At 38.3% G+C, this 72,089-nt stretch overlaps 1 protein-coding gene across 1 annotated transcript; it reads right to left on the bottom strand.

Annotated features, from left to right (window-relative positions):
- Window positions 1-21,753: 21,753 nt before the first annotated feature.
- PURG (purine rich element binding protein G) lies at window positions 21,754-56,032 on the bottom strand. The gene is made up of 2 exons (XM_065899975.1): window positions 55,160-56,032; window positions 21,754-21,858 (listed from the first exon to the last, which is right to left on the bottom strand). Exons 1-2 carry the CDS (start codon window positions 56,030-56,032, stop codon window positions 21,754-21,756), a joined length of 978 nt encoding a protein of 325 aa, XP_065756047.1.
- Between the last annotated feature and the right edge of the window lie 16,057 nt (window positions 56,033-72,089).

The raw sequence follows: 72,089 nt of genomic DNA, 5'->3' as shown, positions 1-72,089 counted from the left end.
TTCAGGGGACACGGGTTGGTGCCCCGGTCTGGGAGGATCCCACATGCTGCGGAGTGGCTGGGCCCGTGAGCCATGGCCGCTGAGCCTGCGCGTCCGGAGCCTGTGCTCCGCAACGGGAGAGGCCACAACAGTGAGAGGCCCGCGTACCGCAAAAAAATAAAAAATTTTTTTTAAATTAAAAAAAAATTGCTTTATCTTCACAGAAAAATTGAATTGTATTGGAAATCATTCTTTCAAGGTAAAAATGGACAGAAATTCAAGCTTGAAGAAATATTTTGGGTATTTTTTTCTTCAGTGAATGAATTTTGTTAGCTCTAACACCTTTCTACTATTTTGTGATGAGTGAGAAAGCCTCAAATATAAATGCTAAGCATTGGCACTGACCGTTTTCTACAGCTACCTATTCAGCAGACTTTGTCCAGAACAAGCAGGAATTGCCCCGAAAGACAAGAGCCATCCCTCGCTGTTTAAGTGACTACTCCTGTTGGCAGTAATTTTCATAAAGAGAACACAATGGCTGCAAGAAAAGGAAAGTTCTTTTCCATTGTCTATTCCTCTATAACGCCAAAAATAATCTGCTGAAAGGCGGTAGGGAAAAAAATTGTTACAGACAACTTGTGGTTTGTCTGTACTAGGTCAAATGATTTTTTTTTAATGAACTGATTGCAAAGAATTGTTGTTTTTGCATTGGGTCGAAACAACTTAAGCTTTTAAGATTTACCAGCTAGCAGACTCTGCTAGCCCAGTAATGATGGTGGTGGTGGTGGTGATAGAAGATATTATTTATTGAATGTTTACAACATGCCCGGCATTATTCTGCCCACGATCTAATCCCCAATAACCTAATGTCTTTGTTGTACGAGGAGGAAATGTCTAAGATCACACAGCTAATATGAAACCTAGCTGGAATACGAGCTCTCGTTAATGAGTTTGAAAATACACGTGTAAAATATACCATAGAAGGGCTCATCTTTGTGAAAATTTACTTTGCAAATGCCTACAAAAATAATGTACCTTGATATTAAAACCTAATAATAATAGACCCCAAATGCCTTGGATTTAAATAACCCTTTTTTCTTGAATAGTCATCTTTAGAAAACAGATTTATCAACACTATTTTATACCACTTGGTCATCTCATTTTGAAGAGATTGCAGAAGATGGTTTTTATGTCTGAAAGTTCCTAAAAATTGAAAGTGGTATTCATCCATTTATGTAATCTTTCACAGCGTGTGTAACATACTTTTGGATGATAATGGTGGTGAAGGTCCGGGGATGGGGTATGAGAAGAAAATAAATAAGTTTGGAATGAGAGTAAGAAATAATATGTCTTGTATAAATCTAGGCAAGCCAACCCATTGCTGAGGGGTTCAACATATGTATACTTGGAGTAATATAGTAGCATAGATTCCTGGTTTATCTGACAAAGATACATTAAAACAAAAGAGATCATGTACAAGAAGCATTTAGAATGCCAAGTATAAAATGACCATGGTGCTGTATTTCGCATGTATGACATATAAAACTGCATTCTATTTTTAAATATATATCCTCTTTTTTTTATATGTCGGGCTTCACCTTTCTGACAATTGGTACTCTTCTTCTTTCATATCTTACATATTACCCAAACCCTGTAGCCTCTATCTTCAGAACATGCTTATTGCCCTTCCATTTCTCACTATCTCCACTGCTCCCCTGGTTCAAGCCACTGACACCTCTTGCCTGGGTTACTGCAAAACCTCCTAACGGGTTTCTCTGCTTCCCCCTTGTCCTCTTGTGGTCTTTTGGATCCTATTAAAATGCATGTCATATTGTGACACTGACATGCTTAAAACTCTCCGGTAGCTTCTCACTTCACTCAGAGTACAAGTCCTTATGATGGTCTACACATCACTACAGGGTCCATCCCCTTTCCCCATCAACTCTCCCGTCTCATCTCTTATTCTCTCTTGTTAACTCTGTTCCAGCCACGCTTACTTCCCTGCTGTTCCCTGAACAAGCCAGGAACAATCCTGCCTCATGGCCTTTGCACTTGCTGTTTCCTCTGCCAGGAATGCTGTTCCCTCAGTATCCATACTGCTCATTTCCTCACTGCCTTCAGGTATTTGTGTAAATTCAGCACATCAGAGAGCTCTTCCCTAAGGGCCACGACCTTTATCTTGGCTGCACCGCACAGCTTTTTTGGATTTTAGTTCCCCGACCAGGGATTGTAACCTTGGCAGTGAGAGCACGGAGTCCTAACCACTGGACCACCAGGGAACTCTCCCTCCCCTGCACTCCTTATTCTTCACATTCTGCTTGATTTTTTTCCTCCATTAATTCCTAGCACTTTTCATCATCTGACAAATTCTTGTTTGCTGATTGTGTCTCTTTTCTCGAATGTAAGCTTCTGAGGTAAGAACTTTTGTTCAGCTCACTGCTGTATCCCCCAGAACATAATAAACACTCAGTAAATAATTGTTTAAAAAAATGAATGAGTGAGTTCATCCTCATGGTATTTCAGGATTGAAAATAAGATGGAAAGGATCTTCCCCTTTAAAAAATTGTCTTGAAAGCAGATTTCTGTAATACAAGTTATGTTTGCACATTACATAAACTTTTACACGATTTAGGAAAAGTGGTTCTAAGTTTCCAACAGTTTCCATTTTGAGCTGGTGATAACCAGTGATAAAATAATACGAGAGAGATGCATTAAAAGTTTGAGGCACATCTGTGTAAGCTCTATGAAAGCAGAGATTTTTCCTGTTGTATTCATCACAGCTTTCGTAGAACTTTGAACAGTGCCTAACATAGTAGGTGCTCAATAAGTGTTTATTGAACAACTGGACACATTTTGTATGTTCCCTTTATGCAAGCAAATAGCAACCTAACTCTTTGCTTTTGCTAATGACCCTAGGCTGCTTTCCAAACAGTGAGTTTTAGTAGGTACATCTACTGAAGTATTTGTTGAGCACCCTCTATGTGCAAAGTATGGTTTGATGCAGTTATCGGGCTTTTTGCAGAGCCCCATGAGGGGCAATGGGCCCAAACTAGGCTACTGGCCATGAGGGTATGTGGAAGGGGCAGAATTTAACTTCATTATGGCAGGAGCATGGCCCGGATTCGACAACTGATTGAATGTGAGGGGCAAGAGGAAGGAGGATTGACTTTTCTTGACCTTGTTGCTGTTCATTCCACCCTTCAAATAGCTATATGGAGAATGGCCCTGAACTCCTTCAACTTGAGGCCCTGTGGAAGACCTGCATGCTATGCACAGCATGAAAAAGCTTACAAGCAAGACTCAGATAAGGACTTGAGACTCCAGGGGCAGAAAAGTTTATGACGTGATTTTTATGTTAGGAGGTCTGTACTTTGCCTGAAGATAATTCAGCATAGACTGAGTGTTATTATGTGTTTGTTACTTACATTAAGCTACAACCTAGTTGCAGCTAACATTCTGATCAGAGATTACCAGGGATGGCTGTCCTACACGGCTGGTGTTTCTGTGATTATGTGTATCTTGATCCACTCATGGTTACTCTACTACTTAGCAGAGTGAATGTCAAAAAGGTCATTTTACTGAGGTGTTAACTAGCATGAAGAAAAGTAGAAATGGGTAATTTCAAGATATATTGATTGGTGAAATATTTTAGAGACATTCCCCACACTTGCATATATAGGATACAAGAATCAACAGAATCCTATAGCATGTATCCTTAGGAATGTAACTGTAGGCTAAGAGGATTCTTGTCTATTGTTCTGCCGTGTCTGTCTAGAGTGGTAAGAGAATCTGGAAAAAAAGAAAAAGGAAGGAAGGAAGGGAGAGAGGGAAGAAGGAAGGAAGGAAAGAGGGAAGGAAGGAAGGGAGGGAGGGAGGGAAGAAGGAAGGAAGGAAGGAAGGAAAGAGGGAAGGAAGGAAGGAAGGAAGGAAGGAAGGAAGGAATTTCTTTTGAGCTCAGAATGGGTTGTGTGAACAGCTCCATGCTTGCCTGTTTAGTGAATGGTTCAGTAGTAAATACGTGTGTGTTGGCAGAATGTGGTCTGAGGGCTCCTTTCTTCATATCCAGGCACCAACGTTGTGGTAGATCGCTAATCTTTATTCAAGGCAAAATTTTGGGCAGCTACTGTCATCTTTCCAAAAGAACCCCAGTGTTCCAAAGTGGCTTGGATCAGTTTGCAACACCTCACCACCGTATGGTGTAAAATAAAGCAATCCTAACATAAAATAAGTGTAAGTCAGTCCAATTACTTTAAAATTTATACCAGCATAACTATGAGATGATTTTTGAAAACATTAAGCATATGATTATTTGTATTTCTTCTTGTCTGGCATCCCTGCTGTGCTGAAGCCTTAGTCAAGACTGTTTGCCAAGTGTACAGCCCAGCAAAAGCTGCAGTGATGAGGCTGCCACTCTGAGCTTCAGGAGAAGAAAAAGTCACTTGGGCGGTTTGTGCCCGGTCACTTGCGTTATCTTTCTCTGTGCAAGGTGCACCTGTTGACACCGGAGCAAATCAAGGCCAGGGAGAGAAGGCAACTGAAAGTCAAAGGAAGGTTAGAGCAAAGAGCCATGAAGGGACCTATGAGACCCTGAGAAGAATTAGGGTGAATTGCTGAATGATATCATTGCTGTCTGGTGCCTCAAGGGCAGCTGACAATTAGCATGATATTTTTCCTGTTTCTTTTACACAACAGAAAACCCATGATCTTGCTTTATTTACGAGGCAACTGAATATTCTTACTCTGAAATGAGATTTCAGACCTCTGGTATTTGATTAAAGGAAAGCAAACTCTTCATCTGTTTTCAAGCACCTATTTTCTCTGGCCCTTCAGCTTTTGTGTGTGTGTGTGAATGGATTAAAACTATTAACTTTCTATAATATCTATGAATTTTGAGAAATGGAGAAATATCAAATCACCAAATTTAGGGTATGAAACATGTCTTGCTTACTTTAGTCTATTTTTTAAAAAATTTATTTATTTTGGCTGCGTTGGGTTTTCATTGCTGGGCACGGGCTTTGTCTGGTTACAGCGAGCTGGGGCCACTCCTCACCGCAGCTCGCGGGCCTCCCACCGCGGTGGCCTCCCGCCGTGGAGCACGGGCCCTAGGCACATGGGCCCCAGCAGTTGCGGCACGCAGGCTCCAGAGCGCAGGTACAGCAGCCGTGGCGCACGGGCTTAGCTGCTCTGCGGCAGATGGGATCCTCCCAGACCAGGGCTCGAACCCGTGTCCCCCGCATTGGCAGGCGGACTCCCAACCACTGCGCCACCAGGGAAGTCCTAGTCTTCTTTTTTTAATTTTTTTTTTATTTTGCGGTACGCGGGCCTCTCACTGTTGTGGCCTCTCCCGTTGCGGAGCACAGGCTCAGGCTCTGGACGCGCAGGCTCAGCGGCCATGGCTCACGGGCCAAGCCGCTCCGCAGCACGTGGGATCTTCCCGGACCGGGGCACGAACTCGTGTCCCCTGCATCGGCAGGCGGACTCCCAACGGCTGCGCCACTAGGGAAGCCCTAGTCTTTCTTTTTAATTAGCATTTTCCAAACTTAAATTATACAGCTGTCTATAAAAATGTGCAAATAAAAAAATCCACACCTTGACACAATCAAAACAAGATATTCGGTACCTAACTAAATTACATGTTTATCTTCAATATACCTTATTCATTACCTCACAAAGAATGTTTTTAATTTTGGTATTAAAAAAGCCTTCTTTGTAAATGAAGTACTGATTCATGCTACAACATAGATGAGCCTTGTTTCCATTTATATGAAATGTTCAGAACTGGCAAATCTATAGAGACAGAAAGGAAATTAGTAGTTGCTGGGAAGTGGGGCAGAAGGGAGGGGAGTGGGTTGTTGGGGATAGGGATTAACAGCTAATGGTATGGGGTTTCTTTTATAAGGGATGAAAATGACCTGAAATTAGATTATAGTGATTTTGTGAGCCATCTTTTATTTTCCTTTAAACCGCAACAAATTTGCACGTAGGAGCATATATCACGTTAAGTACTGACATAGCAAAATCACATAGTTACATTTAGAGTTACTCAGTGGTGAGACACAGTTTATACCTCATCTTTCACAAAGTTGGAATATGGCCAGTGATTTCAAATCCATACACAGGGTGCAACAGTTTTCCTGTGTAATTAACAAGTGAGAGTTTAAATGAAGGATGCTATGTATCTAGTTTTAGCTCATCTACAAACCATCTTTTAGAACCAGGAACTACAACATAAAGAAAGAAATTATATTTAAATAACAATGCTCCATCTGTAGGAAATCAAAGCCAATTACACTTACCCTTCATTTGCTCAGTCCTCAATGTTGAGGATAAAGGCAAGTCAAGAGGGATAAATCCCTGTTAGAATTTTTTTCTCCTGCTACCAATTGTGCAATGAATGAATAAATACACACACAAAAAAGAGATACAGTAAAGGAAATCACTTATGTGAAAGAAAATAACATTGTGTCTAGCATATGGTGCATATGTGATAAATGATATGGGAGTTTCTTAATAAGTAGGAGGGGGTGTTTTCTGCTAAATAGAAAACAAGCTTCAGCTTGAAGCTCTTCACTAATACGTAATTGCTATCTTACTATATGAGGGATCCAGAATTTAATTAGTGATTTTTCAGTATTTAGACCCTTGCTTATTGGGCAAGAGTGAGAGTACAGAATGTAGAAAGGAGATGATTTTGTTAGTATCTACACTTTGCAAGCATGGAGGAAAGAACATTTAATCTGTTTGGTAGGTGTGGATGTGTTTAACCGTTCACTCTCTGGTCTCCTTGGAGAACTGTCAGGAAGTTTTAAAATTCTCACACTCTCCTTTGAGACCTACAAATCAGGAAGTTATAGAAGTCCTGTTCTGAGACACGAGGACATTTTCCAACGTGGCAGACCAGCCTTCAACCTGATTTGAGAGAGGTGTTGAGGGCACAGTCATCAGGCCAAATTGCTTTGAACTGTAACAGTAATGGGTGACAGAGAGATTAGAGAATTCAGAGAAAACAACAGGAAGCACAGCAAGCTGTCTCTGCAACATCATAAAATATCCCTGTGTTGTCCGTCTTTGTCTGTCCCGTTCCTGGCACAGAGCTCCTAAAACCCTCAAAATTTCCTAAGTGATAAAAGTGTCTTTTGTTATTCATTACAAGCCTGTTTTAACCACACCTGGGTTTATGTTAATGACCTGACTTCTGGAAAGCCCAAGTGGAAGGGGGTTGGTTGCCAGGGGAACCAACCCGGCTGAAAGGGGCTGCAGATTGAGCTCAATCACCAATGGCCAATGATTTAATCCGTCATGCCTGTGCAATGAAGTGTCCCTAAAAATCCAAAACGACAGCGTTCAGCGAGCTTCCAGGTCGGTGGACACATGGAGGTCTGGGAGAGTGGTGGGTCCAGAGAGGGCATGGACTCTCTACACACCTTGTCGCCATACCTTGCCCTTGAGTTTGGTCCAATTTCACTAGGAGTCAGATTGGAGAATTATTTAATACGTAAAGATGTATAAGGACTTCCCTGGAGGTCCAGTGGTTGAGGCTCAGCGCTTCCACTGCAGGGGGCGTGGGTTCGATTCCTGGTCAGGGATCTAAGATCCCACATGCCACATGGGGCAGCCAAAAAAAAAAAAGAAAAAGAAAAAAGATGTATAATATGGATCACTAACCCCTACAACCTTTAGGTCTTTAGGGGTAGAATCAGTCTCTGTCATTCCTCCCTGGGATACGGTATTGTTTCTGATTTATTATAGTATCTTTGCTGGGGAAGGGGAGTAGTTTCAGAGACTTCCACTTGCCTTTTTCCATTAAAAAATGTTTTACCCCACAAACCAAGGAGCCAGTGTAGGATATTCTGCTAGCTACTTATCTAGTCCAATAATACATATGCATATAGATAGATAGATATAGACATTGGCAGGATACAAATTATAAAATTTCAATCATATACAATATATACAAATAACAGTTGTATTATAAACTAGGAATGGACAATAAACAAATGACAGAAACATGATTTATAATATCAAAATTATGAAATACTCAATAAATTTGAAATAAAGATGTGCAAGACCTGTACATTTGAAACTGTAGTTCACGGAAGAAATTAAAGAAGAACTAGATAAATGGAGAGATACAAAGTATTCATGGGTTGGGACACTCAATACTGCTAAAATGTAATTTCTCCTCAAATTGATGTATAGATTGAATTCAATCCCATCAAAATCCCAGCAGGCTTTATTGAAGAAATTGAGAAACTGATTCTCAAATTCATTTAGAAATGCAAAGAACCTAGAATAGCCAAAACCACTTTATAAAGAATAAGAGAGTTGGTATACTAACACTTCCTGATCTCAAGACTTATTAATCAAGACATTATGGTAGTGGCACCTAGATAGACAAATATATCAATGGAACAGAATAGAGTCCAACAATAGAGCCACATGCATATGGGCAACTGATTTTTCAACAAAGATGCAAGGGTAAGTCAGTGGAAAAGAATAGCTTTTGCAACAAATGATGCTGGAACAATTGAATATTCTATTGCAACAAAAGGAAATTTGATTCATATCTTATACCATGTATAAAAATTAACTCAAAATGGATCATAGACCTAAATGTAATATATAATACTATAAAACTTGCGAAATAAAATATTGGAGAAAATCTCTGAGATCTTGGGTTCTATAATATGGCACCAAAAGTATGATTCACAAGAAAAAATTGATATATTGGACTTCATCAAAATTAAAAGCTTCTGTTCTTTCAAAGACATTGCTAAGAAAATGAAAAGGCTAGCCCCAGAATGGGAAAATGTCTGCACTCATACAGCTGATACGGGACTTGTATAAAGAACTCTTAAAATTCAAATAAGGCAATCAAAAAATTTGCAAATCAAAAATGGGAAAAGATTTGACACTTTACTGAAGATTCTATAGATAGTAAATAAGTATATGAAAAGATACACAGAGTCACTAGTCATTGGGGAAATGCAGATTAAAACCATGTGAGATACCCCTGCATACCTATTCAAATGACAAAAATTAGAAAAACTGATCATAGTAAGTATTGGTGCAGACGTGGAGGCATTGCTGGTGGGAATGTAAAATGGAAAAACCACTTTGGAGAACAGTTTGACAGTTGCTTCAAAAGTTAAACATACACTTACCATATGATCCAGTCATTCCATTCCTAGATATTTAGTAAAGAGGAATGGAAGCAAGTGTACATAAGATACTTGAACACAACTTTTCACAGCAGCTTTATTTTTTAACAGCTAAAGGCTGCAAACAACTCAAATGTCCATCAATAGATTAATAAATTTAAAAGTTTAGCATATCCATACATTAAAATACTATTTAGTAATAAAAGGAATGAACTATTGATAGACACAACAATTTGGTGAATCTCAAAATAATTATGCTGAGTAAAAGAAGCCAGCCAAAAAAAGTATATATTTTATGAGTCAATTTATATAAAATTTTAGAAAATGCAAACACCTATATTGATGGAAAATAGGTTGTAGTTGCTGGGGGACAGAGGAATGGATGAGGATGGGTGGGAGAGAGGAAAGGAAATTTTTGGAGATATGCTTATTATTTTGATGGTAGCGATGGTTCCATGGTTGTATACAAAATCAAAACTTATTGAATTGTACACTTGCAATATATACAGTGTGTTGTTGGTCATTTATGCTTCAATAGAATAATTAAAACACTCATCTCTTTCAAACAAGTAACTTTACTTCTTTTACATATTTATTCGTAAAATATGTTTAATGCTTCATTAGTTGAAATTGTAAGAAACTGAGAACAATGCAATGTCCATTATTAAGGGATTAGTTAAATAAATTTTGATGCCTTCATACAATGGAATATTAAACAGTTTTTTAAAATAATTTTGTTAATCTTTAGACACAGAAAGATGCCTAGGATATTTTAAATATAAAAAGTAATTTGAAAAAAAAAAGTAATTTGCTTGCTGGTGTTGATGTAAAATGGTGCCACTGTGGACAACAGTTCCTCAAAAAATTAAATACAAAATTACCATATGACCCAGAACTTCCACTCCTAGACGTATATGCAAGAGAACTGACAACATATGTCTATGTAAAAATCTGTACACATATGTTCATAGCAGCATTATTCATAATAGCCAAAAAGTGGAAACAACCCAAATGTCCATCAACTGATAAATGGATAAACAAAATATGGTATATCCATACGATGGAATATTATTCAGACATAAAAACGAATAAAGTACTGGTGCACGCTATAACATGGACTAACCTTGATAATATTTTGCTAAGTGAAAGAAGCCAGACACAAAAGTCCACATATTGTATGATTCCATTTTTCTGAAATGTCTACAATAGGCAAATCCATAGAGATGATAAGTAGATTAGTAGCTAACAGCCCTGGTCCGGGAAGATCCCACGTGCTGCAGATCAACTAAGCCCGTGCGTGACAACTACTGAGCCTGCACTCTAGAGCCCGCGAGCCACAACTGCTGAGCCCGCAAGCCACAACCACTGAGCCTGTGCACCTAGAGCCCGTGCTCTGCAACAAGAGAAGCCACTGCAATGAGAAGCCTGTGCACCGCAACGAAGAGTAGCCCCCGCTCGCTGCAACTAGAGAAAGCCCGCGCAGAGCAATGTAGACCCAACGCAGCCAAAAATAAACAAATAAATAAATTTTTAAAAATATCTTTTTTAAAGTCTTAAAGTAGTTGCTTTTTTGCAGTAGAAATTTGACTATTGAGCTTAAGAGTACTCGTGAATATTTTAACGTTATTTTTATTACTTATGGTCAGTTCAGACTCCAATTAGGCTAATCCTTCTCCCCCAAATTTGAGTATAAGGATCAAAATCACCCTGCTCTCAAAATGAGCCAAATAAGCATCAACATTTCATCAATGGCTGTGATGAGTTCTTTGTGATCCAAATCCTCTCTGCAGTGGGGTGGCAGCCAGGAGGGTATGCCTCCCAGATCTCCTAAAGCAGGGAGGATAACGAACCAAAGGCACCAGCTGCTGTGCTCTGACTTCCATCACTGTGTTCAGGCCAGGACCCCGTTCCCTTGGACTGTTCCCGGTGACTGCTTATGGCAGGGACACGAAGGCAGGCCCATTTCTGAAATACACAGGATTCCTCTGAAGGGCACCTTGGGCTTGAGGTCTCCCTGTTGGTCTTGCCAAACTTCCTTGGAACAGTGTTGAGTTCTAAGATGTTCCCCCTCTCATTCACAGGGGCTGTATCAGCACTGGTCTGAGGGTTCTGCCCGCCTCCTTCAGATCCCCATTTTCCTTCTCCAGCATTTGCCCCAGTAAATCTCTTATGTCTCTAATCCTGTCTTAGCTTTTGCTTCTCAGATGACCTGGACTAACACAAGCAAGTACCAAGAATGATCCAATACAAGACTGACATCTGAGACTGGCCCACTAACCATGCAGCGGGCAAAGAGGATGATGACCTGGTTGATAGGTGGGGCACGGAGAGCCCCTGGTGTAAGACGGTGACTCAAAGGCTAAAGATTTCATTGATGGTGACCTGGGGAAAGGTCCTGGAGGAGGAAAATGCTGTTGCAGATGTGGCGATTCAAGTATTGGAAAACTCTGGAGAGAACAGTATCCTCAAAGACAGCAGAGTTGGCTGATTAATGCTAAGCTGTATTGATGCCAGCAGAGGGATAATGAGGGACTCAGAGCCATTAACAAGCAAGTAATGGCTAAGTGTGAGAGCAAGAGGGTCTCTTTGGTAGCTTCCAAAGAGGCCCTTACCTCCTGTAGAGTGGGAGAGCAGACACAGTTGAACAGGTCAAAGATCAAATAGAATTGTAGAGATTCCTAGATATTCAAATACTCAGCTGAGAGAGATCTGTTATACCAAGGTCAGGGTGCTGGTCAGGGAAAACCTGGGACCCTGAAAACTGGGATGAGGACATGTAGATGGATGTCCCTGATTATATTTTCTCTGCAGGACTACCCCTACCCCCATCCTTTAGGCTTGCACAGGTGTCCCATCCTTCCCCGGTAAGAGCTAGCACTTCTATCATGCCAGAAGATGCTCCAGAATCCTCACCCTTAGGGAGGAACATGAGATTCCCTCAGTAGCCGCCCTCACCTCTTCCTTGTCTGATAACTAAGGTTCAGTCTCAGCATAACCTGGGTGGGTACATATTGGAAATGATTAAGAAGGAAGGACACTATACACCAGGAGAGCCACAAGAATTAGCTAGTGTGTACCAGCGGAAGAGGTGTACACCTGAGACTATATTTTGAGAGTGATTGGAAAGGGGCCTGAAATGTAACTTTCTTAGGACCTGAGATTCAACACCTTGGTAAGGACCCCAGGGAATGGGGCAAATTCACTGCTAGGGTGGTTCTTAGAAGTTTGGGTAAAGCAATGACAACACTCAGTGAAGTGGGAATTTCTGAGTTGCCCTCAGTAGGAGAGGATCCTGCAAGAGGTCTAGGCTGCAGTGCCAGCAATACTGCTCATTGGTCCGGGGGATCAGAGGCAGGGATAAAGAGGCTGAGGGAGGTGGGAACTCCAGAATGCACCCTGTGAACATTCAGACTCCTGCCACTTCAGTGGAGTTTTTAGGGGGTCCAATGGTCAGGAGTATGCGAGGACATCTTCTCAAAGTAAAAGACATATTGTTGCATTTTGCATTCCTACTACATAAGGAAGGCCAGCACGCTCACGTGGCTTTTTTGGGCTCAGGAGACAACACATTCCACAGATGAAAATATTGCTCTGGCCCACATCTACTACATAGATAAATGCCAGCTTTGAGTAGAGATCAGAGCAGGAAACACTCTACAGTAGGTACAGCAGCGCTGCTGCTTGGTCCATATGATTGGGCAAACCCTATGGCTTTAGAAGGTGTCAGCGTTGGGAAAAGATGCAGTGGGAAAAGACGAGTCAACTGCCATTGGCTGCCTCAGAACTAACATGAGGGAACGGGGTGGCCATGGTAGCAGAGACAGAGGCATCCCATCGGAGGACCCACTTCACCCTGAAGGAGGTGGATGGGATAGGCCTATGACATGAGTATCACACCATCTAGAAGAAGCCAGCTTCACAGAATGCAGAAAGTCTTCTGAGGGCACAGGTAGAAGTGCTAACTTGAGGCAATACTCTGGAAGCATAGCGCGCAATCCTTCAAGATGCAGTACGTGTGTGAAATCAGAGGCCCCCAATCTGGGAATCAAGAGGTGGAAGCAGGTGGCTCCACTTACTGAGATCTCTGAGAGGCATCAGTGAGTGATGACACGAAGGGAGTCTTAATTCCATTCCCAGGAATTGAACCTGGGTAGCCTGGATGAAAATCAGGTATCCTGATTTCTACTGGGGGCAGTGCATTTCTCACAGAGGCAAAAACTGTAAAAACAGGTACACCGTTTATTGTTAGAGACATAGCACAGCAACAAGTGAGAGAGCACGCAGAGAAACAGTTTGTTTAGTTAAGTCTAGGGTAATTACTATTTTAAAATGTCCATCTTTTTCTTATGTACAGGACAACTGTACTTCCAATGTCCTGATTTTTTTTACAATATCTGCTGATGTCTGAAGGCAAAAAAGGGGGTGAGTGGACTTTGACTTGTTCTCAGAGTTGGGCTTTTGTTTCTCTAAAGGTTCAAATTGCAAATCAAGGATTTTTGATTTTCTTTTTTCTCTTGCATTCCTGCAAGCTATCTTCAAAGAATTGGGTAGCTGCTTCTGTGATAATGATAGCAGTTTGACTAGCCCACCCAACCACAGTATTTTGAATTTGCCTTTTTATATCAGGGAGAAAATTTCCTACTAAAACAGAAATTAAAAGATTTCTATGCTCTGGAACTTCACGGTTTAGTGCAGTATGGCTTTGAAAAGTCTGTACAAAGCATTCAACAAAGGCCTTTGGATATTCTTTCTGAGTGCACAATTCAAACTTCGACCAACTCACCTTAGGGGAGAAAGCTTCATTATGGCTTCCATTAGCCCCTGAACCTCGGCCTCCAGCTGATCCATTTCCTGATGATTTGTAGGAAGCGAGACCTTGGGAGAAATTCTGGTCATCTGTTTCCTCTGTGAAAGGGCTTTTGAATGGCCACTAATCTTTCTACTTCCTCTCTCTAAGTTTGGTAGGATCTTCTGGAAGTGGAGGTAATAGGGCTTTATAATTTAAAAGGTCTGTCACTGTCCAGGGTACATAAATTCTTGGTCAAAGATACATCAGTGAAGGATATTGCATAGGAAGGCCTGATGCTTGCAGAGCCTGATTTAGAGCCTAGGAAAATAGGAGGAGTTGTAAAAGACAGTCAAGTGAGCCTTACTGACCTTCCCAGGTGTTTTTGCTAAATTCACTTTCTGGCTTTGAGCATTTACATGAGTAACCTGTACACCCTGGGCGTAGAGACCAGGCTGTCTGTAACTGGGTGTTTAAGGGATTTTCTGTGAAAGGTGGGGGAGTTTGGGGAATTTGCTAAGGAGACGGTACTGGATTTTAAGGGGGGGAATTTACTTTGGATGACAACTTTTATTTTTGTTCTAAGTCCATTTTCTGTTCTTTCAGCTTGTTAAGGGATTCCCTCAAGCTAGCCTTTATAGTCTTTTTTTGAAATCTTTTTCATTTGGTCTTTCCACAGATATCAATAAGATAATTGTTTGGGATGAGAGCTCGCTAAAAAATTTTTTTTTCTTTCAGATGTGGCCAATTCACAGGATCCATCACCTGGCCATTGATAAATAGGATCTTACAGTAATCTCAACAGTGACTCAAACCAATAAGCCTTTTTATGGCTTAACCATGAACACAAGAGGTATCTCAAAGGACAGTGCAAAAGATGCAGCCCTCGCAAGATCCAGAAAGTTCATTCCCAGAGTTAGTCTAAGAAAGCAAAGACCTTCGTTGTCACAGGCAGTAAGACACCTGTAGTGCAAACGGTGTCTTGGGTCTCCCATGAGAATGTGAGATGCCTCCAGTCACAAAGCTGCTAATCTGTGACACTGGGCTGGTGCTACTGGAATGGGATATTTCCAGCAATGAGACAATGAAGGTTGAAATGACAAAGGTCCTTTATGGACTGGGACACCTTATGACAAATTCCCCTGAGACCTGGCACAGTCAGACAAAGAGAATGCTGAGACTTTGTGTCTCAGAATCCCTGTCGATTTGACTGGCCATCAAATGCAAGCCAGTACTTGCATCTTCCAGCTGGCAGAGACCAGACAGAATATTCTCACTGGTCGAAAAGCCAAGCTCTCGGGAGAAAGAACAAGATGAAAGGAAACTCTCCTCTGGTTTTTATGTACATAGGAGAACCAGAGCAAAGTTTGCCCAAATAGATGCTGGTCTGGTGAGAACTGTGAACTCATCGCCTTGAACAACAGACTTATAGGACCTACACCTATGTTCTGCCCTATGGTTTTCTTCCTTATGACAAATGACACAAAAGACAGAGACAAAAGAAAACAAGAGAGGAAAGGGATCAATTGAAAACAAGCATACTTGTACCAAATCTCTACCAGAGTTGCTATACCCAAGTAACCAGTTCACACAAATATTTTCTCCTGCTAATCTAAATTTAAGAAAAAGAAAAGGACTCTCACACGCTCACTTCCAACAGACCCTGCAGGCAGAGATCAGGGAGACTGACATGGTAAGAATTCTTACCTTCTGCCGGTGCTTGTCAGAGGACGTGGGATCTCTCAGCTGCTGCAGCCCCAGAGCAAACAACGACCAGCCTGTGGAGAGTCCCACGCAGGGCGCCAAAGCTGTAGGGGAGGAAAGCTTTTCCCTTCTTCCCTTCCAGGTTCTTTGGCTGGTCTGATAATTAAAGTGACACAAGATAGATTAACAGGAGAAAAACAAATTTAATTTCATACGTTTGGGAGTCCATAAAAATATGAGATGCCGAGAAGTGACCCAAACAGGCAGCTTTTACATCTTTTTAGACAAGGGAACAATCAATTTGCGATGAATTGACAGAACAAAGGGATCTGGACTTGGGGTAGCACATTACTGAAGAAGTATCAAGATTTGTTTACATAGCCCTCTGAGCCTTGAATTCCCTACTCTGTTGATAAGGATGCCTTCTACGCTCCTGCTACAGGGAGGGTATCTTCACGTGGGAGATTTATTTCCTGCTTTCAGGAACAAAGGAGGATCAGAATGTCCTTCTTGTGCTGGCTGTTTCTTAAGTAACTTTAATTCAAAATGATCAATATGCCAAAGTGGTACATTTTGGGGTGACATATTCAGCTCTCCTTCATCATCACTACCAATGACCCACTGGGGGAGTTTGTCTCCCTGTTCCCACAACTCTGGTCTCCAAATGGGGCACGTTCTTGCCAAGGAACACAGCCAGGATCCATTGAATTACAATGTAACTAACAAGTTACAGCTGCTGTCCTGGCACTGTGGATTTCTTATGCCAAGGAACCAGCAGGTTAGAAGAGGAGTCACCACGTGGGCAGGGATAATTGATGCTGATCAGAAGAAGGAGATAGTGCTGCTTTAAACAAGGGGCCATGGCGGGAGGAATGTGTATGGAACCCACATGATCCACTCAGGCCCCCCCGTTTCTGCTCACGAACCTGGGCAGCAACCACAGCCTGAGAAAAGTATGCTGCTGCGTTTGATCTCAGGCTCACAGCTGGAACTCAACCCCTTCGTCTTCCATCATCCATTTTAAATTCCCGTTCACCCCAGCCCTCACCTTGGCAGGAATCAGTGGCTTACCTGGTAGTAAGACTCAAACCTTTGTTCCCAAGTGGTCTGATCTCTTGATAGCCATACCTTTCTGGGGTGACTGCTCTGATGACCTGGTGTGATTATTTCCGTTTCCTTGGCAGGTTTGTATCCTGGAGCCCATCATAACATGATGCTATCCATTAATATTACTCATTTCCTTCCTATCTTATTTTATACTTGTCAAGGAACATACTAGGTTTTATAAGTAGATTTTCCTACTAGAAAGAGAATTGCCAACTGGTCGACACAGGTATTCTCATCTATCTAGCATTTTTTTCCTTCCTTTAAAAAAATCATTTTTAAAAATAATATATGATTATCATGAAATAATTTAAAAAGTATAGAAGCAAAAATTGAAGTCCAGTTTGTTTGTTTTTTTAAATCTATTTATTTATTTATTTTTGGTTGCGTTGGGTCTTCATTGCTGTGCGTGGGCTTTCTCTAGTTGCGACGAGCGGGGGCTACTCTTTGCTCTGGTGCGCGGGCTTCTCATTGTGGTGGTTTCTCTTGTTGCGGAGCACAGGCTCTAGGCACGTGGGCTCCAGTAGCTGTGGCACGCGGGCTCAGTAGATGTGGTCACAGGCTCTAGAGCGCAGGCTCAGTAGTTGTGGCACATGGGCTTGGTTGCTTTGTGGCATGTGGAATCTTCCCAGACCAGGGCTCGAACCCGTGTCCCCTGCATTGGCAGGCGGGTTCTTAATCACTGTGCCACCAGGGGAGCCCCTGAAGTCCACTTCTTATGCAGTTTCCTTTTAATCCTACTCCATAGGAGAAAAACTATTTTTTGTTGTAAATTAATTGTTATCTCCATTGGATATCTGACGCTTAAGGTGTTATTTTAATGACCTTGTTTAAAAGGAATCTCTTGTGTATTTACCCAGAATGAACTAACAAAACTGAGTTTTTAAACACACAAAACTGAGGGTCAACTCTTTCATTCAGAGTCCTTTTTAATCTTCACAAGCCAATCTTTTAGTTAAGTCTTTTAGGATGGCAAACATTATGCTTTGCAAAAAAGGTAAGCTTCAGTTAGCACTCACAGAATGAGAGATCATTTGGGGAGAATACGTATAGTGCTGTGCTTACTGCATTTCAAAGTTTATTCAGTCTTAGGAACTATGACTCATTTGTTTTTGTGTTAAATTACTTTTTGCTTATTTTCTAGAAGTCTTTTCACTTCCCCAAGGATAAAGTGGGGGGTAAGAAAAGTGATTTTCTTTTTCAGTGTGAACTCAGCATGCACCTACTTCAATGGTTTTAAAAAGAATGTGTGAAGACAAGTCTGAAATAATTTAGGTTATAGATTGGCTTTTAAAAAAAAAGAAGATCGGGCTTCCCTGGTGGCGCAGCGGTTGAGAGTCCGCCTGCTGATGCAGGGGATACAGGTTCGTGCCCCGGTCTGGGAGGTTCCCACATGCCGCGAAGCGGCTAGGCCCGTGAGCCATGGCCGCTGGGCCTGTGCGTCCGGAGCCTGTTGCTCTGCAACGGGAGAGGCCACAAAAGTGAGAGGCCCGCGTACGGCCAAAAAAAAAAAAAAAAAAAGGTCAAGGGAATTCTCTGGTGGTCCAATGGTTAGGACTCGCACTCTCACTGCCGAGGGCCGGAGTTCAATCCCTGGTTGGGGAGCTAAAAATCCCACAAACCTCGTGGTGTGGCCAAAAAGAAATAAAAAGAAAAGAAAAAAGAAGGTTAATATTACTCTCATTGGCCATTTTCAAACTCAAAGCAATTCCTGATGAGAAAAACTAGTTCCCTAAGATGAGTAAGGTTAGGCTGTTGGCGTACATGAAATTTAGCTCAAAAGATGCTCTTCAACGGAAAACATCTGGATCTTTATTAAAGTGTTTTCATTCAAGAATTTACAAATGACACTTGAGCTTAAGATCTCCAAGGGAAATTATTGTTTAAGGAACAGAAAAAGCAACTTACCAAAATAAGGTTGATAAAACTGTAAAGGCAAATATAATTTTGTACCTTTAAAAAAACCTCAATGATGGTTTCACTCAATGAGGGAGGCCTACATTATTCTCACAAACAACCAAACTTACAAAGTGTAGTCATTGTATTACTTTTCAGTTATAAAGGGCAAATGAGTTTTTGAAAATAATTTCGTACTAAAAAGGCTGATAAAAAATTTGTGAGAACAATTTTTTAGGTGGGACAAACTGTGATGAACTGTGTGATTTATCACTGTGGTTGACCATGGGGATAAAAATTAGAGATCTTTCCATGTAGATTAAAAAGTAGACATTTTTCCAAAAGAAATTTATTTATTCTCTTATCCTTTCATAAAATTAGAATTAATTTTCTTTTGATTACCCGGCAAAATATTACCACAGAAATAAAGATACCCTAAGACTTTCTTTGACCTTTCTCTCTCTTTTTTGTTGAAGAAAACCTGGAATTATTTTGTAGCACATTTACCAATTGCCAGTTTTCATGAGATGGAATCCTGTAAAGGGAGTTACAAAAATATACAGTAGAAATGTCTTTGGGGGAACTTCCCTGGTGGTCCAGTGGTAAAGAGTCCACCTTCCAATGCAGGGGACACAGGTTGATCCCTGGTCGGGGAACTAAGATCCCACATGCGTGCGGCAACTAAGCCCACACACCACAAGTACTGAGCTCGCACGCCTCAACAAGAGAGCCCGCAGTGCTGCAAACTACAGAGCCCATGCGCCCTGGAGCCTGCGCGTCACAACTAGAGAGAGAAAACCCGCACGACACAACTAGAGAGAAGCCCGCGTGTCACAACACAAAATCCCGCATGCCTCAATGGAGATCCTGCGTGTGCAACTAAGACCCGACGGAGCCAAAAGAATTAAAAGTAAATAAATAAAATAAATATTAAAAAAAAAAAAAGAATCCGCCTTCCAATGCAGTGGACGCAGGTTTGATCCCTGGCTGGGGAACTAAGATCCCACATACTGCGGGGCAGCTAAGCCTGCACGCTCTAGAGCTCGCGCGACACAACGAAAGATCCCGCATGCCTCAACTCAGACCCAAGGCAGCCAAATAAATTAATATTAAAAAAAAAAAAAGAAGAATGTCCTTGGGGAGAGGTTGTGATTTAGTAAATACTGCATTTGTTCAAGATAGTCATGGACAGCCTGGAGGGGTGGGATGGGGAGAGTGGGAGGGAGGGAGACGCAAGAGGGAAGACACATGGGAGCATATGTATGTGTATAGCTGATTCACTTTGTTATAAAGCAGAAACTAACACACCATTGTAAAGCAATTATACCCCAATAAAGATGTTAAAAAAGAAAAAAAAAAAAGATAGTCATGGAGATGCAAACCCAGTGTTCACATGGGCTCTGTTCTCTAAACTTCATTTTCTGATATTAGAAGTTAGACATGATTTAATAACTATTTGAGGCAAAATTACTGTAGCTTACATTTTTTATGTAATAAAGAACCATAGTAGTATTGGAATATCACTTCACTCATGGACCCACTCGATTAGGTGGATAGGTTTGATCATTTTCTATTTGAGACCAATGATTGTTACTTGAGGAGCTTTATAGATTTATCTTGATCTTTTCTTTTAAAATTTAAGCTTACCCATGGGTTAGGAAAAATACCAAGGTCAGCATGCAAATTCACACACTGCCTTAATATTGAGTTTATCTCTGGTTTAGGAGAAATAGTCCTCTGTCCTCATGAAGATACAGGAGCAACTTCACTTGTTCTAATGCTGTGATTCTTAGTAAAAATGCTAAAATTAAAAATCAGTGAACCCCCTTACGAGCTTATCTATTATGCCATTCTGGCATGTGATATCAGCTTGTCCTGCAAAGTTCCAGTTTGATTTTTTTGTCCTTATTTTCATACACCTGGAGAGAAACTTTAAATATAAGCATTTAGGAATGGCTTTTTCAATGTCTTTGTGTTGCAGTAAAGGTTTTGAAGGCCTACTTGCTTCCAGGTAAATGTTATTTCATGGACCAGATGATACCAACCTGATGAAAAAACTTTATTAATAAAGTATTAAAATAGACACTCAGAACATTTGTGCTCTTCTCAAGTTACTTATTTCCAGGTTTGATAGGTCTAGTTTTTATAGGTCTGATCTGAACTTGATTTTAGAAGCCAGGCCAACTGGATTTAAATTCCTAAAGATACCATAAATTTTGGGCACAAATTACAAAATAAACACTACAAAAGATCTACTTTTTGTTGATATGAGGGCCCAGCAGAACGAATCTGCTTTCTGAAAAATAATTGAGAATACAAACTAATCACACATATAAACCAGTTTATTAGATTGTCAGTGATACTTTGAGACAAATTCAAGTTATTTTACTGTGTACTTTATATAAACAGAGGAAGGGAGGAAAGTTTTAAACGTCAAGCTTTGTTCAGCATGTGTGCAGTTAGCATCCACGAAAGCACCATTGGATATGGAAGAATTAGCACCACAGAATTTTAGGACCTAACTGTTAACATGCATCACTGAAAAATTTGGAACATGAAAACTGAAGTGGTACGTGGTATGGTCTATTATAAACAATACAAGGCAATTTATGAGTTGTTTTCATACAGTACAATACAATCACCAATCAATGAGAACCTTTTAAGTACAATACAGGACAAAAAACACTTTGTACCCTGTTAACACTAAAGCAGTTACAGATTTAAAAACATGTTTCTTGTAAGAGGCGGTGGGTTGAAATGATCCCTCCTCCTCAGTTTTTAAATTCAGAGTTATATAGTTACATGATCTCTTAAGAAAGTATTTTCAAATCTATGTCCTTCTACCTCAATGCTGACAAATGGTTTTTTGAAAATGGAAAGGCTTGATGAGTTAAAACAGGACAAAACAAAACAAAAAAAACCTGATAGAGTCAAGAAGTACTCCAGTGTGGTGGAAGATATTCCACATAAGATCGGTTTGAAAATGATGCCAGTGGTGTTGACACTTGTCTTCCCTTCCGCGGAGGAATGTCAAGAACAGAAGCCTTGCATTCACGATGAACTTCGGTTCATTTCTTTCACCGAATGCCTTTATTCTGAAGTGTGACATAAGAGACTTATTCCTTATTCCTCAACTGTTTTTGTAGTGTCATAGGGCTGTTCCTTATGCTGGATTTGACAACAGTGAAAAGGGTGGATATTCCCTCTGGATTTAGGGTAATTTGTGAGCTAAAGAAAAAATATTAATTTAAATTTAGCATATATGAAATTTTAAAGGGAGTTTCACTATTTTCACAGTACAAACCTATAATGAATACCTTTCTGTTTCATTGAAAACCTTTCTGTTAGAAAACATGTAACAAACCCTCAATTTTAAGTCACGTCTAGGCCAATTTTGGCGTATTTGAAGATACTGTATAAGAAATGTGCAATAAGAATAAATATAGGTATATTCAGATCTCAGTGCATCGATGCCAAGGAAAATATATTTTTACTCCCCAAGAGAAGAATATACCTTGAAGCATCTATGCAGACACATGAATCAATCATATATCTGCCCAACTTCTAATTCTGGAATAGTGATAACAGGGTCATTTAGGAAAAAGTACTTAATTACAGTATGGCGGCAATTTTATGTTGTATCTAGTTAACAGCAAAAACATTTTTGAAAATAGAATCAGTACTATATGGTAAGTTTACAATTCACTATTTCTATACTTGTAACACATGCATTTATTTGTTTTCCCAGTTTTTAATAATCCCACTAGGACCAACATCTTTCAGAACAACAATCTAACATTAAACAAAAACCTTCTAAGGAAAATAGCTAGCATCACAGAGATTTGAGCAAAGTCTGTTACTCAGCATCACAAAATACTCAATAGATCTACATTTAAGATTGTTCATGCCATGACATTAACACACCTTTGGGTTAATATATCTTATTTAAAAAAGAAAACAAAGAAACAAACCAAAGAACTGACATGGAATTTATCTTTAGTCTCTCCTTGGTAAGAGTAGACTTCTAATAAACTTGACTCCTTTCTGTACCATGTAATGATGACTACATCTATGAAGCAGCATTTACATTTAGCAAAACATTTACGAGTAATGATAGGAAAATGGCCACTAGAGAGAAGAATTAAAAATAAGTAAAATTATAGAAAAGTGTTTTTTTCTTAAGTGAACTGCCCCCAAACAAACAAACAAACAAAAAGCACAAAGTTTGTTTGCTTTGAAATATTCTTCTGTAGAAAAACATTTTTGGATACAAGTTAGCCTATCCTTATAAATGTCAGAGAGATGTAAGGTGTAATTTGAGAAAAAATTTAACTTTTGAAAAGAAATCCTATTTTTTTTTCTGTTGAACCAAATCTATTGTTTAAATCAAGTATTAATTTTCTGAAGAGGAAACAGGTATACACAGCAGCACATCCACATTACTGATTTAAATTCGATAATTCTCCAGGCATGGCTGACTTGAGCATAGAGGAAGCAACACTAATTTCTTAATGTTTTAGGGTTACATTAAAAAAAAACCTCAACTAAAACAAAATTGAGTAACGACAGGCTGGCTTAATAGTTTTGATTGCCCTTATCTTTGATCAACATTTCAAAACAAGGTAGTACCAATTAAAAATAAGATTTAAAAAATAAAAGCTATCTAAAAATTGTTCAATGAAAAAGCCTTCAATTTTACAACATTTTAACCTCAAATGATTGTAGACTAACTTAGACTAACAGTTTTGCCATTATCACAAACACTTTTGTTACGCTTGGGTTTTTTTTCTGTATTGTTCATTGGTTGTATTACGTAATACAATTTTCTGTTAAGTTAAAATAGTTTGAATTATTACATTTAATTATAAGAACCTTTAGAAAAACACATAAGTTGGATAAATTTATAAAAGGATAAAGAATATTTTATGGGATTTTAGACAAGTTCTATACAGACAAATAGCTTAGTTCAAGGTAATAAAGTGCCTTCATTTCCAAGTAATTAATTTTTCACTAAAATATTTTAAGGCTTTATAAGAAACTTAAAGTTATCAGAAGTTTGATATGGGGTTACGCTATTAATTAGCATTCTTTCATAGTCCTTATTTCATTTACTCTTTTGATCCACATTAGGTAATTTTTAATAACTAGCAGCTTAAACCGATAAAATTTGAATTACAAATTCTGAATTCATTTTGTGAGGAAAAGGAAGATGTATAATTTCTAAATGCTGTGATTTGTACATAAGACACACATATTGCTTGTGAACAATCTAAGTTTATGTCATAATATACAACAGCCAATGCCCCCCAAAATTCAACAGAATATTTAATCCCATGGCAAACAGGGCCATCATTTCATTCAAACATATATTCTGTTGTGTTTACATTTAAAATGACTGTGCAGCCTTGAATGAAAAAGGCCACAGAAAATCTAACATAAATTCTTCAAATACAGGCACAATTAATATTTTTATTGCAATACCTTATGCATAATCTACATTGATGCCAATATCTAATATTAAAGCATTTATATTTATTTTCATTTTGCTTCTAATACCCATGGATGTATCACAGTAAAATACTGGTAACCTAATCGAAGTATATATAATAGCCATATCATACGGAATTCTATTTCTTCTTGTGATTTCTCTTTGGAGAATACGGGGGTATTTTAAGCACAGCTGTGTCCTTAGTTCTCTTGGCAGCTCCAGATTTTAAGATAAATTATGACTGTATGGACATCAACTACGCAATCGGTTACAACCAGTGAAAACAAATTAAAATGTTTGAATATTCTTTTTCAGGAATTTAGTTAATTTTATCAGAAAATTACTAAAGTCAGGCAACAGATTAAATGGCCATGACATCTAAAATACTTTTCTAGTTACCACTGGATTAATTTAAAATGTTCCTTAAATTTAACGATTTTTGAGATTAGAATGGAGGAAAGGTAAAACTCATTGCAAAAAATAGTTTATGTTCCATATAATTGGAAAAACAGGAACTACCAGTAGGAAAAAAGAGCTGATCTTAAAATTGGGTTTGGTTTTGAATCTAAAGCCTAGTAAGAGTAATTCCTGGGAATTAAAAAAAATTAAAATGGCATAAACTTTTATAATTGCACATTCCTTTACCAAAGTGCCACAAGTTACCAAAAATTTTAAAAAATGTACATGAGTCTACTTTTCAAAATCTAAGTGTATATAAATTTACCTTTCTTTTTAATAGTATAGTACAAACTTAGCACAAATATTAGCAGGAAGATGAATTATAACTTTCTAAAAACAGTATAGTGTGTTTTAAAAAAATAACTATTAAGAACCTTTGTCATTACGAAGATTCAAATCCAAGTATAGCCAAAGCATTCCCATAAAATCTGAAAATATCATGAGAGATTATCTAGGCAAATTTCAGTAACACCCTGCCATGCAATGCACAGACATCATATGCTTTTTTTAAACATAGTTATCCTGTTTTTATCAGATTACATATTATACTCAGTTTCTTCCATTGCTGAAGTGACAATATATGCAATAGCTGAGTTTTGAAGACAGTATTAAACATTAAGGTTTCTAGTCTTAAGTGTTCGTTTCTATTAAGCACAGCAAAAATGTTTGATGCATGGGTAATTAATTTTCATGCTTCTATCGCTTTATTCTAAATTGAAATGTGAAATGGAAAAGTATAGATGTAATATAATAAGGACAAAAGGACATTAGAGACAAAAGCATCAACATATGGAACAAATAATAAGCAGCTGTGGTGGAAGCTCTCCATATTATTAAATTTGGTGAATCGGGCTTCCCTGGTGGCGCAGTGGTTGAGAGTCCTCCTGCCGATGCAGGGGACGCGGGTTCGTACCCTGGTCCGGGGGGGATCCCGCATGCCACGGAGCGGCTGGGCCCGTGGGCCGTGGCCGCTGAGCCTGCGCTTCCGGAGCCTGTGCTCCGCAACGGGAGGGGCCACAACAGTGAGAGGCCCGCATACCGCAAAAAAAAAAAAAAAAAAATTTGGTGAATCAGGGAAAAACAAACAACAAATAGAAGATCCCTTTACCATGTAATAATTATATTAATATATATTTTTAAATAGATGGTACCCACGTTAGGTTAGAATTTTAATAGTTTGTTGCTTGAATGTGATGAAGTTAAACTAGGGAGGTGTCGCATTATAAACTGAGACCAAAAAAAATTTTATTATTCAGAGGAGAGAGAGAACGTAAGATCACGATTCTCAACGACAGCTCACCTGTCTTTTTTGTTATGCCATAGGCTAAACAGTGTGGTGTAGTGTCTCATTTAATTAGGGTGAAAAATGCTGGTAAAAACATACAATAGCTTATGTTAACATTACGATTAGTTCATAGTCATGGAATATTAAATGACTAGCAAAAAAGGACCCCTTCTTTTTTCTATAGTTTGAGACTCTCCCTTGGGTGTAAAAATGACCACATAAAAGCATATGAAAGAAATGCCCCATTCTATAAATTCTTCACCTTCTGAGGATATAGAATGGGATATAAAAATTGGTATCCTAGTCCTCTGAGAGAAGTAACAAACTTTAAAAACAAGTAAAATCAGAAAGGATCAGTCATGATAAATCGCTGATGACAACTCCCCCAAACCCAACATATAATAGGTTAGTCACAGAAAGGACAGTTATCCTCCTATATAATTTAAAGAGCCTTCTTGTAGTTTTCGAATATGAGAATATAATCTCTTATTGGTAAGCAATAGTCTTGGACAGTGGTAGCATTTAACAATAACTAGAGAAACACTTCAAATAACACTGAAATGTATAATATTCTTAATAGAAACTATAGACGTGTGGAAACTCCACACTATATATGATATTCCAACTATATATTAGCTCATGTAATACCCAAAATAATATGATTCCACAATCTTTCTTGTTAAAACACACAGATTTTTTTTCTTGATTTTGCAAAAGCTAGGCAGTTGTATTTACCTCATTTAGCTTTTCCCTGGTAGCACTGCTATAGTGATGACATAGTATTGAATATATCGATGAGGACCATTCCTATCATATAATTCATCTTGCTTTCTATTATTCAGCTCTTTTATAGCATTTTTCATTTCCAAATGCCTCACAATCAGTTATAACAGTCACTTCTCATTGTATCCCTATGAGGAAGGCAAAGTTAATGAATTGCTTGAGCAGTGGTAGAACTACACAGATGTATATTCTCCAATCCAAAGGCAGTTGTCCTATTCTATGTATCTATACCATATACTCTCTGAGGCCAAAGACTGGATCTTGTCTGCTGTACATCTAGACCTAGCTGACTATCTAGCTCATGCTGTATGCAAAATAAATATTTGTTGACCTAATGAACGAGAAATGAGATTGAGAAAACAGAACAAAGAACTTCAACTCCACCGCCCAATTGAAAAGCTGTGCTTGTCCACTCTTGCATCTTCTCTATTACAGGAGAGTAGGTAGTATTACTTGTCTTAAATGATAGGGTAGTATTACGCACGATGGCAAAGCCCATATTGTACATGCCCTCCAGAGTATCAATGACGCGACTGTTACTACAACTACTCCTAACACTTTGAATGATTCACCTTGCCTTTTGTCAAATATTTCAATGAGAAGTTGTACTTTTATGTACAATAGACTACTCTTAAGCTAATTCAGGCACAAAGAACCAAGGAAATAATCCTCCCAGCTGCAGTCATTATCATGACTATGGAGAATATCAGAAGGGAGTGGAAAGACAGTTACACAGATAGGGCGAAAGGAACTGGGGACGAGTGTTGTTCAATGTTTTGGAAATAAGTGCAGGAAAGTTAAGATCCTTGAGAAGATAGAGATTTTAGTGAAATAAGTGAATGGTGAGATTAAACTAGACGATATTAAAGTCTTTTCCAGCTCTAAAATTCTACGTTGTGCTAACCGGTTCCTCCTCTGATATGACGGGAATCTGTATGGTAATCAAAATATATTTTATTTTTAAGAAAAAAGAATAACCTTGTAAAGTTTAATATTCTGGAACTCTTGAACAACTGTGAGTATTAAAAGTTTTCTTTAAACCATCATTAGGCCTCCTTTTGCAGCAACACGATGTAAAGCCTTTTAAATCCTAAATACATCTACTTAACTTATGTCAATATAGTGTGGATATTACAATATGTTATGTCGTTGCACCATTAGCAGCTAAGAGCTTGATCCTACTCCCACTACTTTACCTGAACATGTCCTCTAAAGAATAGGTCTTACCAGTTAAGTATAACGCATGCCCTCATTCCCAGTTTCAAAGAGAGAAAGGTGAAAGAAATGACTTCTTGTAAAAATTAGAGTTATGGTTTTAAATCACATCAGTAAAAATACTAAATGGTAACGATATTAAGTTTGAATCTCTAAACTGCTGTACATGTTAATAAAAACAGCACTATTAATTAGAACATTTTGACTGAGAAGCAAAAACATTATTCATTCCAAAATTAGGAAGCAAAAATCTAATTTTTATTAGCCAGAAGCATAAACACACAGGTGGAGGAAAGATGATTTACGATCAGCTTTAAATTCTGCTAAGTTAGGACTTTTCAAAACTCTTCAGGCTGCATGTACTTACTGGGAACTCAGGCTTATAATTCTTTATTTCACAACCTAAGACCTCTTTACCTTTTGAACATTAAACTCACGTCATTACGCATACTCAAATGGGAACCAGGGCCATATCCGCACTTTTCCACATGGCAACAAACATTATTGGCAGTTAATTAAAATTAATTACTACAACCAAAAGGATGATGAACTGCTTAGAGAACTCATGCATACTGCTTGAAAGTAGTTAATCGTCTTCATAGTTTAGAACATATATCCTTGAAGCTGAGTATGATAGCACTTCAAATCCTCCTTATGGGTTAAATTACACTGACGAGATTCTCTTGGTAATTTAAATGTAACTGCCTTTTCATGAGAAGTAAGACTTAGGCCAAATTCTACATTAAAGTAGGTCATATTAAAGGGGAGTTTCATTTCAGTATTTTTGGGATAATCAGAATGAAATATGAATGTGGTACAATAATTTAGGAACCATAAGGAGAAAAATAGCTATCAGAGAGGAGAAGGAAAGTATGTATATTTAGTGGCAGGCAGAAAGGTAAAAGAAATGAGAAAATAAGTAGATGAGAGGGATTCAGAGAATGGCAATAATCTGAAGTGTTATTAACATTCTCTTAATAATCTGGCAAAATATTTCCTTTGAGTGTCTTTTTCCATAGAACTGATACAGCATTGTAGTACCATATGATTACTCTTTCTCTTGCTGAATAGTTGCATAAACATTGAAAATGACTTACTACCTTCCCATAAAGTTAAGAAAAGCCCTGTTGGGTATGCTCTTGGTATGTGACTTAGTGTTCTGGGATCTCTCTGTGGTTCTGCAGCTCCTCCTTTTAGAATCTTAAAGGTGGACATGGCATGGATTGGGATAGACTAGCCAAAGGTCAGCTCAAGCCTCTCCTTTATTTAGTTACGTCAAAACTCAGACCCCTCTTTGGTAAGAATAGGATTCTCTTGAAAAAGACAACAGCAGATAGTAAAAATTCCTCCTTTAGATCTATTGGTACACAATTTACTAAGGCTCACTAGAACAACAGTTATTATCTTCCCTTAAATACATTGCCACTCCTCAGAATCTCAATGACTCTTTGCTTAAAAAGGCAAAATTAGGTAAATTCAGTTAGAACTTTCAGAAAAACAAAAATGCAATCTGGATGTTGCTTTCATTGTATCCACTCTCTTTCCATGTATAAAACTATGGACCAACGTGAGTTTCCAATAATAACTGATTCATAAGGTCTACGTTATATAATTTTAAGAGTGCATAAAAGCTACTGAGGCATCACCATATCAATAAACAATGAAAGCATTCCTTCCGGCATGCTTTGATAATAGAGATATCACAAGAAGCATCTCCTCCCTTGGAATTATTTTTCACATTACTTTCTGAGGTCGAAGCAGAACTGTGAAGTAAAATAAATAATAAGCCTTCTTTGCCCATTGCAATTGCTGAACCGCACTAGCCCATTATCTCTGTTTTTAATAGAATAATTTAGAGTCTCTCAAAAGAGTATGCACATAACTAAGGTGGGAGAGTTGTTTGAACGTTAGGAGCAGTTATTTAATATTAATATTTAAGGGTATTTTGTCCCCTCCATTCTTACTACAGGTTTGCTGCCATGATTCAACTAAGATACTCAGTGAAGATCTGCTTATATTTTGCCTGTTTAAAAAAAGCATCATTAGCAATAAAAAGTCACTATCTACTGATGAACTCAACAGCTGATCTCAAAACTACTAGGCTGAGTGAAGGAAGTCAAATACAAAAAATACATGTTAATTTGTATGAAATTCCAGAATAGACAAAAGTAGCCTATGCTAATAGAAATCAGATCAGTGACTGCTTCTGAAAGTCAGGAGGAGGGGGAGAGAGTGGGTGGTGACTGCGAAGGGGTACATGGGAATTTTCTGGGGTGAGAAAAATGTTCTATGTCTTGATATTTGCCAAAAATGACTGAATGGTATAATAAGAGCTGTATGTAAATTATACCTTTTTTTTTTTTTTGCGGTACGCGGGCCTCTCACTGTTGTGGCCTCTCCCGTTGCAGAGCACAGGCTCCGAACGCGCAGACTCAGCGGCCATGGCTCACGGGCCCAGCCGCTCCGCGGCATGTGGGGTCTTCCCGGACTGCGCCACCAGGGAAGCCCGTAAGCTATACTTTAATACAAAATGTTCAACAACATTACAACTAAGCAGCAGAAGCATCATGAAGGCTGGTGTCATTCTTTTTTCATTTCAAAACTTCTACCCTCACCATGTCCCATAGAGAGCAACGTATCCTAGAATGGGGTCCATGACTAATACTCTGCATAGGACATGGATTTTATATCAGGGCACCAAACCAAAGCAGGCTCTTTATAACTGGAGAAAAATTAAGACACATTCTTTTATGGACCATAGTAAATGTGTCAGCTCTAAGAAAAGATATAAAACATTTCATGTTCAAAAAATACCCTAGAGGGGGCTTCCCTGGTGGCGCAGTGGTTGAGAGTCCGCCTGCCAATGCAGGGAACACGGGTTTGTGCCCCGGTCTGGGAAGATCCCACGTGCCGCGGAGCGGCTGGGCCCGTGAGCCATGGCCGCTGAGCCTGCGCGTCTGGAGCCTGTGCTCCGCAACGGGAGAGGCCACAACAGTGAGAGGCCCGCGTACCACAAGAAAACCCCAAACAAACAAAAAAACAAAACGTGGTTAAGAATCCGCCTGCCAATGCATGGGACATGGGTTCGAGCCCTGGCCCAGGAAGATCCCACATGGCACGGAGCAACTAAGCCCGTGCGCCACAACTACTGAGCCTGAGCTCTAGAGCCCGTGAGCCACAACTACTGAGCCCACGTGACACAACTACTGAAGCCTGCACGCCTAGAGCCCATGCTCTGCAACAAGAGAAGCCACCACAATGAGAAGCCGCGCACTGCAACAAAGAGTAGCCCCCGCTCGCCGCAACTAGAGAAAGCCCGCGCACAGCAACGAAGACCCAACACAGCCAAAAATAAATAAATAAATAAATAAATAAATAAATTTATTTTTTTAAAAATCCTAGAATGTAAACGATTTTCCAAGTCAGATTTATTACTGTGAAAATACTAATCTATAAATGCAGGAAAAAAAATTGATAACATTTTGGCTCAAATGCTACTTAAAAGTAATCATGGCAGTTTGGCCTTCACTCTTGTATTGGTTCCCCAAGGATGTGTGAATACTGGTGTGCCAACAGTGTACCACTACTACCTAAAGCAGGCAGATGAACTTAAAACATTCAGGCGGGAAGGAAACAAGATTTTACTTTATGGTACCTAGTGCATAATCGAGTGTATATATAGTAAATCACATTTTAAAACCATTTTGAATGCTAGTGGTTGGGGCCTAATTTTTAATGATTACCTCACCACTTCAAATCTAAGGGGCCATGTTCATCGACTTTAAAGAGATTACAATCAGAGTTAAAATAGTCAATGAATTCCCAACTTTCTACAGAAATAACCTTATTACACTATCAGACGATTCCAAAAATGAAGTGAAAGAGTACTATTGGTTCTGAGAAGAAAATAGTAATATCCTGAAGAGAATTCAGCCCAGATAATTATTTCACCAAATTATTTCTTTTTGTAATTCCAATTCTAACCCACCAAAGGCTTATGCTGTCCTAAACCCATGTATCATACAAAGGTATCTAAAATATATAATTTACCTACTATTCATCATTTCCACTAGAGAGTAGAAGAAACACATGGAAAAAGTAAGAAATTTCCTTAGCACAATGCCTGGCCTGTGGGAGGAACTCAATAACTATTTGTTGAATCAATGAATGAATGTTTTCTTTTCCCTGGAATTGTCGTTTCTTACCTCACATACTTGCTTCCTACTATACGTTAAAAATTCAGTATGGGGCTTCCCTGGCGGCGCAGTGGTTGAGAGTCCGCCTGCCGATGCAGGGAACATGGGTTCGTGCCCCGGTCCGGGAGGATCCCACATGCCGCGGAGTGGCTGGGCCCGTGAGCCATGGCCGCTGAGCCTGCGCGTCCGGAGCCTGTGCTCCGCAACAGGAGAGGCCACAACAGTGAGAGGCCCGCGTACCGCAAAAAAAAAAAAAAAATTCAGTATGACTGAAAAGGAAAAGTACAGGCACATACTTAGTAAAAAAAAGTAATGTTCTGAAACCCCCAAGTCCCATGTCATTATTGCTGCTACTGCTATTGTTGACAAAAAGATCGCATAAATATAAATTGACACAGTTGGAAAACAACAATAAATTGATACATGATAATCTAATTTTTAACTATAAAACATGTCCTTTTAAAAGCTCAAGTGACACTAAAGGACACTGTTTGCTTCTCTAGAGGCAACAATAAAAACTTACATAATTAATAGAATGGGTAGTTGTGTGATGTTTCATGTAAATAGTTTCTGAGATAGTGAGAGGTTTAAACGTTCATAAGTACCAAAGAAAAACAGAATGCCAAGTGCTAGAAGATAGAAAAAGTATAGTTTAAGGTTATATGAGGGACCTCCCTGGTGGCGCAGTGGTTACGAATCTGCCTGCCAATGCAGGGACATGGGTTCGAGCCCTGGTCCAGGAAGATACCACATGCCGTGGAGCAACTAAGCCCGTGCGCCACTACTACTGAGCCTGAGCTCTAGAGCCCGTGAGCCACAACTACTGAGCCCGTTTGCCACAACTACTGAAGCCCACGTGCCTAGAGCCCATGCTCCACAACAAGAGAAGCCACTGCAATGAGAAGCCCGTGCACCGCAACAAAGAGTAGCCCCCACTAGCCGCAACTAGAGAAGCGCACAGCAACGAAGACCCAACCCAGCCAAAATCAATTAATAAATAAAGCTCAGTATTGAGACGATGTTCTGTAGGGGCCTCTTCTTGATGGTAACTGGGGCCTCAATTATAATGGCTACTTTACCCTCCTGAAACTAAGGGTTAAAGTGTGTATCATAGTTTTCACCTTTAAAATAGATAGGTGAGAAAATTCTTCCAGCTGAGAGAAGAAAACAAACACATTCTAAATGAATCACACATACCATCTCTGACTGATTCTGAAGCAAACTAATAGAGAAGTAGATATTAGGTAGTGGAAAGACCATTTAATAAGGTCTAGCTCAAGTTCTGAAATGATTAGTTAAATGATTTTGGACAAGTCACATGACATATTTAATATTTTTCCTATCTGTTATAAAATGAGGGTGTTAGGTTACTCCAAAGATTCCTTCAGGCCAAAAATAAAAAAGTTGATGGCAGATTAAGACAGGAAAATCATAGGTTGTTAAGTTACTATGGATACTTACACCAATACTAGAAAACGGGTGATTAGAATCCTTTTAGCAGTGGGGCAATCGGTCCCCAAATTATGCAAACTGCCGAATGATCATCTTTTTAAAAAACAAAACAAAGCAATTCTGTTTCCCTCCAGCAATAAAACCATGCTTTGCTATTTCCTTGTCTGTGGATAGCTTATTCATTTTCTTAATGGTATCTTTTGATGAGCAGAAAATTTTAATTGCGGTGAAGTCTAGTTTATTTTCTTTTATAAAAGTTAGGGCTTTTTGTTTCCTGTCCAAGAAATTTCTGCCTACACAGTTGTTTGCTTTTATATTTTACTGAAAACAGCTTCAAGGGATTATAACTAGCCCAACTCCCTTGCCACTGCTCTACCAGAGAGCTCCTCCGGTAAAAGGAGGTTTCCTTCCAATTTTGCATACGTTTGTTATAGTTTCTGGGGAACCATCCATTTTATGGGTTGGGAAGAATTAATAATGATGTTATTAATATTTATTAAATGCTTATTATGTGACAGAAACTTTGCTAACAGCTTCAGGACATTTAATTTTCTTCAAGAAAATTTTGGCTGACTCTAGGTTCTGTGAAGCAAGAAACCTTATCTGTGTTGTTGTTGATACAGCCCCTGGCCCCAAAAATAGAGTCATTAGTAAGTATAAACTAAAGGCTGAGTGAATAAATTCTCACAATAACTCTATAAAGTTATAAAATTTGCCCCAAATTACACAATATGTGACAGAATTTGAACCTGAACCCAGGGCTGGCTGACATGAAAGTCTGTTCTGTACTCTTTACCATTCTGTAGTAGGTCACTGACACGGCCTGATAACTCTGTGCAGAACAAGTACCTAGAAATACAGCTGAAATTATTGCTATTATTTAAGGGGGAGGAGGAAATTAAGTAAAATTAAATTGTTTTAAATTAAAATTGTTGTTTTATTCCTCACAAAGCAAAAAGCAAATGTGGAATTTCTATTAAGCTCCTTCATGATAAGCCTAGACATACTGACCTTCTTATATTTATTGTTATGTGATTATTTATGCAGATTGAGCCAACATGAAACTTTTATGGCCACAGGAATATATATAGAGAGAAATTCAATCTCCATGTAAGAATTGAGAATTCAGCCTGCTAATTCCTCAGTGAGGCTACAAAGCCATGGTTAACTGGGAATGCCAGGAGCGAGATCATTTATTCAATGGAATTTCCTAGTCCGTAGAGCTATAACCACAATGCTTTTGATCCTATTGAAATTCAAATATTCCTAGTATGTATTATTTTGATTTTCTTCTTCAATAAATACAACATAGTGAACATGATTAAATTTCGTGTGTGTGTGAAGGAGATTACTGCACTGTTAACTGCTATAACATTATAAATGAAGATGTGGGTTGAGTTAATTTGATAAAAACTTGGAACATCCCTTTCAAACGGGTTTTTGAAAAAGCCTGCTTCTAACTTATTATGTGGTCATTTATCTCTTGTTCATAAGAGTGTAGGGGAAAAAAATCACTAGTTGATTTTTAATTATTAACTGAATTTATTGTACAATGAAGTAGTTTTCTCTCTTAAATTCTCTAAATAACATTTTTTGAAGGCTACACTGCCATGCAGTGCCATGACAAGACTTGTGTTAACAGGACAGGAAGGGATCTGTATTCTAGTTATTAGGATCCGGTTCTGGAAGGTTCACTAAGGTGGGAAGCTCAGGAAAGAGTGGGTCAAAGTCTCAATAACTAGAGGCAAAGAGGAGGAATCCAGGCAAGTGGTTTCTATATAGACATGAACACCAATATAATGACTTGATATGCCTACTGCCAGGGCCAAAATGGATCGTAGATTCAGTGCAGAATTAAGCCTAAAGATACAACAAAAACAGGAAAATAACTAGAATGTGTTAAAAAAACAACAACCTAATTTCACTATAAAAACGTGTTTAATTCTAACAGATTTTGATTTCAAGTTTACCATTTAAATTTCCTATAGTGTTATTATGAGGCTTCAACGAGCAGTGGGCTCCTTATAAACCCCGGTATTTTATTAGATCACTAGATGATCTACAGCAAATCATTTAACCTGCCTTGGCCTGTTTTCTTCATTTGTTAAGTGAGGTTAGTGATATTGACCTAAACTAATCTAACTCAATATTTTCATCAGGATGAAATGAGATCTAATATATGAAAGAACTCTGAAAAATATGTTAAATTATATGAAAAGTATTATAATTTAAAATTCTATAATTCTTCTAACATTGAATTTAATTAGAAAATATTTCAGAACTAATGTTCAGTTATAGAAAAACTTTCAGGATAAATGAATCTTTTGTACCAATAACTAGTTGAATGTATCCATTAATGGATTTTCACTGCAATGCATCTACAGTGAAAATTATTACAACTTGTGATTTACAAAACACAGTAGAATCAGGCTTATTCCATTCAGCTAAGACATTGGTGAGTAATTCATAGTTGAGAACACCGATGGATATTATCAATCCAGACATATAGAGAGAAAAGTTTATGAAGATATCGTATATGCGAAGAGAATGCAATAAAATTAAAGCGAGGATGAATACAAAGGCCTGGAGCAGGGAGGGCAAATACGTGACATGAATGTTACTATTCCTTGCCTTCCTCAGCCTTCTCCCCAACTCAATCCCCATGGACATACAGAAATCACAGCAGTCTTACGACGGACCTGAACGGGGTTTCACAATTTCCAACCTAGAGCTCAAGAAGTCATTACCATTTGAACACAGGCACATGAGATGAAAGAGAATTATTATTTTAATCCTAGGACATCAAAAGAGACTTGGAATGGAGAAGGCAGAAATATTGTTTAAAATAGTATCATTGTAGTTCTCTAAATTTGCACCAGTGAAATATACTTTGAACGCTATAAGAGAATGTAGATCATTCATCATATTTAAAGAATAAATTGTTCAAGGGAAAATAACATATAGCATTTTATAATAGCTCCAAACACACTTCTCATATATACCAACACACTGCCTGGCCTGTGGCAGATAATCAGATGAATATCTGTTGAATGGAAAAAATGACAGTTTGATTAGGTTCCAACAGCTGCTTTGAATCAAATAACTCTGGACATGGCACACTTAAAGCTAATGGCAGTGGAATATTTTTCTTTTGTAGTTCACTGTATCTCTAGTCCCTAGCAAAAGGGCTGGCACAGAGTAGCCACTTAATAGTCACTGCATGAATACAAGAACAGGTTCATTTATCTATTAAGCAAGGGAAAAAATATTTCTAAAGTAAAATTTAGGATTGGTAGGAAACTAAAGATCTCATATTCTACTGAACCTTAATTTGTGAGTCAATCTTTGAAATAAAATGATATAGTATTTCTTATTAGGTTTTTAAATTATCACTTTCATTTCCACTTGTCGCCATTTTGATTTGTCTGTTAAGTACCGTGATCTTGAAGCAACAAGATTTCAAAGGCAAAACAGGAATTGGAACACTTGTGATTAAGTGAAGAGGGACGATTTAAGTCATCAGCCCGGGGCTAGGTGTAGAGGGGAATAGAAAAGAGGAAGAAAAACAGTCTCTGGTTTTAAACTTCAATTCAACTTAAAAAGATGGGATTTTTCTATGGGAAAGTAAGTTTAAAATTTTAAAATATATTTAATCAAGTTTTAGGCTGTGTCTAAAAAAATCTTTTGGAACTGGAAGAATGGCCTATTTAAAGCTTTTGGTGTATAGGGCCAAAAGATAAGTCCACACTTTACCAAAGCAACTGTAACTAAATATGAACGATGCCAAGAAGGAAACGATGGTCAATTAATGTCAGATAAAATAAAGAAGATATAGAGAAAATGAGAAAAGCCTAGAGAAGGAAGTTGAAGGTAACTTTAGGAGAAGTTTCACTGACTCCATGGATATAGAAATTGAAAGGTTCTTCTGATCCAATGCCCACACTGATAAGCAAGCTGGAGGCTCCAGCAGTGAAATGACCTGCCCCAATCCTATCTAGAATGCACAGAGCCAGGGCTTCTGAATGATAATATACAACACAGTACCCCTAACCTCTACATCACACCTCTGCACACCAGGAGGGCAAAGGAGAGACCTTAGGATTCTTTAAATTCCATGAATGCTTGAAATAATAGTCCAAATAAAAAACACCTAAAATATTTTGGCTTTATAAATTATAGCAAAATTATACAGTAGTGAGTAATTTGGCATCCACATTCATTTTATAGTTATTTTTGTAACAAGATTATTAAAACAAACTTGTCACTTAGAATTGATTAAAAATCTAATTTAAGAATCAAGTTTCGTGTTTACCTAGATTAATTTTTTCCCACATAGAACATAAAAACATTTCCATCAAAGTGTAGATTTTCTGTAATATGTCTCACGTCAGAAGCAAATCACCTAATGGAAGGTACTGCTTGAATCCCAGCTTGGCAAGTCATTAAATGGAATATTGGGGTCTTTTTCAAAAAATCAGTTAAACAGTAAGTGGTGATTAACAAACCAAATTGCACATAGTTACATAATGACCCAAAGGATCCTTAAATAGGAGTATAGTTCAGCGATGTTTGAAGAACAATAATACAAACTAGCTTTAGTTATTACAAATCACACAGGCATCCCTAATTCTAAGTAAATTTAACATTATAATTGATAAAGTAGGTAAACAGTTGTCAGAAAAAGGCTCAGAACTTGGGGAATTTTCACACGGTGGTTTACTACTTTAAAGATTCCTATTGGGACTTCCCTGGCAGTCCAATGGTTAAGACTCCGCGCTTGCACTTGCAGGGGGCACAGGTTCGAAACCTGGCCAGGGAACTAAGATCCTGCGTGGTGCATGCAGCGCAGCCAAAAAAAAACCCCCACAAAGATTCCTACTGGCAAAATATTAATGCCTAGCTTATGTCAGAGACTACAAGAGAGGAGAAGTTAAGTTCTGAGATGTTGGCAGCATGTGCCCTGAGGACTGCATGACACTAAATGAAGTTCTGTGATTTAAGGGTGACAACAGTGGGCAGTGGAGAAAGATCTTAAAATGATGGGAGCACTGCAAAGAAAAAAATAATTGCTTAGTTTGTTACGGAACCAGATGCACTTCAACTCTTTCACGAAATCTTTTCAACTCAAAAAATTTTTTTCCCTTTGCTGAGAAAACATTTTTGATTTTATAATGGAAATCAAAGGAATAATGAAATTCCATTTTAAAGAATTTTCTTTGAAGTAGATATTATCAATCTGTTACAACAGATCATTGAAGAAAAATATCTGGGTGCTTACAAAAATTATGGAGTTATTTTAAATGTTCTAAGTAAACTGCATTTTTTTTCTGAAAAAATCATAAGAATACATTGATATTATGAATTGTTAAATGCATAAAATGAAGAAAAGTTCAGTTATCATTATCCAAGAATCACGGTCAACTAGTTTTTGTGTTAGTTCCAAAATAATTTAAGCCAAGAAATGGTAGGCTTTTTCCTTATGTCAAGATCATAAGCATAAAACCCTAATTACAGTATTTCTGGCTATTTAGATGGATATTGCTTACAGGATTGCAAACTTTATTGAGTTCTTAAAAAATTTTAATAACAGAGTAAGAGAAACTTTTTGAGGAAAAATCTGAAAAAGAAGAGTTTTAAAAATGTTTCTTGTGTTGGGTTTTTTCTCAACTGCCAATGATTTTGAAAACAGCATTTGAAACACTTCATTTGCAGAAAATGCATTTTTATTTATGGCTAGTCCTCCCAAATTATGTTTCTAATGAAGCTACTTAAAGCTAAACAGTTTCATACTGTACTAAGGGAAGATTCTGAAATCATTTAGTGAACATCAACACTGTCAAACACCAGAAAAATTTCCAACCTACTATACTACTATATAAGTAATGAGAAAACAATCCTAGAATGTACATAGGAAAAGTCTAGGAAATTCCAGGACTTAAGCCTAATTGGCCTGGTAACTCTAACCTCAAACCTTCAACAAACAAGCACAAAGATTCCATTTGGAGTCCCCTAGGTCTCAGGAGGAATAAAGTGCTACCTTTCTCTGTAAATCAGTGGAAAGCTTCCAGGATAAAATGCCCTTCATTCAGTCCCCCAAAGATTATAAAGGGCTCTTAATATAAGCACAATTGCCCTGTAATTGTAAATCTTTTTGCATGAGAATTATAACAATACAAGCTATCAGGATTCTACTTGGAGGGCTAAGTAGCAATAATTATAAACCCATTATTGGTGGAAGAAGTGTTCAGAAAATATCTTGCTTATTGAAAAGAAAGGTTGAGAAGAAAGTAGAATGGTGTTGCCAGGGGATGGGGATGGGGGAATGAGGAGTGTTTAATGGGTATAGAGTTTCAGTTTTGCAAGATGAAAAAGTTGCGGAGATTGGTTGTATAACAAGGTGAATATACTTAACACCGATGACCTGTATACTTAGAAGTGGTTAAGATAGCAAATTTCTTGTTATGTGCTCTTTTAAACACACACAAAAAAGTTGAACAAGATCAGAAGTGAGGCATTCAGATTGATTAAGGATATATTTTCTACTCCTAATAAATTTTAACTTTTATCTGAAAAAATAAGGTTGAGAAAAGTCATTCAAGATTCTGAGGGTCAACTTGTGAGAAGGCAAAAGACTAATTACCTATGGACTTGATTCGGGCTGGGAAGACTCAGAATGTTTTGGTTGTGAAATGTGGGGAGTATGCAACCAGTGGTTACATGTCAAGTAGTTTGAATTTGAATTTAGGAGGTGGTGGAAAACTGGCATTCCCAGTGATCACTGCCCAGAAAGCTAGCCAATATGATAGCACACAATCTTAAACATTTGGATTTGTGTATTCAGCCTCTCTGAGTTTAGTGAGCCGTAGCTATAACTTGTTAATAGCATAATCAAAAAATCATCTTCCTATGGTGTTATGGCTGACAGGATTATACTTTAAGTAATTCCAGCTAGAAAAATGATATGGGAGAAAGGATGCAAGTCTAAGACCATGACAACAAATGGCCTCCAGACCATCTGTATCAGAATGAGAAAGAGCCAGTTTCAAACCACACTCTGGACCAACACAATCAGAATCTCTGGGGATGAGGACCAAGCCTGCATTTTTAATTGCTATGTACACTAATGTTTGAGAATGACTGGGCTGAATTTGAAAGGGAGAAACTGTTGTCATTTTAATGGAAGTCAGAACTCATTAAAGGTACATATAGAGTTTAATGCTGAAGGGTATTTTTGATGACATCATCATGGTCATGGTTCTTTGAGTTCTTCAGAGGCACAGAAGAGATTCTCTACTGTTTTAAAGAAGGGACCATTGGATTAAAAAAATCTCTTTGGGGATTTCCCTGGTGGTCCAGTGGTTAAAACTCAGCGCTTCCACTGCAGGGGGCATGGGTCCAGTCCCTGGTCGGGGAACTAAGATCCCACATGCCGCACAACACGGCCAAGAAGGAAAAAACCCATCTCTTTGAAGTATTAGAAGAGACATATTCCTAGGTGAGTCACAAGACAGTTTGTGCTCCAAGAGCCAGCTGTCTGGCTAAGCTTGAAATTTTCAGAACTACAATGAGAACATTATAGCTCTAAAGCAGAGATGACAAATAGCAAATATTTGGCATGAATGCTGTTCTTCTCTCTTTCCCTCTAGATGCAGATATCAAATTCTCAACGCCGCACTTTAGGGCAACTGTAGTAACAAACAAGATGAAACAAATTTGTTGTTACTTCTCCAGGGTATGTAAGGGGATGCAGAAAGAACTGGTCTCTCTTCATAATTTTATACACACACACACACACAAACACACACACACAATATTTCTGTAGAGGAGTAAAATTTACTTAGCTAAATATTTAGAAATGTATAATACAGATATAGTTTATAGACTTTGGTGTAATATATTTCAACGTACTGAGGTCTCTTTCTTGAAGGTATTATTAGTTGTCCTTTTGAAATTTGGAAATGTTACAGAATCATAGAAAGCAGAAATAACTGAAGAAATGACAAGAAAAAAGTGGACTCTCCAAGTGAGAACTGAGTTTCATACGAATTTAGATATTATTGCCGCAGCTACCCTTCTGTCTTTTACAAAGCCTTGAAACTCTCCAGGAGAGAATCACATATTATTTGCAACAGTAATCTATTTACTTGGAAACCTGACCTCTAATACAGATTATCTGAGATGAAATTAGTAAACTTTATGGTTTCTTTCCATCTTAAATTAGTAGTGCAAGAAAAAAATGAAGAGTGAGAATATTGTTTTTTCGCTTCAACCTTTAAACATAATTTATTCCGGATTTTTATGAAGAAAACCTTCATTGGATAATATCCAATAATTTGGTTTTCCAACTTACCATACTATCACTTACATCTTTCCAAATAAACCTGTAGAAGGTACTTTTGAAACAGCAACATAAATACTAAACTTATTCCTTCATATAATCCTTTCTGAAAAGAATGATTAAAAGTGAAACATTTCAAAAAAAAAAAGTGAAACATTTCTTATAAAAATTATGTTATACTTCATTTTGTAGGGCAAATTTCATGGAACTTGTCTTAACTAATTCATTTAAGTAGTAAAGCTCATGAAAATTTGAAAACTGGTTCGTATGTTGTTTTGCAATAACAAGGGGTGTGAGGAAGTGATAAACTTTTTCTCTTTTCAGAATAATACTAGAAAAATTGAAATCACACTTATCAAACCTGGTAAATTAACAGAAGACCTGAACGCAAAAGTTCTAAGTATTATTCCTAAGAAATTCTCTCTGAGTTGTAAAGAATTTTCAAAGAAATAACAATCCAATTTTTTTCTCATTTATTAAGTCCCTTTATGCATCCTACATTAAGTGTATGTCTAGTCTCTGCCTTAAATAATTCCAATAACAAGGGTGGGAGTAACACTACTTCTTGAAGTTTGTCCTCGTATTGAGGTGAAATCTTCTATAAATCTCTATTCTGTCTGAAGCCTACTCAGATTATAATTCTAAGGCAAATATTTTAAACCTAAAGTTTTAATTGTTATTATAATACAAACAGGATAGAGAATATTAAAAAAAAGTTAACCACCTGTAATGATCCTTTTGAGTTGGTGAGTATCTCTGTTACATCAGCAGTGAATCTTTTTCAAAATTAGGAATTCATTTATTGTTTTTGGAGCACTAATCACTGAAGCTGGAAATAGAAGTTAATGAACTTGCAGAACTGCCAAGTGTCTATATATGAATTAATTTTGTGTTTCTGATAGGATGTGATCCACTAAAATGATAGCTGTTAAGTGGCTATGTATAGTCATATATATTAATTATACAGATTTATATATAAAATATCATTTTGTTAATTATGATCAACACATTAATTATAGAATCTCTTCAGGTTGGCAAACATAAATTATTCTTAAATATGTTAGTCATGTTTTCAAATAATATTCTCAATGAGTAGGTGAAGTATCTCTAAATTTAAATCAATGGGTCCAATTGTTAATTTGAAAAAGTACCATAAATATACCATAGTATATATATAATTCCTCTATCCTATGCATATAGATAGGACACAGGAAGACGGTGAAAATATTACATGCTTTTAAAAGAAATTTATGTATTTCTATCCACATATATCTTAAGAGCCAAGCAGCATTTTAAGCTTTAACCTTTATTTTCTGTTTACTTAGCCTATTTTAGTAATTATGAATCATTTGAGCTCCATGGAGTATGTCACAAAACGTAAATTTAAGGGGCTAAACTAATTCCAAGGTCCCTTCAAGTCCTAATACTTAATATTCACTAAAACTTGTATTAACAATTCTTGAGTATAGAAATTATTCACTTTCCTTTAGTAAGGCTTGTACACAGTTATTTAATAAATTAAAAATATGCTTCAGTCTCCATAAATTTGAAAGCTAAACTTTTCATATAAGGATTCATAATTGTTAATTCCTATCAGAATGATCTCAAGATAGCTGTAAAAAAATCAGAGGGAACTAATAAGAGTTATTAAATGTAATGAAAGGGTAAAAAAGGATAATAATTCTTTACCTAACCTCTAGTCAACTTATAAAAAAAAGTTGCTTGTTTTAAGATTTGTAAATTTCTCAAAGCACAATGAGTAGCACTGAATCTTTTTCCTACGAAGATGCTACAGTTGTTTTGACCCAAGTTTCTGCTATACTATCTTTTGTAGCTAAGGTAAAATCACCTCAGCCTAGAGTATTGGTTCTTAAAGTGTGGTCCCCAGATCAGCAGCATGGGGTCACCTGGGAATGTATCAGAACAAAAATTCTTGATCCTTGCTTCACTCCCCATAACTAAGGATCAGAAACTCTGGGGATAGGGGCCAGCAATCTGGTTTAACAAACCCTCTAACTGATTCTTAATTCCCCTAAAGTTTGAAATCCACAGCCCTAGAGTAATGGAGAAAATTGTGGATCTGTAAACAGGGCATTCATCACAATTTATCCCTCTGGAGGTAAGGAAAAAAAAAAAGAGGAAACGTGGTAATTAAAATATGAAAATGAATGGAATAACGCGGAAGGAGTAGGATGGCAGAAAAAGTTGCAAAAAAAAAAAAATCACCCAGTAAAACTCTCACCAATATTGATAAGATTTTTTTTAACATAACCAGTTGACTTCACTTCATGAAAAATTAACTTGTAGACCCACTGTGAACAGTAATTTGTCTCTTCTATGCCCTTAGGGTAGAATTGGGATAATCATCTATATTCTCATCATCTGATCCCTTTAAAAAATTATTCACACTTGGGGCTTCCCTGGTGGCGCAGTGGTTGAGAGTCCGCCTGCCGATGCAGGGGACACGGGTTCGTGCCCCGGTCCGGGAAGATCCCACATGCTGCACGGAGCGGCTGGGCCCGTGAGCCATGGCCACTGAGCCTGTGTGTCCAGAGCCTGTGCTCCGCAACAGAAGAGGCCACAACAGTGAGAGGCCCACGTACCGCAAAAAAAAAAGAGAAAAAAATTATTCACACTTACTTGAAATAGTTTGTTTGGATTAGAGGTTCAATCTGTAAGCTATACTAAAAATCAAATAAGTTGGATTTATTAGCACCATACGTCCCAGTAATCAGAGGCAGATTTATTTACAGTGGTGGCTGGGGTAGACTGTGCTTTATTAGTTGGGAGTTAAATTTCAGAGTAAGTCTTAGAGGCAGTCTGGTCTAACTGAGCACAATCTTTGGCTTGGTGTCAGGAAGGATTCAAATATATTATATTCTGAAACACTGAACCAATTTCTGAACCTCTGGAAAAGCATATTAAAATGGGGATAATACAAAGATTAGAAATAGTAGATATAAGGGGTCCAACAAAGCCTAGAACATGGTAGGTATTCAATAAGTAATAGTTATTAGTACTGATAAATCTTGATTGACTCTTCCGTTTGTTACCACCTTCTATTTAAAAATGGTCATGGTGCAATTTTCCTAGAGGCTAAATTCATTTCTGAAATGACCTGTCAATCATGCTAGTCAAAATATTTTCAGAAGACCTACTATGTACTGAAAAGTAGGAGTAACTGCTCTTTTAGGCCATATATCATCCCAAGCGAAATGTTTTCTACTCATCTTAAACTGTTATACAGAAGTACAGTTAAGAGTGTTGAAATTAGTTAAGTGAAGCAGGAGCCCTTTCTTAAGAGTCCAAAGTGTAGTTCATAGGGCAATTTATAAATTTTCAAAGATCAGCTTTAATCTTTCTTTATAGTGTTTCAATAGTCATCTGAACAAATAAATAGGATGGAGTGGGGCTACAGTAGTAGTGGGAGAAATTAGTGTTCTCAACCACTTTCAACAGGGTACAGTGTACAGAAGGGAGGAAAACACAGGGATGGAGGTTATTTATGAGTGATGGAGTTTTAGAATTCTGTTTTTACCCCTGATGATAGCATGGTTTACCCTTTTGGGGGAATTTACTCAACAGTGATAGATAAAATCCCATAATAACTCAACTGAACCTTCAGACTCTTTTACCCTATTGAAATTTCTAGACTGACAATCATTGGTATAAATCACACTGCTAGTCTGAAGGACCTAGAAATAAAATACAGTTTCTGAAGTAAATTAGCAAATGATAAGTAAAGTTATCACACTAGGTGTGATACACACTAGGTGTGTACACACTAGGTGTCTTGTATTCCTAAGTCATTATCTCAGGATTCTGTTGTGTTATTTGCTGGGTAATTTTGTCACTTAGGTGTGTTCTTTTGGTAAGCTTGCTTGGAGTGTTTGAAATGGGAAACTGAGGAAAATTTCTACAAAATGGCCAGGGTAAAGAACTGCCAAACGAAATTATTCCCTCCCATCCCACTTAGATCTCAAACTACACTGAAGAAGAAGCAATCAAGATCGATCTGCTATTTGAGGAGAAAGAGAAGAGAGGAAAACAACTTCTACAACAGCCAATTCACTCTATAGAATTTGTTGATCAGATGGCTAGTGTGAACCACCACCAGGCTAAAGACTGTTTTATTAAACGTTTCTGCAATCAAATTTTATGTGCACAGATATTATTTTTTTTTTTGAAATTGACAAAACACACACGTATACAGGCACTTCAAAATATGCTTTCCTTGCCCGTAAACACTGTCTTTGATAAAGAAATAGGCATCCAAAAGACAGGTTTAGGGAGAAAGGTGTCACTCTTTTAAAGTCCCCTGTTGACAGTGGTGGTGGCACCAATGACTGGAGGACTGGGATGCCTAAATAAATGCCTCTGAGACAAAAACCCGTGTGATGCTTTTCCTCCCCTCTAATCACCAACCTCTATAGTTTCTCAAGGCTAAAAACAAACAAATAAACAAACTCATTATGTTTTATCTTTGCACACCCTAGTAGGGTCCTCTATAGCAAAACTATATGGTTCGAAGTTCAGCGTTCTTGATTTTCTTTGTTAAATGTCGTGATTTGTAACATAGGATCTTCAATAGGACCAAGGAAATTGGGGTCAAAGGAAGGACCTGATTCTCGGGGACCAATGCAGTGACAGTTGCAGTGTATTGTTTAGCAATGTAATTTATGATTATTTCAGGAACAATGGCATTTCAGAAAGTGATGTTAACTTTAAAAATTCTTTTGTCACGTGCAATATAGAAAATGATTACAGTATGTATAAAACAAGTGATGCTACTTCTAAAAAATGACACTTCATATAGATAATAAAAATATTTCTTAAAAAAATTAAAGCAGGGGCTTCCCTGGTGGCGCAGTGGTTGAGAGTCCGCCTGCCGATGCAGGGGACGCGGGTTCCTGCCCCGGTCCGGGAAGATCCCACATGCCGCGGAGCGGCTGGGCCTGTGAGCCACGGCCGCTGAGCCTGCACGTCCGGAGCCTGTGCTCCGCAACGGGAGAGGCCACAACAGTGAGAGGCCCGCGTACCGCAAAAAAAAAAAAAAAAAAAAAGTAAAAAAAAATTAAAGCATAGGATCGTTATATAGTAAGTATATAACAATTTGGTCTTAGGACTAGGAACGAAATTTTATTGTGTGGCTAGAGAGATACATATGTGTTATAAAACTGACACTTCTGCATGTTCTTTTGGGCATCATCACAGGTTGGTGCATTATTATAGTTGTTTTTAATATAAAGAGAGAATCTCTTACTCATACTTTCTAATCCGGGTATTATTCTTCAATTTTTTTTTCACATTCTGTTAATACAGAATTTAAGAAGTTTAGAGTAGGAGGAAACCCTAGCTTCTAGTACAATCTTGTTCTTGTTTCATATAAGGAAACCACCCAACAAAAGTGAAATGATTTGCTCAGGGTCAGGACATACACTGGCAGAATTAGGTCTTATTATTCTTTCTCAAAGGCTCTTTTAAAGGTTAAATAAACAGGGATTTAGTTTTGAGAATGACTTATTTATCTCATTTCTATTAGATTGATTTCTTTTGTTATAAGCAAGCAAAATAATCAGCCACCACCTTTCTCTTCTCTATTTCTTCTTTTATATTTGCCACCTCTAGGCAACAACTTCATCAAATCCACAACAAATCATAAATAAAATCCTGAAGAAGAGTATTATCCTACAGAATCATTTGTTCTAAGAAAAATAAAATACTGAATATTTCCAAATACAGGCATCTCAGATAAAGACATTTGGCCTCTAATCAGATCAAATAAAGTAATCAGATTTATATCATTATTCTGATAAAGACTAAAACCAACAAAAGCACTTTCCCTCCAATTTTACACTTTGAGCGACTCTAGCTTTTAAATACTATGAACACTTTTCTTAGGGATTACTTTCTCTTTTCTTTACTCCTAATATTTCCTGGGAACAATGAATACTTGGAATAGAATAACACAGAAACTAAGTATAAAGGGGTAAAATGAAAGGACAATGCCTATTCAATCTTAGAAAAAAGTCAACACTAAAGGAGGAACTGCATATTCCACTTAAATATTTTCTTCATATTCACATTACAAACTAACCTCACCGTAGCAGCACTAATTCATTACCAATAAGCTTTTATTTATTGGTAGATGCCACTGGCCTCAGTAAGACTATGCAATTTCTCACAAGGGATATTCCAAAGAAGGTAAAGTTTGGAAAACAATTTACCAGAAAGCGCCAACATGGGAAACTCCTTGATTAAGGATGGAAAATTATTAATATTTTTTAGCCTAAGTTTAAGCAAAACTCTTCCCGAAGGTGAATTACCTTCCTTTTGATCCCTCTCTTTAAATAAGGAACAATACCTATAAACCATTTTAAGCTTCGACAAATAAATACCTGGTGATCTTTACCAATGTTACAGATTCTGCAAAGGATAATGAGTTATTCATCACTAAAATAAAAGAAGCAAACTCTTTTATGCTTTAAAAATAAATGTTTAAGAGAATCTTGTTTTCTAACAACACTTTTTCCATGTTACAAACAGAAAATCATTCCATCACTTATGAAGATATTATTCTAAAGTTGAAACCAATGCTTTAATTTTTAAACCTTTTAACATTTTCATAGAGTTTACACACACCAACCCACATACTCTTTGAGAAATTCTTTCTCAACCCACATACTCTTAATTGGTTGCTTTAATTCATAACTATATAGGATCCTTCAGGGTTCAAGTATGGGACCTTTAATTTTTCAGATAATTTTTTCTTGGTGGTTATTAGAAAAGTGACCTTAAAGTGCCTCCTTGATGTGAATAAAAAGAGAACTGTGACTTTTGAGGGGGAGGGGTTGGGGAACTATTAAAGCAACTTTGTTTATATTTTCAGTAATAGTAATTATGCTAATTTCATTTTCAAACAATTATATTTGCTATTTTATACTCTTACAGCAGAAAATAGAGATGGTTTAGTTGTACTTGTAACCTCATAGCCCTTACATTTTTACTCTTTTCCCAAATCATCTTAGTACCTATTGGTCCCAAGGAAATCTCACGGACTCTGGGTCCCTCAATGGGGAATCAATGCTTTAAATAATCAGAAGTAGCATTATCCCTTTGCTTAGTCTTGGATTTGACTAAATGCTAAGTGAATTATTCATTAATAACTATACTTTTTCTCATTATAAACACTCATGTTAATAAATCAAAAGATTTCAGCAGGATCATAACCTTTTGCTATGGTTCTAGTGCTGATTTACTCTTACAATGGCAAGGTCTTTGGATAAAAATAATAGTAACAGAAATAGTAAAAACTGACTAACAGTGATAATTTATTAAAGCTTTTAAACATGGGTGTTTTTCATTAGAGGACACAGTTAATCTAAAATAGACTTTGGGTAAATCACTTAACGTCCTGAACTGTATTACCTCAGGAAAAAGACCAATACTTTTTTGAGGGAAGGAAGAGGGGGAGCTAGGAGGGCAAAGTGGTTTCAAATAGGGACGGGAAACTGAATATTTATACATTTAAAAATTGATATATACATATATTTGCATTTTGAGTAAATTCCAATGGGAATCATTTGAAATTTCCTTGAGGTTCCCTTGGTGTCATAAATAGTTCAAATTAAATTTAACTATCTATGCATTTAATTGATCTATGGTAACTAGATCAAGTATGGTATCTAGGTAAAAGGGGAAAAAATTCACTTATAATGACAGATCTAAAATTGATACAACTGGGTACAGGAGAGTGTATACGATATGTTTCCAACTGTATGTTTAAGAAGAATATCTGTATATATAATACATATGTTTGTATATGCAGAGTAACTCTAGAAGGAGACCCAAGAAATTGGTAACACTGGTTGCTACATTTCAGTGTCTACCCATCTGGCCCATTTAAATTTTGTACTATATGCATGTTTTCCTTATTCAAAAATATTGACTAAATAAATTTAAATTACTTAAAAAATCATGTCAAATTAAGGAAAAAAAAGATTATTTTTTTAACATTATACAAGAAAATATACTAGCACATAAACTGTTTTTCTACATAAATTTGGGTATGACAGAGTAACTGTGATCTAAAAACTCAATTTGTGGGCATCCCTGGTGGCGCAGCGGTTGAGAATCCGCCTGCCGATGCAGGGGACACGGGTTCGCGCCCCGGTCCAGGAAGATCCCACATGCCACGGAGTGGCTGGGCCCGTGAGCCACGGCCGCTGAGCCTGCGCGTCCGGAGCCTGTGCTCCGCAACGGGAGAGGCCACAACAGTGAGAGGCCCGCGTATCGCAAAAAAAAAAAACCCCCAAAAACCCCCAAAACTCAATTTTCACAAGACGTGAAATTGGGAAAAACACATTTTTCCTGTACCTCACTGCTACAGTATTGTGGACTACAGATTGTCTCAACAGCATACTAACATCCCTACTCTCTTCCTCTAATGGGCTAGCCACAAGCCAATATTTCTCTATGAAATTCAAGAAATCTTTAAGGAAACTCCAGAAAGATTTTAAGAATCTTATTTGGCAGTTATAAATATTATACCTGTTTTATTCTGTTGGCATAGAATCAACTTTAAATTCTTTGTGGTTTACTTTAGATTTTATCCTGCCAAAGATGTTTGGTGTTTTGGTAAAAGAGAAACTTCACACTATGTGATGACTAAGCAAAGCTCTTACATAAAGCTTGGAATAAGATTTTACAAATAGTTCCAGTGAAAGACATTTGGAAATAAGCAGGAAAAAAGAAAATCTCACACTTATGAAAAAATTATTTCCAGGACACTATTTCAAATTTGCAATTCAGTCCTATTTACTTAAGTATTAAAATAAACCATAAAACAAATTCTAAAGGAACGATAGTACATACATCAACTTTCAATGGTAGCTGCTTATTAAAACTGAGCGTCTGAGGGTGTATTCCAATTTCATCCTCTTCAAATTGTGCAGCTCAGATAAATGTTTATTTTACTGAAAATATTTGCAAAATTACAATATAAATACAAGATTATATTAAGCTAGGATCACTATATATAATGTATTCTTATCCACAAATATAAAATGAATGCAGTAAATATAGTATACTCTTGATGAATTGTTAGTACACAGTGTTGTTAGTAAAGTACATACAACCTATTATTAAGCAACAATTATCTAGTTTTCAAATGTATATCTTAGGAAGTTTTCAGGATGGAAGGATACACTAAGGCCCCTGATACCCTTTTTGGTTGGTGAAAGTTAGTTCTTCTGCAAGTTTTGAAATAATATCATATTTATTTTAGCAATTGTTTTTAGGCTCTTTGCATTTCCTTAATTTGAACTTTCTTTAGTCTGGGTGTTTTCTTAACGATGCCGTATCAGCCAATCACACTTTTAATTCTAATATAGTATCATGTACTGTCTTTTCATTACTAATTTAAACACACATCAACAATGAAACAGAATTGTTAAAAATTTTTTTGTCTGCACAAATTCCCAAAATTCATTTTCAGGGTATTATGGGGAATCTCAATTAGATATGATCTCAACTGTAATACTAACCTGGGCTAGAAATAGTTTTTTATTGATTCTAGTCCTGAAGAATACAAATATGAACTCTACTTTAAAATTCTTTGTTAAATGTATTGGGATTTGCTGCAGAAACATTTTCTACCCTTCTCCATTACACTGATTTAATGGAAACTTGTTACTACGGCAGTTCCAACACAAACATATGCATGCAAGAGCTCACCCTACAGATTCTAACTACATAGTTATTGAAACACATCCCACCGGTCAAGTGGCATAAATGTACATCTTTTATATACAAAAGGTAAAGTGCATTATTAAATTAGTGAACTGACAGATTGTCTGCCTGGACCATATAGCTTTCAAATAGACAAATGTGAAATTCTCCCATTAGAACCAATTATTTCAAGAGGTTCCAATTAGCTTTTCCACCCTGTCATTTATTTTTTGGCCATGCTCTTTAGTGCAAATAAGCTTGTGTTTGACTCAAGTTTAAGGGACATGGCAGTTTGGGGCTTTAACAAGGAAAATTATAAAATGTGGCAGAAGTTTAATACTTTTATAATACATTGCACCTTTTGCATATAAGCAACAGATTAGTGCTGCTTTCAATTGGTAGGAGCACACTGCCAACGATTATGAGGGACCCGTTTCCAAATTTCATACTATCAGCTTATATTATTACAGTTTTGAGTCTGTACCACATTATGCTTGAATTATTATGTGCAAACATCATCAGTGTTTTAGAATTATATAGTGAACTAGTAATTTTGGTTACTAACTTTTAATGCTCACTTTTTGAATTCTAACATCCAGTTGCCTTAAGAGTTTTATGTCTTCAAGGCAGGGATCCTATTATTTTGAAGAGTACCATGTACACTTGCAGCTCCATTTATGTTACAAATGACAATAAATAAAATGTATATTGCACAGATAAGAATAGTAGCATATTTTATAAGATACATCTCAGTACATGTCCTAATACCAGAGTTTTGGATTGGATCTTATTTGATTATGGCTAATGAATGACTGGAAATTTTAAGTATCAAAAAAATTCATAGCATCATTTCATTTTTCGGTGAACATTAACTTTGAAGAAAATGAGACAAAAGGACTGGCAGAAGGCTTAATGATTCTAAAGTATATTCAACTGCCGGTACATATGCATCTATCCAGTTTGTAGCTTTGAGATGGTAAAAACTCTGAAGTATGCATACAATGTAGAAAATTTGGCTGCCTAACCAATTTTTCACTTAAATTATTAATGCAAAATTAAACTAATAATATTTATATACAATGAGTTAAAGATATTTAAGTCTGACATTGTATCATGTGTATGTATATATATAACACATATATACACACACATAGATGTGTGTGTGTGTATATATATATATACATACATATATATGTATGTATATATATATATACACACACACACACTCAAACCTTACCAGACTAAAAACCAAGAAGGAAATTATTTAGATTTAACAGATATAAATATTTTAGAAGGGAAGGTTTTAAGAGAGAGTATACAGTCACAGCAATAGTGATAGGAACACTCAAATACTGGAATATTCACAGCTCCAGTTTGCCAAAATCTGACAGGTTGATTATTATTAATAGGCACTAAGATGGGCAGCAAAGCAATCAGTAGTACAGTAATTCAAGTGTACACCACTCCTTCACATACCCCAAAACTACTTTTTATCAAGCCTAGAATAGTTATTTTACAGTGAGGACTGTTTAAAGATCCTTGCTACTTTTAGAGTCTCAACACCCGCCATGAGCTATTAACTCTAGTCCTAACACCATCTTCTAACCTTCAGCTGGTCCATAGTGATCCAGATGGCCCACAATTATAATGAACTGGGGAGATTCCTTTATACTTTGAGGAAACTGGAAATACAATCAGTAAGCCAACACCAGTATGTATGTCTAGGTTACTGATTGCTTGTTCTTAAGTAACGTAAATCAGTGAAATTAATTTTCTTAATTCATATCATAAAGTTTTCTTAGTGACCTTACTTAAGTGTATTTGGGGACAAACCTCTGGAGGGAAATCAACTGTTAAAATAATTGTGAATTACTTATAGCATATAAAAGAAGAGCTACATTCTGAACTCAATCCATGCAGCCAGCTCTCATCAATGAGAGCTATATTTGGGGGCTGAAATCAGTGTCTGGCTTCTAAACATGATTATATGGACTCATTGTGTGGGAGGTGAATAAAGCCAAGATAAAAGACAGTAATTTCATTCAGATAAAATGCAGCTCAACAGATAAAATTTCAGTCAGTTAATACAGGGTGGGTTGGCACACATATACATTATATCCACTTGTTTAAAAAATTGCTTGGGTGTTGAAAAATTGCTGTGGCACTTCCTGGAAAGTAATTTTTAATACCAGTAAGTGGGTGAGTCTTGTGTAAAGTAAACCTTGTGTAAAGTATCATAAAGAGCACCTTGGAAAAATGCCTGAATTATTCTTTCAAATATGTTTATAACCAATCTTCAAATTATATTTTTCCAGGCTGAAATTGTATATTTATTCTAAATGCTTTTTAGAAAAAAACTTTTTTTTTCCTCCTGGAATTAAAACACCTTTAAAAGTCAGGTTTATACTGTAAGTGTTGAAATGGACTTCAGGGCAGCAACTGCAAAAGTGCTACTAAAATATATTACTACAGATTATTTTTATATCAGGTAACTGGTGCACCAACCCTTCTGAAACAGTGCTAAAGCAGCAGCATAAAATATAACACCTTGAGTCCATGATGTATTTTGGGAAAGAACCTCTCACAACCTTCAAATTAGCATGAAAAGCTAAAATATCAAGATTTCCATAGCAAAGCCTCCCACGCAACAGTGACATAAAAGTAATTCCTGAAACTTTGGAAAGTCAATAATAATATATGGTACAATAATCAGAGGTGAAGATGGGATTGTAACTAGCTTAGGATAACCAATTAAAACTCTCTCATGGCATTGATATGGCAAGTATAAACTGTAGGGTCACCACAAAATTTGAAATTATAGAATACTATAGTAACTCTAAGAGTCGATTCTTTAATGGTACTGTTTAATATTCAGTTATCCAATGGACATTTAATATATTTCTACTCGTACTTTTGTAAATAAATATATTTATAATAGAAGTCAGTTTCTGTTTCTGTGGTAACTGTCCTACAGGTAATCCTAGCAGCTTTTAATGAAGTAGGAATGGAATACTTTTTTGGGGGAACTTGTTAAATAGAAATTCACACTTACATATTAGGTATATGTATCTTTTTTTAGGCTTATGTCATAGTGCAATGTTAATCTTAGTTATGGTATCTAGAAGGTCAGAATGTCACACTGTGCTGATTTGCATACTTCAATAGTCTGGAGCAGCTGAAGCAGCTAAACTATTTAGCTCTGGGAAGGTTGAAATTCCCATAAGAATTATAGTGTTTTATGGATAACATAACATGAGAATCAGACTCCTTGAAGTATAACTACTAGAGGTATTACTCATAACAAAGGGCCAAAAAAAGAGGAAAAATTTCTTCAAATGATTATGGATCAGTACTTTTAGCCAATTTATGATTTTAACTTTTGCCTGATGGAGTTCAATTTCATTCTAGTCGAGGCATTCTTGCTCTTCACCACTGGCCCTTCTGCCATCCATCCTCTTTTCTTTATGGCTGTTGAAAATTTTCCTCATCTCTTCTTCGTACTTGATAAAATTCTCCCCAAACCTTGTCCAAGCTTTGAATGGAACAGTAATAGTATTACGGTAAGGTGGCCTCACCTCACTTACCTTCAGGAAAATTCCATATTTATTAGAGCCCACATCAAAGTAGAACCTTTTATTGTCCACTCTGAAAGAAGTCCCCTCTGGGAGTTCGACTGGGTCATCGTCTCCACCTCTGCGTTCTTCTATGTCCCCTTCGCCATAGTCTTCAATGAGCTGAACCAAGGCATCCCGAAACTCAATCATCCCTTGTGCTGGGAGGACGATAGTCTGCTCTTGGCCCAAAGTGTGGCCAAAATAACCTATCATGCCAGTTCCCCGGATCATGGTTTGTCTTATCCTTAGGAAGCGACCCCGTTGATTTTCCTTTAGGTCTAGATAGTATTTCCTATTGTCCCTCTCTATGTAGTCTGTTTTGAGGACACTGTGAGGGTGCTCTTCGGACCCCACAGAGACTGGTGGGGAGGGTGCTGCGTGCTTCTGTCTCCTCCTGGAGCTTTGCTCTTTGCCGTGACCATGCTCTTGTCGGTGGCCTTTCAGGCCCAGGTGGGCATAGTGCTCGATGAAGTCCCCTAGACAGTCCTTCAGCTCCGCGGCCACAGACAGGGAGAGGGTCAGTTTACTCTTTCTGATATTGTCTTGCCGGCCTCTCCCTATCCAGACTTCAGCTATCTTTAGGAACCGGCCCCGGGAGCTTTGCTTCACATCTAGGTAAAACCTCTTTTTCTGGATGTCCACCCTTTTGGAGGCCAGCTCCTGGATTTCGGCTGCGCCCCCAGCTTGGTTAGGGGTGGCTGAAGCCGCGTAGTGGGGGTAGTGGGAGTGCTGGGCCTGGGGATAGAGTCTACTCTTGCTGAGGCCAGAGCCCCCTACATTCTTGCCGCCGCGGCCACGGCCGCCGCCGCCGCCGCCGCCTCCCCTTCGCCTGGCTCTTTCCATCTTCAGCTGCAAGTGACAAACAGACACACGGGGTGGGGTGGGGTAGGGGAGGAGTGTTGAGAACAATCGCAGACGCCCCTCGGCCTGCGCTGCCCCAGCCTCTGCCCGGGAACCCCACACCTGGCCGCTCTTTGCGTGGCGCCGGCCGCCGCAGCGCCAGGACGGTCCGCGGCGGCGGCGGCGGGCGGCGGGCGGCGGGCGGCGGGCGGCGGGCGGCGTCTCCCGGCTCCACACCGGGCACACAGCATCCCTCCGCCGCCCCTGGCCTCCCGCTCCCGCTCGCCGCCGGGCCGCCCGCCTCGGGCTGGACAGCCCCCGGGGCCCCAGCCAGCACACACTCACATCACCACTGCTGCCATCACCGCCTCCGCCGATGTCCTTCGAGGCCGCCGCCGCCACCGCCGCCGCCTCCAGCTCTCGGCCCCTCTGTTGCAGCCGCCGCAGCCGCCGCCCCCTGCCTGCTCCCCCGCCGCCGCTCGCACTGCCCCACGCCGGAGCAGCCAGGCAGGGGCATCGCCTGCGGCGCCCACCGCCGCCGCCCCTCCTGCGGCTGCTGCGGGGGCCGCCGCCTCTGTTCGGGCACCGGCCCGCGGCCCGCGGGAGACAGGGGGGCGGGGAGGGGGGCGGGGAGGGGGGCGGTGGGAGGCGGGCAGTGGGCCCCGCCTCCTCCAGCACAGCCCGCTGAAGGGAAGACCGGGTATCCGCTCTCCCCTGGGGCCCGCTCTAACGGAAGCCCAGCGCGTGGGATCGGAGCGTGAGCGCGAGGTGACCGGACAGGTGTGAAGGTGGGGATAAGAACCCGGGTGGCGAGAGTGTTCTGACTTCTCCAGGTTCCGCCGGGACGTAGGACTCTGGCGGCCCACGGGCACCCACAAGGAGACTACACTTCCCTGAGTGCTCAGCGGCGGCGGGAGTCCTCCGCGCATGCGTCTCGCGTAGCCCGCCGGGCCAGGGTGGGAGGGGCTGCAGCGCGGCGCTCTGGGAGTGGTGGACTGGGGGCCGACGGACCCCGGAGGGAGGGGTGGGAAGGTCCGTGTCCTAGAAGTGACGTATGCTGTGTGCGCCGTGACGCTCCGGCGTGGACTCTGCCCCGCGGGAATAAGGTTGATTGAATTGTTGTCCAGCATGAGTGACTGGGTTCCAGGCAGTGCCGTTGGGACGCTGCACAAGTCGTCCAGCTGAAGGAGAAGTCCCGTTGAACTGACTCTTCTCACGGTAACGTGTCCTCCCCAACCCTGCTTCCACCTCCAGACCCTTGAGGTATCATTCTAGCCTTCTCCGACACTGGCGGTGCTCAGTCCGGCAGAGCAGGCCTCTGGGCTGTGTGTGGGATATTCCTTAGAGACGGACATCTTCCTTCTCCCTTTCCACCTCCCAGGCACCCAGCCCATTTTGTGTAGTGTAACAAGTTATGTTGGATTTTTTGAGTTCAAAGCATTGAATCCTTAATGGTTTGTTTTGTTTTTGTTTTCCCTGGTTTAATTTGAGTTGTTTTCTGGATATGTTTGAGTATGTAAAAATTCTCCCTATGGAAGAGGATATTAGAATCCTTAGGATGTTAATTTAGTGGTCTTTAAGTCAGAGTACTAAGGATTTTGTATAGTTCGGCGCGTTAACTTTTAGGGAGCTGAAGGTCGGTGTGGGTAGGGCATTTAGATTTTCATGCCACTGAACAGTGGTCTCCCTTTGTTAATTCAACAGATATTTATTGAGCGCTGCTCTAGGTACTGGGGATACCATCAATGAACAAAACAAACACAAATCGCTCGTTTTTGGAGTTTGCATTTTGGAGAGAGATAGGCAATGAGTCAAAAGCCTGGTATATCAGAAGGTGAAGAGTGTCAGTGGGGGTAGGGAGCTGCAGTTTTACAGTAGGTGGTCAGGGTGGTCAGGGAAGGCCTGGCTGAGAAGGTAATTTTTGAGTAAAGACCTGAAGGAAGTGAGAGAGCTAGTCCTGTGGCTATCTGAGGGAAAGGAAAGTGCAAAGGCTCTGAGGGAGCCTGCATGGTGTGTCCGCAGAGCAGCCTAGGAGGCCAGTAAGTTAGAGCAGGGTGAGATAGAGAATTGTAGAAGATAAAGTCAGACAGATTGTGTAGGACCTTGTATGCAATTTTGAAAATTTGGGTTTTCATTCTGAGGGAGGTGGGAAGCTACTGGAGAGGTTTGTCAGGGAAACACCATGATCTGAATGATCTTTAAAAAAAAAAATTGTAAAATGTATATAACAAAGTTTGCTAATTTATCTATTTTTTAAGTGTACGATTCAGTGACATTAATTACACTCACTGTTACACAACCATAACCATTATTTCTAAAACTTCTGCATCACCCCAAGCAAACTCTGTAACTGGTTAATTAAGCAATAACTCCCCATTTCCCCCTCTGCCCAGCCCCTGGTAACCTCTGGTATACTCTCTATGAATTTGCTTATTCTAGGTAGTATATACAAGTGGAATCATAATATTGGTCCTTTTGCATCGGACTTATTTCACTCAGCATAATGCTCTCAAGGTTCATCCATGTCGTACCATGTATTAGCACTTAATTTCCTTTTATAGCTGAATACTGTTCCATTGTGTGTATATACTATATTTTGTGTATCCATTCATCTTTTGACAGACAGTTGGGTTTTTTCTCCCTTTTGGTTATTGTGAATAATGGTGCACTGAACATTGGCTTACAAGGATCTGCTTGAGTCCCTTTTTCCAATTCTTTTTTGGTCTGTACCTAGGAGTGGACTTGCTGGATCATATGATAATTCTGTGTTTAGCTCTTTTTTTTTTTAATTTTTAAAATTTATTTTATTTATTTTTGGCTGCGTTGGGTCTTCATTGCTGCGCACAGGCTTTCTCTAGTTGCGGGGAGCGGGGGCTACTCTTCGTTGCGGTGCGCAGGCTGCTCACTGTGGTGGCTTCTCTTCTTGCAGAGCACGGGCTCTAGGCACGCAGGCTCACTAGTTGTGGCGCACGGGCTCAGTAGTTGTGGCGCACGGGCTCAGTTGCTCCGCACTGGACCAGGGCTTGAACCCATGTCCCGTGCATTGGCAGGTGGATTCTTAACCACTGCGTCACCAGGGAAGTCCCTATGTTTAGCTTTTTGAGGAACTGCAGAACTGTTTTTCACGGTGGTAGAACCATTTTACATCCAACCAGCAATGTTATAAGGGTTCCAATTTCTCCAAATCCTCTCAAAAACTTGTTATTTTCTGTTCCTTTTCTTTTGTCTTTTCTTTTTTTCTGTTCCTTTTCTCTTTTGTTTTCCTTTCTTCTCATCTTTCTGCTTTCCTTTTTCTTTCTATTATAGCCATCTTAGGTGGTGATGTGATGTGGTATCTTATTGTGGTTTTGATTTGCATTTCCTTAATGACTAAAGACGTTGAACATCTTTTCACATGCTTATTGGCCATCGGTATATCTTCTTTGGAGAAATGTCTATTCTAGTCCTTTGTGTGTTGTTAAATTGAGTTGTTTGTCTTTTTGTTGTTGAGTTGTAGGAGATTTTTGTGTATTCTTACTAAACCCTTATCATAGCTTTGTAGTACGTTTTGAAACTGGGAAGTCTGAGTCTCCAACTTTGTTCTTTTTGAAGACTGTTTTGGCTATCCAGGGCCCCTTGCAATTCCATATGATTTTTTTTTTTTTTTGCAGCACCAGGTGGCTTGCGGGATCTTAGATCCCTGGCCAAGGATTGAACCCAGGCCACGGCAGTGAAAGTGCCAAGTCCTAACCACTGGACCGCCAGGGAGCTCCCAATTCCATATGAATTTGAGGATTGGCTTTTCCATTTCTGAAAAAAAGGCTTTTGGAATTTTGGTAGAGATTGTGTTGAATCTGTAGGTAGCTTTGGGTAGTGTGACATCTTAACAATATTAAGTATTTCTATCCATGAACATAGGTGTTGTTCCATTTGTTGCAATGAAACTTGGCTTCTTTTTTTAAAAATTAATTAATTAATTTATTTTTGGCTGCGTTGGGTCTTCATTGCTGTGCGCAGGCTTTCTCTAGTTGCGGCGAGTGGGGGCTACTCTTTGTTGCAGTGCATGGGCTTCTCATTGTGGTGGCTTCTCTTGTTGTGGCGTACAGGCTCTTGTTATGGAGACAAGTGACGAACTTGTCTTCTTTATGAATGAAATGTCTTCTTTAATTGGCAGCAATGTTTTTTAGGTTTTGGTGTACAAGTTTTTCACCTCCTAGATATTTTATTTTATTCTTTTAGATGCCATTGTAAATGGGATTGCTTTCTTAATTTCCTTTCAGATTGTTTGTTGCTGTTGTCTAGAAACAGCTTATTTTTGTGTGTTGATCATGTACCTTGCAACTTTGCTGGATTTGCTTATTAAATCTAGTAGGTTTCTTGGAATTGGTGGGACTTCCCTGGTGACGCAGTGGTTAAGAATCCACCTGCCAATGCAGGGGACACGGATTCGAGCCCTGGTCCGGGAAGATCCCACATGCCGTGTAGCAACTAAGCCTGTGCGCCACAACTACTGAGCCTCTGCTCTAGAGCTTGCACGCCACAACTACTGAGCCCATGTGCCACAACTACTGAAGCCCACACGCCTAGAGCCTGTGATCCGCAGCAAGAGAAGTCACTGCAATGAGAAGCCCGTGCACCACAACGAAGGGTAGCCCCCACTCGCTACAACTAGAGAAAGCCTGCACACAGCAACAAATACCCAACACAGCCCCCCACCCCCAAAAATCTAATAGGTTTCTTGTGGATTCTTTGGGTTTTTTTTTTTTAATATACAGGATCATTGTCATCTGTGAGTAGAGGTAGTCTTACTCTTCCTTTCCAATTTGAATGCCTTTTATTTCTTGTTTATATCTAATTTCTCTGGCTAGAACTTTCAATACTATGTTGAATAGCATTGGTGGAAGTGAGTATCTGTCTTGCTCTTGATCTTAGGGGGAAATTTTTCAGTCTTTCACCACTGAGTATGATGTTAACTGTGGGTTTCTCATAAATCCCTTTACTGTGTTGAGGAAATTCTCTTCTATCCCTACTTTTTGAGTTTTTATATCATGAAAGAATATTTGATTTTTATCAGATGCCTGTGTCAGTTGAAATGATCATGTGGTGTTTTTCCTTCATTCTATTAAAGTGACATATTACATTGATTTTCTTATATTGAGCCACCTTTGCATTCCTGGGATAAATCTCACTTGGGTATGGTATATAATCCTTTAAATTGACATTTCTTTTAACAGAATCACTCTGACTACTGTTTTGAGACTAGACTATGGAGGCAAGCAGATAAGAGGTAATGTGGCTTGAACCAAGGTTTTAGCTGTGGAGGTGGTGATAGGAGGTTGGATTTCAGCTTTATTTTGAAGGTAAAACTAACAGTATTTGCTGATAGATTGGATGTGAGGTGTGAAAGGAGGAGAGGAGTCAAGGATGATTCTAAGGTTTTTGGCATGAGCAATCAGAAGGATGGAGGTGTACCTACTGAAAATTTATGGAAGGAGCAGTTTGGGGAAATTTTATACCTATTGAGTACAATATGTGCATTACATATTACATGTACATTCAAGTATCTAGTAAATAATTGGGTATACAAGTTTGAAGTTCAGAGGAGTGCTCTAGGCTGTTTATATAAATTTGGAAGTCACCAGTGTGCTGTAGTTAATTTTAAAGTCATCAGGCTGGATGTGATCTCCAAGGGAGTGAATGTAGATGGAGAAGAGAACAACCAGGTCTGTGACCTGAATCTTCTGTTATGTTTGGAGATTGGGGAGGTAAGGAGGGATGGGCAAAGGGTACTGAGAAGGAATGCTGACTGATGTAGATGGAGAATCAAAAGTTGTCACAGAAGCCTAATAAGGTGTTTCAAGAAGGTGAGTGTGATTAATTGGGTCATATGCTGCTGGTGTGTTGAGCCAGATGAGGACTGACTGTAAGATTTGGCAGCATGAAGGTCATTGGTAACCTTGAAACGAGTGAGCCCTTTTGGTGGGGTGGAGTGTCTTTTTTTCTTTCTTTCTTTTTTTTTTTTTCCCGTACGCGGACCTCTCACTGTTGTGACCTCTCCCGTTGCGGAGCACAGGCTCCAGACGCGCAGGCTCAGCGGCCATGGCTCACGGTCGCAGCCGCTCCGCGGCATGTAGGATCTTCCCAGATCGGGGCACGAACCCGCATCCCCTGCATCGGCAGGCGGACTCTCAACCACTGCACCACCAGGGAAGCCCAAGGGTGGAGTGTCTTTTAAACACTGGGAAGAGATAATGGAAGGAATGGAAATGGAGATGCTAGTATAGATGAGTCTTTTGAGTAGTTTTTCTATAAAGGGGAGAAGAATGGAGCAGTTAGCGAAGTCAAATTTGTTTGATTTTTTTTAATGATGGGAGAAATTGCATAAGCTTATATACTGATGGGACTTTGGGACTTTTCTGGTAGACTAGTAGAGAGGGAGAAATTGATGATGCAGAAGAGAGGTGAAAAATGCCCTTGACTAGATGAGAGGATATGGAATCTAGTGCACACAAGGAGGGGCTGGATTTAGGAGCACAGATAAGTCATGGGGGATATCTATCTATCTACCTATCTACCTACCTCCATAATAGCATGGGCCAATTCCCAATTTTTATATCTATACCTATACCTGTCTATATATGTAATATCTATCTATCTATCTATCTATCTATCTGTCTATCTAGTATAGAGATGGCAAGCTGGAGACCTGGGAGAGCCAGTGGTATAGTTCCAGTCTAAGTCTGGCCTGAGAACCAGGAGAGCAGACACTATTTGTTTCAGTCCAAGTGTGAGTCTGAAGGCAGGAGACTAATGTCCTAGCTTAAAGGCAGACAGAAAGAGTGAATTCCCCCTCACTCAGCCTTTTTGTTATAGTCAGGCCGTCAACAGATTGGATGAAGCCCACCCACATTGGGGAGGGCAGTCTGCTTTACTCAGTCTGCTGATTCAAATGTTAGTCTCATCCAGAAACACCCTCACAGAAATGCCCAGAATAATGTTTAAATATTTGGGCACCCTGTGGCCCATTCAAATTGACACAGTAAAATTAACCATCACAATAGAGTATATGGGCATAGATACAATTATGTGAATAAATTTCAGGGTAGGAGCTTGTGGACGTTCTTTTTTGATTGCTTAAGTGAAGTCTGAAGCATGGTTGTCAGCTGGGAGGGATAATGGGAAGAAATATGATAGGTTTAAGAGAAGGTATAAATAGTTAGCTTAGAAAGAGAGGATAGTAAATAGATTAGGGAAAAGTTGTAGAATTGCTAGAAAGACTAAGAGTTCACTTGAAGTTGGTGATCACAAATTTAAACACATCAGTCAACAAGATTGTGTTTTTCACCTGCTACATTCATTCAGCTACATAGGTATAGGCACAGAGTAGGCAGAGAATTTGTTTTGTTCAGGGTTAGAGTTTTGCCAGGAGAGAATAATGAAACCAGAGATGGGCAATGAAATTGGGGAAGTAGGCAAGGAAGCGGTTATAATTTTGCAATTAAACTGGCCAAGGAGGAAGTAAGGACTGCCTGGGGGTGAGGAGAGTGCAAAGGTAGTAGGACCATTGGATTATAGGCCCCAGGTGGATCAAAAGATTGAGTTTCGAGAGGGAATGAGCTTCAAAAATAGGAGATGTTAATTTGAGAGTGAGATGCTTGGAATTGAGATTATGGAAGGATTCAGTTATTGGTAATAACATGGTATTCTCATGTGAACAAACGGGTAGAGCAGGGTGTGGGCAAAATTATTGGGGGAGAGCTAGTCAGAAAACTGAGACACGCTATATTCCCCAGATATTATACATTAAAGGGTGTAAGCCACTGGGCAAGTATGGGGGAAAGAGGTAGGCTATAGATATAAACAGCTACAGTACTGATGGTGATAATGATCTGTTACTATCCATCTCAAATACCATCAACTTGATCTATATCTAACACTGGAAAATTAGGTATTGAGTTATATATGGTTGTATTGCAACTCATAGTCAACCCGTAAGCCTTCATGGACGTCTGTTCTTTGACCAAAGTGTTCTTGTAGGAGCGGCAGGTGATGTAAGACATCTTTTTTTAGTTTTCAGTTCGAAATCCTTCACCACATGATTTGGTGAAATCCTTCACCAAACTTCTGTAGAAGTTTTTCTTAGCTTCTGTATAGCTTCTTTGGCTTGTCTTGTCTCCCAGGGTTGTGAAAAATTTATTGTTAAGAAGACAGGCAGAGGAATAGGAGTGCTCTGTGACCTAGTAATTTCATGTCTAAGAATCTGTCCTATGGAAATAGTAATATGAATGCCTAAAGATACATACATACACACAAGGGTATTCTTTGAACATTGTTTGTGATAAAATTTGCAAGCAACCTAACTGTCATCTATAGGGAATAGTTAAATAAATTATGATAGATAAAGAAAATGGAATTCTGTATAGTCTTTAAAAAATAGGATCAAGAGGTGGTGTGTTAGGTTTTACTTATCCCATCCCATCAACAGGGATGCTTTTAGTTGCAACTAATGGAAAATCCAAATCAAAGTGACTTCAGCTTTAAAAGGTTATTTATTAGCCTATTTAGTGGACACATCCTGAGATAGAGTGGCCTTCAGGCATGTTCAGTCAGAGCACTGCCTATTTTTTCTGGCCCTGTATTTGTTCCTCTTCCATGAAGAAGGCATGAAGATGCTTTACCTTCAGGGTGATGTCTCATATGGTTGTAGGATGACTGTGTGCATCAACTATGGCTATGTATTTCTTTCTTCACATCTAGAAGGAGGAAAATCATTCCTTCCCATAGCATGGAAGGAGAATCCTGATCTTTGTTACAATTGGACCACCTTGGACCTAGTAATTATGGACAGGAATGGAGACCAGAGAATTGAGACCTGGGTTATAGTTCCTGTCCCTGAATCAGTTGCGTGGCAAGGGGAGTGGGATTTCCATATTGGCTTTAAAACAATTGGATTTCATTCCTGGTACTGGTAATGAGGTCAGTCCCATTCCAGAAGCTTTGCTGTTATACATGGGGGTGGGATGGGGAAGGCTGAATGTGTCTGTTACCCTCATCTTTCCTACTTGTATTAAGGTAATCAACATTTCGCTCCTCTCATTCTTGATTTTACCAAAATCATGAAACTGTGTTTATCCTTAGGATCTCACGTTAGAAAAATATAAATCACTGTTGACTTCATTATTTGCAGGGGCCCTTCATATCACTCTCAGATTTCAAGAAAGAGGTGGATAGGAGAGAGGGACTGAGGGAGTGAGGATGGGAGAGAGATAGATATGCTTGTTGAAAAACAAACTATAGAATATTAAAACTCTCCTTTCACATACTTGACCTCAATTCCATTCTGTTCCCTGTAGAGGCCCCTATTAACTGATACTTATCCTCCTGGATTGTTCTTTGCATTTACATAATACACGTATTATCACTCTGTATTTTCAAATTTAAATGGTAACTACTACTGACACTTAGTTTTTCCTGTTTTACTTGGCACTTACGTTACAGAACTTGTCATCTTAATACATATAGTTCTGTTTTATTCTTTTACTGACTGCTTATTATGCCATATATGGATATGTCATTGATTATCTAACTATTAATTTACCCTACTGATTGCTTTTAGTATGTTTGCTATTACAGACTGATAAAGTGAACATCCTTTGCATACATCTTTGTGTTTATATGTGCATGTGGTGAAGGGTATGGAAATATAAAGTGTTGATAAGTTCTACAAAATGTCTTTGAAAATGATGAGGCCAGTTTCTGTTCTCTTGCAAATGTTGTATGTGATTAATCTTTTGAATTTTTGCTGATAATGGTATACCAGAATTTTAGACAGTTTTGTTGACCTTGTTTATTGAGTACTTTGTTCTTTCTTAAAGATTAGAAGTGCCTCCTTTAGCATATGTCAGATTTCTACATTTACATGGCTCTGTTTCTGAACGTGGTATGTTTTATTCCATTGATTTGTATCTGTTTTTATACCAACTCCACACTATTTTAATTACTGCTTTTGTGTACTGCTTATGTTTAAATAGAGTGAGCTTTTCCTTATTGTTCTTATTTTCCAAAAAAATATTTACTGCTCTTGACCTATTTCTTTTCTTAGAGAACTTTAAACTTGTGGTTCGATGAAAAATCCTGCCGACGTCTTTTCTTGGTATTGATTCTTGAGTGTATTGATTTAATTAATATATTTAAAGTTTTGAGACTGACTATCCAGAAACTCAGTGTGTCTTCTCTAGCCCGTTTTTGATGTCTTAGTAAACTTCTCTAGTTGTCTTTAAAATGGGTTTCATGCATTTTATATTAGGTTTATTCCTCAGTAGATTGTCATTTTTGCTGTTCTTGAATTTAGATATAAATTACATTTTTAACTGATTCTTGCTCACATATAGAAAAGTACCTTAATTTGTGTATGCTTATCTTGAATCTGGTCATCTCAGGAGTATTTGAACCTTTTAGTCCAATTGATAAAATCAAATCACCTCAAAGTGATACTGGGGGAAAAGTATTTTGGAGGCTTTAGCTCTTTGATAAGAGTTAAGCTTACCTCATGTTAAAGCTGGTTAGTCATAGCAGTCAGCCTCTTTTATTTTTTTAATTTATCATTATCACCATTTTTATTGTTATCATCAACACCATCATTATTCTGCAGTACTGCCCTTGGGGATCATAGAGGTTTATCAACTTGTGTCCTCCCTCACGGCAGAGCAGTCAGCCTCTTTTAAAGGTGATTTTCTTTTTTGATAAATGCCTTATATATGGGAGGATTAAGAAAGAGGATGGTTTTTGAATAATTTCTTCATTGGGAAATAAGCAATTAGAATAGTTTCACATTCTCCCTAAAATAATTGGAACCAGTGACCTTCCCTCCCTTCCCTTCTTTAAGGCTTTGCTTCTCTCTGAGTCCAGTGTTCTTGTCCCTGCATTTTATGATCTTCCACCTTTAGTCTGATAGGTTAGCTCTTCAGGGCAGGGCAGAGATTCACCCTCTCTCTAGGTCTCTCTGAGGCCGAGAAGGTAGAGATGTGGGATCTTCCTAGTGTATGGTAGGAATAATAGGAACCATTGGAAAAAATATCAAAGGTTTGTTGCTTCTGGAAATTTTGGTGTGTAGCATGAGACATCACCTATTGGCACCTGATCCTTTTTTTTTTTTTTGAAAATGATAATGCACAGGCCCATGGTATTTCTTTATAGAACCATTAGAACTATATGGCAAAGTCAAAAGGAATACCCATCAATCATTATTGGGCTAGAACACCGGGTTAGTAAAAGTGACTAGGACACATGAGCAATGTTTGAACATATGTCACCGTATTTCACAGTGGACCCTATCCATGTGATAGATCATCAGTGTCAGGGAAGTCTGCTGTTGAATAATGAATGTTTCCATGCCTGGCAGTAGGAACCTGATCTGGTTTTGCTGTTCATTCATGAAATGAAGGCACTGGAGTGTGGTGGTAAGATAATTGGACTGGAAGATAACTTTTGCCTTCTGGGAGGTGTACAATCACAAGATTGCTGATTTTTCCTTTTACTCATTTCACGTAAACTCGCCCTGTCTGAAGAGGCTAATTTGAAGTTCTTATGAAAGATTTGCGTTGGGTAAACTTATGGTTGCTTTCAGAATTGTATATTAATTTTCCAGTTTCTTTTTCACTCTGTGTCTATTTTTATCTTTTGCTGTTCCTCCCACACTTAAATTGGTCTTATTGTAAAATACTGCATTTTTCTTTCTACCTGACAATGCTGAATTTCTGCTCAATACGGAGCTTTGCATCCTAAAGTTAAATATCACTCCCATTTATTTAAGTTATTGTTTTGCCGAAAACCTTACTTTTAGTTTCAAGGTTCGTAGGATTCGCTGGCAAAATAACCACTCTGCACTAAGTTAAGCAAAATTTTAAAGAGTTTATTGAATTAACACGAGAATACAGTATATTAATTAAGAAAAGAATAGTATAACTAATTAAGAAAGATAGTAAAGACAGAGGTTTATACGTCACCGAATTGGGGAAGCACCTACATCCATATTCAAGCAGCGCTGGGAAGTCCCTGGTACAGCAATCTGGAGTCCCAATTGTGAAGAGGCTCCAGGCGTGCGTCCACCCCACGGGTGAGACTTCAGTTTGCTACACGAAGGAGTCCCACTATAAGCACCAGGCTGATAATAATCAGCCTGTGCGCAAATTTGCATCCCTGGTATTGTCATAAATGTCTTGGTCTTAACTTGAAAGTCTTGGAATGTTCTCTAATCCCCGGGGGCTGGCCAGGCCCTCAAGGTTCAAGTCCCCAGATTTACTCATTGTCTTATCTAATGATTTACAAGGTATGCTGGCGTCGCCCCTGCTGGCCTGTATGTAGCTCAGCAGTTTGGCACTTAGGCAGTTTTTAGGGTCGTTGCCTGGTCAGAGAGAAGCCTAGTGCCGCCTCTGAAGCCTGAACAAGACTACTTTACTAGCTTCCCCGACAGTTATAATTTTCTGTTACATTGCTATTTAAGGTTATTTTATTCTTATTTTGATTTAAAAAGATTTGAAACTCTATGAAGTTATGAAACTTTTGATATTGTATCCTTTGTGTGGCTAGTTTTTTTATTGTTATAATTTATGTTTTTCAAGATAAGGGGTTAAAGAAAGAAAAGAATTGGCTACATACTTTTATTTTCAATTATATTTGTGTATTAGAACGCAAGCACAGAAAACTTGATTCAAACAGGCTTAACAAATAAGGAAATTTATTATTAAAATGAAACTTGAAGGCTGAGGTAGGGCTGACTTTAAGACTGGTTTAGTCCATCTACTATAGCTCCGTTTCTCATCTTTGCTGTCTTCTGTGTGTTGGCTTCGTCCTCAAGCTGGCTTCCATCATAATGGCAAACTGGCTGTAGAAGGCCCAGGCTTCCCATTCTCAAATATAGGGCATCTCTTCTGGTACTTTCTTACAAGAGCAAGACGCGTTATTCTCAGAAACCCCTAAACACCTTCTCTTGTATCTCATTGGCCTGAATTAGATCATAGGTTTTATTCTTTTTTTTTTTTTTTTTTTTATAGGTTTTATTCTTAACCCAAATTCAAGGGAATGCCTTGAATTTAGGCCTGAGTTTCTGAATCATCATTGTGGCAAGGGGAATGGGATTACTTTCAGGTCAGTTGGATTTTCCATGGGAGCTGGTAGTAGGGACAGCTGTCTTGAAACACATTGGCTTTGTGAGTAACTGGTCATTATCTCAATTAAATTTATAGTACTGTACAAAGGGTACAGGGTGGAATGGATGCTGGGTAGGCAACCGTCAATGTCCTCTTGATAATGAGTCCTATAAAATTTCATCTCAGGCCATATGAAGTAAGAGTAAAAAATAAAAAGGAAAAATAGGCAGCCTAAGCAAGTTTTAAATTGACTTACTTGAAAACTTCCTCTGCAGTTTCCCAGTTTATAGTGGTTGATTTTAGCTGACTGGCTATTGCTACTTACAGAACAGAGAAAATTCATTAAAAATAATGAATTATTCAGTTGGATAGTGAAATTCAGTTATAAAGCACTTCACTGTGCCATAGATTCAGTTCAGGTAAAGTCATGTTCCTGGTTTATGGGCAGTGTGGCTTCTCACAATGACACAGCATAGAGAGAGGCTTTTATATTTTTCCCTGTTGCTAGCATTTTAATGGCATTTTATTGTATTTATTTGTTTCTATTTGTATTTTATTTCAGTTGACTATTAATAAAAATTTTAATTTATACTTTGTTATTATAAATTATATACTACATGATACTTGACAGTTATGAAAATTTGGTAGATGCCTATAAAGAAATAGGTCTCTCAAAAAAAAAATATCCCACTACTTTTAAAATTGCCGTGATTTACTGTAGCTGGACCAAATGCTAATGGTGGTTTTATTTAGCTTTTCTTGTTTGCTTGCTTGGGTTATTTGGAGCGAAATTAGGATTAGCCAAAATTGAGCAATAGATTAATTAAATCCTCTTTAATTAGGGAATTTAATGAGGGCTTTGTTGTGGATTCTTTTGTCCTAATTTTTTTACTCTGCCCCCTCCTATTCCTATTAGTGCATTGAAAAGTAGAAAGGAATTCTCAAAAACAATACAAGAGAATACCTTATAAATTATATCTTCTACAATAAATTACAAATTATACATGCATGTGTATATGTGCATGTGTATATGTGTCTATATAGTATATGTATATATATATAAAGTAGTTGCTAGTATATTGGTTAAGTATAGATAAAATAATAGGGCAAGGTTATATTTTCAGAAACTATGTAATATAATAAAAGAACTCAAACCCAGAATTTTTAAAGTTTGTTGCATTGTTAACATTTGAAAGACTTTTTGACTGGAAACTGCCTCTTTTAGTAAAAATAACATAATTGTATAGGTGAAACCCAAAGTGTCTAACCAAATTTAGGACATTGATAACCAAAGTGAATTGCTGAATCATTTAAGCTGCTTTAGTCTTATAAGCTTTTTGTTAGGTTATTTGAAAACACTTACTAATCCAATCTTATAACTTATCAGTCTTTAAAATTTATTTTTTTTCTATATTCTCATCTACACACGTGAAAAGTTAGATGAGTGTATGTATATTACTGTTGTAACTTGGATTGTAGTTGGAAACCTCCTAAATATAATTTGTGTAATATACAGAGAAATAAAATAGATGCATGTTGAAATTTAGTACTCCTTGGATCAGATCTGATGCGTAAGAATGAAATCTTTTTGGATAAATGAATCCATTTTCTTTTCTCTATTTGGATTTATCATTTAAAAGAACATTCTGCCTATGAAGCACTTCAGTATTTAATTAACTTTTGATAAATTTATATACTTAGTCTAGTTTGTATGGATTTGATATCTCTTTCTGTACCCATAGGTTCTTGATCCTTCTCAGTACACTAAAGAGAGTGAGGTATAATAGCAGTAAAAGATCTGTCACTACTCCTATCAGTATGCCAACTCATGTATAGCTGCAGTTTAAGAGATGTCACATCAGGTTTATCACTGTTTATCTTGACATCAACCCCGTGGTCAGTAGGGCAAGTAATATATAATAATAATGTACTATAATAAGGCAAGTAATATAATGGCAATTTAATCCCATTTTACAGATGAAGAAATGAAAATTTAGAAAAGTAGTGCCTTGTGCAAGATCACGTGGATACTAAGTGGCCAAGTGTCACAGCATATTTTTCTAAAAAAACTAAAGACCAATTCTCATACAAATATACAATGAGCACATCACATTTGTTTAATTCAATAATGAGGGAACCAACAGGAGATAAAATTGGTTCAAAGTGGAGCAAAGATTATATAGGTAATAGGGTTCTCCAGAAAAATAGAACCAATAGGATATATATATAGATATAGAGAAAGATATTTACTGTGAGGGACTGCCTCATGCGATTGTGGAGGCTTAGAATTTCCACAGTCTGCTATTAGCGAGCTGGAGGCCCAGGAAAGCCAGTGGTGTCATTCTAGACCAAATTTGAGGGCCTGAGAACCAGAGGAGCCAATGGTGTGAGACCTGCTTAGAAAGTCCAGAGGCCTGAGAACCAGGAGTGCTGATGTGCAAGGGCAGGAGAAAATGGACATCTCAGCCCAAGCAAAGAGCAAATTTCCCCTTCCTCTGCCTTTTTGTTCTATTGAGGTTCACACCAGATTGGATGATGCCCACCATTGGTGAGGGCAGTCTTCTTTACTCTGTTTACCTATTCAAATGCTAATCTCTGGAAATACCCTCCCAGACACACCCAGAAATAACTGTTTTACCAGCTCTGGGCTGGTAACCCTTAGCGCAGTCAAGGTGATACATTAAATTTACCATCACATAAAGACATTGGAGAAAGAACTTTGAAACAATTGCTAGCTTAGGTACAGGGCTGTCCTACAGGGCAGTAAAAACCATAGGCTTTGAGATTATCTTTTCTGCTGGACAGAATTCAGTTGCATTTTTACTAGATACAATTTTACAAGTTAACATGTAACTTCATAGAGTCTGAGTTTTTAATCAGTAGTAAATAATGAGTTAAATAAATGTATATTCCATATGAAATAATCATTGGGT

The sequence above is a fragment of the Phocoena phocoena genome, chromosome 21 (genome assembly GCF_963924675.1).
Source record: "Phocoena phocoena chromosome 21, mPhoPho1.1, whole genome shotgun sequence".
NCBI classification, from domain to species: domain Eukaryota; kingdom Metazoa; phylum Chordata; class Mammalia; order Artiodactyla; family Phocoenidae; genus Phocoena; species Phocoena phocoena.
This window is presented reverse-complemented; position numbering and strand designations above follow the sequence as displayed.

Excerpts from the sequence above, each read along its gene's own strand:
- PURG (XM_065899975.1), bottom strand. The coding sequence starts at position 56,032 with ATGGAAAGAGCCAGGCGAAGGGGAGGCGGCGGCGGCGGCGGCGGCCGT. Across the intron at positions 21,859-55,159 it reads AATATGGAATTTTCCTGAAG|CTCACAAATTACCCTAAATC; the intron begins GTAAGTGAGGTG and ends TTTTTTCTTTAG.